General features: G+C 36.7%; 1 protein-coding gene and 1 long non-coding RNA gene across 2 annotated transcripts; both read right to left on the bottom strand.

Annotated features, from left to right (window-relative positions):
- Nucleotides 1-3,472: 3,472 nt before the first annotated feature.
- Nucleotides 3,473-4,045, bottom strand: LOC124457092 (secreted RxLR effector protein 161-like). The gene has a single exon (XM_047007382.1). The coding sequence runs from the start codon at nucleotides 4,043-4,045 to the stop codon at nucleotides 3,473-3,475; it is 573 nt and encodes a 190-aa protein (XP_046863338.1).
- A 28,370-nt stretch (nucleotides 4,046-32,415) lies between these two features.
- On the bottom strand, nucleotides 32,416-39,993 carry LOC124458177. The gene is made up of 3 exons (XR_006953052.1): nucleotides 39,874-39,993; nucleotides 34,135-34,239; nucleotides 32,416-34,041 (listed from the first exon to the last, which is right to left on the bottom strand). It is a non-coding gene; the product is annotated as an uncharacterized LOC124458177 (long non-coding RNA).
- Nucleotides 39,994-72,089: the final 32,096 nt, after the last annotated feature.

Below are 72,089 nucleotides of genomic sequence, written 5' to 3'. Positions count from 1 at the left end.
TAGAAAACGTTTGCAACGGTGGTCATCAAAGAGAAATGACTTTCAAAACGACGTTGAGAGCTTAAGACGAGAACGAAAAGTTGTGAAAAAGATGAAACCGATCGAGTTATGTTTCAAAACAGAATCAACGATTTTAAGGGAAATATTTTACGTGCGGCAAGAAAGGTCATAAAAGTTCTGAATGTTGGATGAAAACTGAAAATGGTGTGCCAATTGCAAAAGCAAGACTCACATACAAATGAGTGCAAGGCAACGAAGAAGGACACAGTAAAGAAAGTTAAAGAAAACAAAAAAGATGAACATTCATTTGCATTCACAACACAAGAGTACAAAGACAGAAGAAGAAGAAGCCAAGGAGATATAGACTTGCTAGTGGACACAGGAGCAACGAGTGACATAAATAAAGACAGTTCAAATTTCAAATTTTCATAAAATTTTGATAGCAATACTTTTTTGAATTAGCTGATGGGAGAAGAGCTAATGTTGTATTACGAAAGAGAAATGCTAAGGTTAAGTTATTTGATGTTAAGGGTAACTTGCATGATGTAATCTTGCATAACGCGCTCTATATTCCGACGTACAATGAAAGTATCTTTCAGTATCAGCAGAAATAGACAGAGGAGGCACAATAAATTAGGAAAACAAGTAAGTGAATACAAAACCGAGGAAGGCAGCGTATTCAAACTTGAGAAGAAAAGTCGATTATATTAGTTAAATAGTATTTCTTCGCCAAGCAACACAGCAACGAGAGCAAAATATCGGTTAGAATTTGTTCATTGTGATTTATCAGGGCCAATTAAGCCTACTGCTATAGACGGCTTTAAATATGCTTTATCATTTTTTGACGATTTTACAGGGATAACAATGATCTATTTCTTGAGAAGGAAAAGTGATACACTTGAGGCGACGAAAAGGTTTTTAGCTGACACTGCACCTTACGGCAAAGTTAAGAGACTACGAAGCGACAACGGAGGTGAGTTTGTTAATAATTCAAATCTTTGTTAAGAAATCATTGTATCAAACATGAGACAAGTGCACCTTATTCTCCGCATCAAAACGGCACAGTAGAGAGCATGGCAAACTTTATTTAATATGGCAAGATGTCTGTTATTAGAGGCAAAGTTACCCAAATATTTGTGGACTTATGCTGTGATGACTTCAGTCTACATTCGAAACAGGTGTTTCAACTCACGTTTAAGAAAACGTCATTCGAAGCTTTTTTGGTAAGAAACCAAACGTGAGCAACATGCACGTATTTGGATCCTACGGTGGCCCGTATGCCACAGCTTCTGCGTAGAAATAAGTAGCTGTTCCATATAAATCAAGTTCTCCGTACGAATTAAGATATAAGTTGCTCCATGGAAAACGAACTGCTCCACACAAATGTTAACCTTCTGCTTGTTGAAATGCTACTTCTCCACACTTAAAGAAAGGTTGGTAAGAGCAAATATTTCCTTCTCCATGCTGAAATTATCTTTCTCTATACAAATAAACATACCGAACACTCTCTCACCCCTGGCAAAAATAACACACGTGCACACACTCAGCGTCGGGGAGGGTAACCGAACTCAAAGCAAAAGCTACTACACCACCAGAGCAACAAGCGAATGAAACCATGAAGTTGTGTATACAATGTGGCGAACATGTTGAAGATAAGTCGAAGTTTTGTCTGAGCTGTGGAAAGAAACTATCTAATAGTAAGTTTTAAATAACGTGTGTAGCAGAAATCCGAAAACCATTTCAAAAGGCATTGACAATGTGACGGCTGACATTGCAGACGATGTTGTGGAAGATCTGCATCTGAAAGATGTCATTGAAAAGGTATACGATATCTGTATCCATTTGAGTCCTTAACAGTTATACCTATGTACATTTTTATTTTCGAAACATGTATGTTTTTGAATTAGTACAGTTAAAAAGTATTGATGATGGCGATTCATTCCAGTCAGCATTGATGACCGATAATGCTTTTGAAATTTTGGGCAAGATTGTTAACAGAGGGGTACTAACCCGAGAGAAATTATCTTCCAGAGATTCTATTATAAGGTGTTTTGTTTATTAGCTATCTGAATAGTTCTAGCAACACATGTACATTCAAGATGTGTTACTAAGTAAAATATATAGAATGACTGCTGGTAACAATTGTTCCAATGTTGTTGTTATCAATGGACAATGCTCCTTGTCTGATATATGTATATTTTCTGGTAGTGTTGCTGTTAATTTTAGATCTATTGTTGTGTTTGAGTTCAGTAAGTTGATGCCTATGTTAAACCAAATTATCGATGGCCTTTGCTGCTTTGGTACATATGACTTAATAAAAGAATTCCCAGACTTTTTAGAACCTGTCTTTGTGCAGAGTTATTGTTTCTCATTGACAACAGAAAAATTTCTTGAAGACATCAAAGGAGAATTCAGTGAGAATGGTTCCAATTACAAACAGCAGGAAATTAACATCTTTAAATATTTTCATGAATATGTGGAGGAAAAAAGTAAAGAGGCAGGAAATGTTGTCAATCACTGTCTAAAATACTTCAAGTACAAGCAAATTAATGCTTAGCATTTTCTGTGATTTCATGAACTGGTGTTATCTTTTGTTACAGGTGAGGATCAATTTTCATTACTTGCACTACTGCAATTCATAACCGGATCAAGGAGTGTACCTCCTTTAGGTTTTCCCAACAAAATCACTGTTAAATTCAAGCATGGCTGCCAAGATGGGTGTAAATATAGACCTGTTGCTTCAACGTGTGACCTTAGCTTAACTTTACCTGTACACTACCAGCAACTGGAATTTAATTGTGAGATGAGTTCAGCAATGATTGAGTGTTCTGGATTTCTAAGAATTTAGAAGTGGTACATTAGAACAGTTCAGCTATTACAAAACCTATTATACGTACATTGACAAAAATAAGATGTTCTACATTTATGTTATTTTTGTTGTGCAATGATACATTATTAAGAGGCTACATCCATTAGCTTTTGAAATAAATTGAAAGCCTCTTCTGGGCTTGTGAGATTTTGAGTGCTTCACTTTCCATTAAATGATGAAAATATTGTTGATAATCTTCTTCATAGTTCTGATTTTCATCATCAACTTTCAGTTCGATCTCAGCAATTTGAGCTTCTGACACTCTGTGCAAATTGTTTATACCTCCAGAACATTCTGGCAAATAAAATAGTACATCTGGCTATTCAACATTCACCCACCGAGCAAACAAAATCGATATATGCAGAAACGCTTATTAAACAAAATGCAAAAGTAAAATATATGTGCTTCTACATCTATATATCAACAATGCCAATGTGCTTATATCACCTCCAAACAATTAACATAATTAAATTACCTCATCACACAATCAACGACCTGTTGGTAAACTTTACGCGGGAAAGTTATCACTCGTTAACACTCCTACTTGATAACTCTTAACCGAAATAAAATAATGAAAAGTTATAAATCGTTAAAGTATACTGTTCATGTTGTGGTGACTCCTATCAAAGATCTCAATTTCTCAAAGTTAAATTTTGGTAATCCTTTCGTTAGAATATCGGCTTTCCTTTGATCAGTTGAGCAGTGAACAAAATTGACTTCTTTCGACTGAACTCGTTCCCGGACAAAATGATGACAAATGTCAATATTAGTACGGTTGTGGTACTTAGCATTCTTTGCAAGTTCAATCGCTCCTTGATTATCCTCAAAGATTGTAATTGGTCCTTCCATTCCAAATGTAATGTCCATAAGTAATCTTTGAATCCAAATTGCTTCCTGCGTGGTGTAACTTAATGCTACATATTCTTCTTCAGTTGTCCTCTTTGCAACCGTTCTTTGTTTTCGGCTTGACCAGCTGACTGTGCAATTACCAATTTGAAAAATGTAACCTGATGTTGATTTGCCTGTATTAATGTCTCCAGCCCAATCTGCATCAGAAAATCCTAAAAGGTCAGGGTTTCCTTCGGCCGAAAACTTTAATCCGTGATCTGTTGTTCCCTTTAGGTATCGTAATATACGCTTCACACCACTCCAGTGCTCTTTACTTGGCTTTGCCATGAACTATGATAAGACTCCCTGCAACTGATATATCTGGTCGTGAAATTACTGAAAGATATGTGAGATATCGGATTGCCTGTTGATAAGTTTGCGTGTCAAACTTTTCTTCATCTTCCGAGCATTCAAAAAACTTCTTTGAAGGTTCGAGGGGTGTACTTATAGGTTTACAATCCTGCATCCCGAATTTATCTAAAATCTTCTCGATGTAGTTGTGCTGGCTAATTGTGATAACCTTAGCTTCTCGGATCAACATCCCCAGTAGAAAATGTGCATTGCCTTTATCTTCCATCTTGAATCTTTTGCTGATTGCTTTTTCTTGCTTTAACATGGTGATGTCGTTCGAGATAGGAATGTCATCTACGTAGACACCAATTATCACAAACTTAATGAGTTCGTTCTGCTTCTTTGATTTGATGTAGATGCATCCATCTGCGTTGGATCGTCGGTATTTCGTGACTTTAAAAACTTATCCAGTGTTTCGTTCCAGCAGCGGGCCGACTGCTTCAAGCCGTAAATGCTTCTATTCAATTTGCACAAATGGTTAGGTCTTTCTGGATCAATGAATCCTTCGGGTTGTGTCATATAAATATCATTATCGATCTCTCCGTTGAGGAATGCGGTTTTGACGTCCATTTGGTGGACTTCAAGATCATGGCGTTTGCTAACGCCAATAATGTTCGTAATGATGTATGCCGGGCTACGGGTGAAATACTTCATCGTAATCTGTTCCTTTATTTTGCGAAATAGACTTGCGCTACTACTCTCGCTTTGAAGCGGTCAATTGCTCCGTTTTTATTACGTTTTACTTTGAAAATCCACCGAGAGCCGACCACATTTTCGCTTCCAGTTGGGGGTACCAATTTCCATGTTTGGTTGCCTTGAAGAGAAGAATTTTAGAAATCATTGCTTCTTTCCAATGTTGGGAATGCTTCCCATGTAATGCTTCTCGAATGCTCTCTGGCTCATCAACTTCAGACGTCATCGATGCTAACATCGCATATGCGTCATATGTATACCAAACAGGAACCTTACGCTGTCTGACGGGTCCCAAATTGGGTACATTTTCCACGAATAACTCTTCATATGTTCTTGGCGCTGATGGAATTTCTGGTTCGCCCACTGGCTCGTCTGGCTGCTCGATACGTTCAACTGGATTATTTGTATCGGTGATTGTGTCCTACTGGGGTTGAATAAGAACCACGTGTAGATCATTCTCCGTGTCGTTAGTCATTCTTTCATTCTCGTCCCCTGATCGCTCAAAACAAAAGAATCTCTTCTCTGAAAACTTTACATCGCGAATAACTACAAATTTCTTTTGTTTTGGATCATACACCTTGTAACCCTTCGTGTTTGAGGGGTAGCCTACGAAAATAGCCTCATAGGACTTTGGGTCAAACTTTCTTCTCTTGCTGTCAGCAATGAAAACGTGACAAATGCATCCGAACACTCTAAGGTTGGAAACGTCTGCTTTTTCGACAAACAAACACTCGAAAGGTGTTTTATCCTTCAACTTCATTGTGGGACTTCGATTGTTGATGTACACAGCAGTACTACATGCCTCAGCCCAAAAGTGTAATGGTAGATTTGCGTGATATATCGTTGATCGAGCTGATTCTATTAGTGTACGATTAACGCGCTCGGCCATTCTGCTCAGGTGTATAAGGACATGTAAATTGCTGTATTATACCTTTGTCAGCGCAAAACTTGGTGAACTCCTTCGACCTATATTCACCCCCGTTATCACTTCTCAAAATTTTTAACTTACGACCCTTTTGATTTTCAGCATGGGACACAAATTCTTTGAATTTTGTCAGTGCTTCATCTTTGCTTTTGATGAAGTATGCCACAGTATACCGAGAGTAGTCATCTGTGAATGTTCATCTGCATTGGTCCACATAGGTCACTGTGTACAATTTCATAGATATCTTTTGCTCTGTGCTTATTTGTTTTAGGAAATGATAACTTGTGCATTTTCCCATTGAGCAACCTTTACATTCTTTCTGAGCTTCTTTAGTTACATCACATTTCATCCCATTGACCATATAATCCTTCACTAGTTTACTGATATAATGACTGTTCAAATGACCAAACCTTTATGCCATTTATATGATGATTCGCTTGTAGAGTTGGCATATTTAATATTTTCAACAGTATACAACATTCCCTTAGCCAGTTTCCAATCTCAAATTCTTTTCCATCTTTAGAGACAATACACTTTTCTTTGTCAAAAGACATTTGAGCCCCCTCAAAGTCATCGCTGGTACAGACAATAAATTCTTAGCCAACTTTGGCACATACAGAACTTTATGTAATTCCAAATAATATGTATTATCACCTTTCGGGAACAACTTCACCATCTCTTGACCCGATGCTTTTATGCATGTATCATCACCAAGGTAAATACTTGTTGGGGTTTCAAAGTTTGTATAGTTAATGAAGGAGTCCTTACAGTTAGTCATGTGTTTTGTGGCAGCTGAATCAACATACCATTCAGTGGAGCTTCCCGCACTAGAAATTAATGTAACTCCTCCTCCTTCAGCCATTTTCGAATGTTCCTCTCTGTTGTTACTGGTACCTTTATTTAGTGGACAATTCTTGGCAATAAGCCAGGTTTGTTGCACTTGAAACAGAATATATTTCCCCTTTTTATCATTGTGAAATCTTCCTATTCCATTATGTGATCCTCTCTTAACAAATAGCGCATTGTTGCTCGTGTTTTGCTGCTTCTTATCTTTCCTTTTCAAATATTCTTCAACAAACAGAGCCTTGATACTATCCCATTCAATTCATCAGCTTTCCTCGCGTTCAAGCTTCTTAGAAAGTTATCATATGACTCTGGCAAACTTCCCAAGACAACGGTAGTGAATTTCTTACTGAAAATATCTTCTTGCATCTCTCGCAACTGCTCAGCTAGTGCTGTCATATTGGTTAAATGTTTCATCAAATCACCATCTTCTTCCATTGATGCGGCATAAAACTTTTGGTTGAGACGAACGACTTTTTTTATGGACAAAACAAAATTCAAGGTTGTCCCAGGCTATCAAAGGATCCGTCGTACTTGATATGTGAATTTGTAGATGCTTCTCGATGTTCAGAGCTATTAAAGAGTAAGCTTTATCAGACCGTAATTGGAATGCGTTTTTAACGACATTTGTCGCGTCTTCGTTTGGAGGTATCTCTTTTCCCTCTTGCGTAAATCCCCATAAACCACGTTCCATAAGCACCAGTTTTACATTGTATTTCCATGATTGATAGTTACTGCCATTCAGTTTATCAATCCTCGTTATCTCGGTCGCCATTTCCATCTCGATGTATTTGGTTTAAATATTCGTCAACAGGACAAACACACGTTTTATTCAATCATACGTCCTGGGCTCATAACCAGTTAAACATTCACCCACCGACCAAACGAAAGCGATATATGTTGAAACGTTTAATGAACAAAATACAAAAGTAAAATATATGTGCTTCTATCTATAAATCACCAACGCCAATGTGCTTATATCACCTCTAAATAATTAACATAATTAAATTACATCATCACCCAATCAACGACCTGTTAGTAAACTTTACGCGGGAAAGTTATCACTCGTTAACACTGGCTGTCCAGAAAAACTATCATGCCTTGATGGGTGGATAAGATGTGAGTTACAGCTGGCTTTAACTTTCTGAAGGTCATCATTCACTACAGCATGAAAACAAAACCAAAGGCATTCCCTTTCAAGGTGAATGCTCATATTTAGCACACCAGAGTTACACATATCTTTAAAGAAATTTATCCACCAATGGGTTCTGATCTTTCGCAAATGAGACCACCAGTTTTCAATTCGTTAATTTCCGGTAGATGTACCATACTGATGTGCTTTTTTCTGCACAATATTCATCATCGCCATTAGCTCTAAAAAACACTGCATTGCTGCCATTGTTGTACTTTCAGTTCCACAATCTGTTCTGCGGAAAGCTGGGCTACCTTTTAACTGCTTTACAAACTCAAGATTCAACTATACAGGAGCAGCTGGCGAATTGTTGGATTTCACAACTTCTAACCATAGTACTTTCCGACTGTATCCATAACATGCACCATAGGGAAGCCAAAAGGGCTTAAGCTTGTCATAACCTTTTTCAACTTTTTGCTTTTCTTGCTTCACTTGCTTCAGAATGATTCATACAAAATTCTACCAAAACCATTTTCTCGCAGGTGCATGTACATTATATATATATTATCCTCAAAGCATGCCAAATGGTCCTGTATCCTGACTGTTCTCCTGCATTTGCCATCTCTATTATAACCAGTTGTTTTACATATGCTTCATCAACAGACACATTCTTTCGCTTCAGATTATACTCTCTTAGTCGCTTATTGAGTGTTCTAATACCCATAGATACTCCATAATGTTTCGTCAAGAAGTCAAGTATAACATCATAGGTATAGCCAAAGTTGAAGTAAAACGTAATGGCTTCCCTTATCTGATCTACAACAGGTTGTTTTGCAGCTGCAAAATTAAGAAATACATACTATTTAAATTTGATGCAATTCAAAACTTTCAACAAAATAAAGAGATAGTAACCATAAATTGTACATAGACAATACAATAATGTGAAATTTGTTTTATATATATGTATAAGACTAATAAAGACATCTATCATTTAGTTGAAACATAAACATTAAATAGTAAGATCCAAATGATTAAAATCATTACGATTTGTACAAACATACAAGCTGCACAAGCTGCTATCCACATTCGTCGCAAAATCTATAATCGCCTCGACATATGTTAAGGCAATTTTCGCCATTGACCATTATAGCAGGTCATTTATACATCTTTTATTTCTTAACTGGTAACCGTTATCGCTAAACTACAGTCAGAGAGTGCTCGGTTGTTTATTTGTATATAGAAAGATAATTTCAGCATGGAGAAGGGATTATTTGCTCTTAGCAACCTTTCTTAAGTGGGGAGAAGTAGCATTTCAACAAGCAGAAGGTTAACATTTGTGTGGAGCAGTTCGTTTTCCATAGAGCAATATTATATTCGTTACGGAGAACACTGGGGTTTGTAGGAGAAACTTGATTTGTATGGAACAGCTACGTATTTCTACGCAGAAGCTGTAGCACATACGGGCCACCGTTGGATCCACTTGTTATGCATATGTACAAAATTAGAAAAAGTTAGATAATCGCGGTCCAAGGAATCTTTGTTGGTTATTACAAAGAAAGTGCGGCATATTTGATTTATTATTCAGAATAAAATAAAATAAAGAAAGCACGATGTGTCAAATTTCATGATAAATTTCAGGCAGAAAAGATAAATTATATCGACGATATGATTTCAGATAGAATACAAAATGCAGATAGTATGAATGAAACAGAAGAAAGCCAAACAATTTAAAAGAACAAAAAGATATTTCAAAAACAAGCAATCCTGAATTAAGTAGTGACACGCACGCACAAGGACAGCATGAACAAGAACAGCTAGCTAGATATCCTACACAAGAACGAAGCAAACCAAGTTATTTTGGGCAAAACCAAAAAAACGACAATTTAAGTCTTACAGTAGACTATTGTTATAGGGTTGAGGACACCATTAACATACAAACAGGCTGTTGAAGCACATGATGCAGACAAATGGCAAGAGGCCACGAATATTGAAATGAAAGCCCTAGTAGAAAAAAATGATACATATGAGCTTGTACCAAAACCAAACAATAGACAAATAGTGGGGGCGAAATGGGTTTACACAATTAAGACAGATCAAATCGAGGCGGAAACGTATAAAGCCAGATTTGTAGCCAAAGATTGCTCTCAAGTGCAAGAAATTGATTATCAAGAAACATTCGCATCCACAGCACGCATGAGTTCAATTCGCACATTACTACAACGCACCGTGAACAAAGACATGATCATTCAAAAAATGGATGTCAAAACTGCTTATTTGAACGCACCTATTTATTGTGAAATTTTCGTTGATCAACCTGAAGGCTATGAAATTTAGGTGAAAATAGTAAAAAATTAGTTTGTAAATTGAAGAAATCACTTTACCGTCTTAAGCAAAGCGGCAGGAATTGGAACAATTCGTTGCATGAATTTTTAGTAAAAGCAAATTTTGTTCAATCAATTGCAAATCAATGATGCGCAGATTGTGGCCAGCAAGCCGGAAAAGCTCGCCTTCGTAGAAAAGAGGCCCGAGCACGAAGGCAGTTTAGCCTAGTCCTCAGCTATGTGGAGGCCGGGAATTACGATTTAAAGAAGGGCGTATGTTATGTTATATTAACTGAATTTCTCACTAAATGCAGGAAGACCAGTTGAGGCTATACCAACTCGGAAAGTTATTTAAGATAATTTTCATAAATGCTAGGATATATCCATTTTTTAATGGATATGACATGTTAAATGAGCTAAATTTTCAAATTTGCTAGGATACATCCGTTTAGACAATAGCGTATGGTAGGTTAATATGAGCTGAATTTTCACTAGATGCTAGGATACATCCGTTTTAGACAATAGCGTATGGTAGGTTGTATGGCTGAATTTTCACTAGATGCTAGGATACATCCATTTTAGACAATAGCGTATGGTAGGTTGTATAGACTGAATTTTCACTAAATGCTAGAATACATCCAGTTAGACAATAGCGTATTGTATGTTATATTATCTGAATTTTCATTATATGCTAGGTTAGGATACATCCATTTGCAATAGCGTAAAGGTAGGTAAATTCACTGATATGGATACTGTTATTAATAAACTTCTGCAACTATTTGACCAAGGTGTAGTCAGCGTAGACGCTGAACGCTTCTCTTCAAGCTCTTCACCCACTGACCCGACACCCACGCCAAGAAATGTCACTCCGCTATTCCCAAACAGCAAGCGCAGGCTATCACAAAACTACGCAAGCGCAGGCCTATCCACAAAACTACGCAAGCGCAGTCCTATCACAAACCAAAAAGCGCAAGCCGCCGAGCCCACTGATGACGAGATGGATGCATACATCAATGAACTTCTGGCTGAATTTAAGCCGACACCCCAATAGGGCTCCTCCCCACCACCCACGGGCTTACGTGAGGTGAAACGAGCCTTCCGCTTTCATCTGAGAGCCTGGAAAATGCAGGTGCCAAAGGGACACCCTTCGAACGCGATTTGATGGCTTTTCTCAAAACAGCCCTACATCAAACGCAAACTCGTCGAGGAGCTATTAGTCTACGAGGAGTTAAAGTTCCAGTTAGCTGTAGAGGTTGAGCTTCGGAAGGATGAATCAAATGGTACTGAAGTGCTAAAGCACCAGTGTTCCTGACAAAGCACATCACGCTGCAACAGGCTGCGATTCCCAAGTCACATGAAGCCTTCCCAACAGTTCTGGAGAGATTGGAAAAGTTCACTCAGCCAGGGTCTGGGTGGATAGTGAATCGTGTCAAACATTCTGGCTTGACATCGCCCACTACCAGCCTGACTGCATTGGAAGCTCATAACTTCCTCTCCACTGCGGTGAAGAACAAGAAGGCAATTGTCAACGTGAAAATAAAGACGACGACTGCCTCCGCTGGACTCTAAGGGCTGCGCTGTATCCTGCAGCTAAAGACCCGCAACGACCGGGCAAATATCCCACTGAAGACGGCCTTGACTTTGCGGGAGTGAGCGCACCCACACCGCTCTCCCAGCTCGAACGAGTAGAGCGTCAGAATGAGTTTGCTATCAACGTGTACGGTTAGAAAGACGGCGTCGTTCCTTGCCGTCTGAGCAAAGTAGTGGGGGCCCACAAGACTATGAATCTCTTCCTCGTCTAGGATTCGAAAAACCCCGAGAAATACCACAACACTTGGATCAAGGACTTCAACCACCTTCTCAACCGGGAATCGAAGGATGGCCACCGGCTGCACATCTGTGAACGTTGCCTTCACGGCTTCACCAGACAGGATTTCCTGGAAGAGCATAAGCCTGAATGTCGAGGCATCAACCAGGCCGCGGTTGCCATCAGAATGCCAACCGCTGGAAAAAACAACAAAATCCGCTTTGAGAACTACCACAAGCAGCTCAAAGCGCCCTTCATAATCTACGCTGACTTCGAGAGTCTGGTCTGCAAAATCGAGGGCCCCGCGCTTAACCCTGGAAAAAGCGGCACCCAGCAATCATCCAGGCACGAGGCATGCGGCTACTCGTACATATTTGTCCATTTCGACGGGCAAACGCAGCCACCGCAGCTTTACCAAGGACCTGACGCATCCAAGCATTTCCTGGAAGCGCTCCAAGAAGATGAGCGCCAGATGAAGACGGTGTTGTCTAACCCCGAGCCTATGCACATGACAGGAAAGGACTGGGGTAGCCACAAGAAAGCCACAAAGTGCCAAGTCTGCAGCAAGCCCATCGAAGGCGATTCCGTTCGAAACCACTGCCACATTACTGGCAATTACCGAGGTGTGGCCCACATTAAGTGTAACCTGAAGTTGCAGCTCAGCCCGAAGACGAGAACCATACCAGTTGTCTTTCACAACTTGTGGGGCTATGACAGCCACCTCATCATGCAGACTATCTCAGAGACTGAAGGGAGGGTCACTTGCATCCCAACAACGCTGAGAAGTACATATCGTTCAGCATCAGCCAGCTCCGATTCATCGACAGTGACCAGTTCAAGCTCTCAAGCCTGGATTGCCTTGGGAAAGCCAGCCATCCGCAAGACATGCGCATCATATCAGACAACGAGTCGAACCTCCAGAATCTTACCCTCCTGCTCCGCAAGGGGGTCTACCTCCACGAGAAAATGGGCGGCTGGCCCCGATTCGACGAGGAGGCCCTCCCGCCGAAGGAGGCTTTCCACAGCAAGCTCTCGGTTTAAGACAATACCGATGGTGACTACGCCCACAGGAAAAGGGTCTGGGACATCTTCGGCTGCACAAGCCTCTGCGAGTACCACGACATCTACCTCCGGACCGATGTCCTCCTCCTCGCCGACGTCTTCATGAGATTCCGAAAGCTTTGCCTCGAGCGATACTGCCTAGACCCAGCCCACTATTACACTAGCCCGGGCCTAAGCTGGGACGCTCTTCTCAAGCACACAGGGGTTGAGCTCGAGCTGCTCACCGACATGGACATTCATCTCTTCATCAAGAAGGGCCTGCGCAGCGGCATCAGCATGGCCAGCAGACGCTTCGTAAGGCCAACAATCCCAAGGTGCCAGACTACGATCCACAGAAGCCCCAAAGCTGGATCCCGTATTACGACAAAAACAACCTGTACGGCTGGGCGATGTCGCAGCCACTGCCGACAGACGCGTTCGAGTGGGTCGCCCAAAAGGATGCAAAGGCGACTTTGAACCAGCCTGCAGATGCAGAGAAGGGCTACATTATCGAAGTTGATCTGGAGTACCCAGAAGAGCTGCATGACGAAAAGAATGCATATCCTGAAGGTCGACAACGCGTGGATGTCGGGTTACCAGCAAAATCTCCTTAAACAGATATATGGGGGAGCGTCTCACAAGGTCGAAAAGCTGGTCCCCAATCTGCACGACAAGACCCGATACGTCCTGCACTATCGGAATCTGCAGCTCTGTCTGCAGCTTGGCAAGCGCCTAAAAAAGATCCAAAGAGCGCTCCGCTTCAATCAAAGCCCATGGATGGAGCCCTAAATCCGGAAAAACACCGAACTCCGGAAGAAGGCGAAGAGTGACTTTGAAGTCAACCTCTACAAGCTGCTGAGCAACAGCGTCTTCGGCAAGACGATGTAGAACCTCCGAAAGCGTGTCGATGTGATGCTGCTCCGGCCAAGCGAGACCGAGAGACTCCACAAACTTATCGCCAACCCGATATTCAATCGGCATCTCATCTTTGGCAATGCTGGAGACCTCGCAGCCGTTCACATGAATAAAAGCAGTCTTCTGCTAAACCGGCTGGTCTTCGTGGGCATGAGCGTTCTCAACCTCTCGAAGCATCTGATGTACGATTGGTACTACAACCATCTTAAGTTGCATTGCGGGTCGTCAGCAGATCTCTTCTACATCGACACCGACAGCCTTGTGCTGGAGATCCAAATTGAGGACGTGTACGCCGACATGAGACGCAACGCCGGTCATTACGACACCATCAACTATACCAAAGACCATCCGCTGTTCAGCACAGCCAACCAGAAGGTGCTGGGGAAATAGAAGACAAGTGCGCCGAGGCGCCTATCGCTGAGTTTGTGGGGCTCAAGCCTAAGATGCACTCTATCATGAAAGCCGATGGTCAGGAGGAGCGCAAAGCCAAAGGTGTTAAAAAGGCTGTCGCGAAAAAGAATATCAGTCATGCCCAGAACAAACAGGCGCTCTTCGAAGTAAAGCACTTCCGCGATAGTATGGATGTAATGCGCAGCCGCGGGCATCAGATTTTCGGCGAACACGTCAACAAGACATCGTTGAGCCCGCTGGACACGAAGCGCTGGATCGCGGCTAATGGGTCTCTACCTAGCATACGCGGCATAGAAGCCGGTGCTCAATTGAAGAAATGAATGCGTTATGATGTTATAATTACAGTAGAGCTGCTCCACGGCTAAGCGCAAGTAGTACCTGGTAGTGAAAGGAGTTTTCAAAAAGCGTGACAGGACCCATCGACTAAGCCGGCGGTGTTTCGGTCCCAAAGGGTACCAATTGGAGGTCCTCGCGCACAAACGTGCGGTTGGAGCCTTCGCTCAAATAATACAACACAGGCTTGCCCTCAACCACAGAGAGGATCGGTCGCCCTACGCCGTTTTACCCTCGAGTTCGCAAGGCACATACAAATACCGCACCATAACATCCGATGGCAAGCGTTGCTCATTGAAACCAACTGGACGAAACGCCAGCGCAGCGGGTTGTATAACGCTCTTCTTCGAATCGCAAGAGGGCTTTTCATCCGTCAAACAGGTAGATTCATTATTGAGCACTTTAACCACCTCAGGTAATCGTGATACCCATTCTTTGTTCAGGTTCCGGCTCAGCAAGATTGCGATGATACTGGTAACCGAACAATCCTCCCTCAAGTCTCGGTTAAATCTTTTTACGATTCTCTGATCCTAGAACCCGTCCTTACGCCTCGTCGAATCGTGACACCATTTATGCTTTTGCACAGCCCAAAGAACTCGAGCCAGAGTCAACTTAATACTTTAGGCCATCGAAGAGGCCCACGGACATAATGGACTCTTGCAACCTGGGTCGCTGTTTTGTTTGTGATTGCCTGGGCCTCCTTATACCGACTTGCTACGTCGACGACCGTCAGTGCGTATTTGAATGTGCGTCTTCCCACTCAATGTAGAGGCAGATACAAGAGAGATCGTCCTGGTGGACCTCAATCGGGGTGCTGATGTCAAACTTAGATCGGGGATAGCACTTCGCGCTGGTGCGGGCAAATAGATCTGCCAGATGGCCTGTTTTGTTAGCCATTCATGAGCCACATCCTCGCCGACGCCAGCATCTTTAGCCAGCTTGAGATAGCAGCACGGCCGCGCCAGTACCCACAGGACTGTAATATGCCTCTGCAAGCGTTCCTCAACGCTTCCATCCGTAGAAACGCGACCATGCTTTGTCGGGACGACGGCTTCGACACACTATGACGTGTCGTAGGCGACTTCTCTTCAGCTTGAAATCGTCAGGACCAACGCCAGGTCAGAGGCACAGATCGAGCACCTTCTGACAATTAGCTAGGTATCTTCGCCAAACACCCCTCTTAAACTTATTAAAAGCCCTCTACAGAACACTCTTCTATAAACAGCCGCCCACCAGGACAGCGGCGCCCGCAGACAGCCGTTGCTCGACTTTACTGCAAACGTATTCGTAAAATGACCCCCGCTATTGAAAGGCCTCCAGAAAATACTTACGCAGCTGGGACTCTGTATATGCTTCCTCTATTTCAGGCGAGCGCGTCCAGCTATCGAAGAACATGCGTTCCAGTAGAACAAACGTTAGCCAGTGGTGCCCCCCTTCGACAGGATCATGGAGAGGGTAGATGTTGTCCGTGTTGCTGATGCAAAACTGCGCATCGTGTAGATGTGGCTGGCTGTCGTAGCTACACACCACAACTAACCGTTCTCGGGCTCACTCGGCCTTCAGGGGCGTTCGATGTCAACGTTCGAGAGCGAGTGATCCATCTTCCATTCCTTATACTATAGTTATCACATCAGAATTAATTATACCAGCATAATTACAAGAAGCACAGCGGGAGTCTAAAAAGCACAAGGGTGCTTGTTGCCATCGTTAATCAGTTCTCGATGAATCGCCTGTAAACATTCTCGAGGTGTTGGAGCGCTTCTACAGTAAGTAGGCAGCGAACGCAATGAGCAACGCCGCTTTTTGCCCGCACCGCGTACGGTATGTTCTTTTTCTTATGTCAACAAACGCTTCCCGGAGACATTGCTCTCCATCCCTCCAGCGAGACATCGGCAAGGTCACCGATCTCCAGAAGTGGAAATCCTCTCATTCGAAGACCTTGACCCCAGAGATCGTGGCAAGCGGCTGCAGCAAAATCATGGCAGGCCACCGAAAGCTCCTCTGGAGGACCCATCATTAGCTTGATACATTGTTCATATTTTTCTGAATAAAATTAATTGATATCAACGGTTCTTACATCCAGAAAGATCGGATACCCTTTGGAAATGTTACTCTCCAGTGTTCAATTTCAACAAAAGGACACCTCATAACTTGTTGGTAGGCAGACGCCGCAAGTCAGGATTAGCAAACACATAATTGTTATGCCGTCAAGTGTCTGCACGAAAGTTCTTGAGGACCCGGCTGTCAGTGTTGTCCTCATACTCCGCAGCGGGGTAGATCATATCCGTTTAAAAGGAGGACTGCGCCGACCCGCGCAGGTCTACCGTAAGGAGGGTTTCACGATTCGGATGAGCCACATGTGGCATCCCATGATTTGCTTGCAATCTCACCTAAACCAACGATGAGGGATCGGCTATCTTTATTCGTCTTTAAAGGTCTTACCAGTCGGCACCCTGACCTGAACTTGGCTCGCAGACCACACGTAGCTGAAGACTATACCGTCATGACCGGCGTTGGCCAGAGTCACAGTTTATAACTTTGATGATGACCTAATTCTGTGTATGTCCCGTGAGGATGCAGAGTGCGGTCTCACTGTCTTAATAACAGTGCAGCTTGTGCTTTCAGGCCCGACATTCCAAATAATGGAGCTCAAACTGGGTACTTTCGACGAAATGGCCTTTCCCAAAGTGTTCAATTCTTTAAACCGAATCGTAAAGTTGCGCTCGAGGGGCTGCGGCTGACTGCCGGCGAGTTATTTACCGCGGATAGGACTACGCTTGTTGCTGCTGCCAAGTTTAAACATGACCAAACAACCCCCTTACATCCAATTGGAGATACAAGCTACTGACGCATTTACCGAAGGTGAACCATGGCGACGACTTTTGACACCTCCTAAATCGCAAAGCCCTTTCATGGTCTGCTATCACCTGTGAAGGTAGTGGAAGATGCCATCAAGGAGAGGACCGAAAATATGGTTTCCTTGCTTGAGGGGCGATCTAGGGTCACTCTCTATCCGGACAATCCAAGTCTTTCTACTGGGATAGACATCAGCTCGACACAACTTTATGGCGCTTTCAGAATCCTATTTCATCGTCAAGATGCGGTACGAGGTAAAAGACAATCGCAACCACCCAAACGCGGGCGATTATCGCAATTCGATCACTCCTACGAGCCCAGCCTTTAGTTGGGTAAAAAACATTCGTGTGGATCTCAACGGACGAGAGGTCACGCAGAGTGGCGTCGTGGCTGATATGCAGCTGGTTCAGCACATCCTGAGTCTTATGGAGAGCTCGATCGGGAAGTTGCATTACGCGGATAGTGACTCATTTGGGTTACAGAAGCTGGATCCCAAGAAGGCTTTGAAAGCTCTCCTCTTGCAGACCTACTCCAATGGAGTAGACCGTCGTGTTGATTTTGCCATTGAAACAAACACAGCAGGCGGGCCGCCATACGAGCTAATGCCGATAATAGCCTCAAAGGGTGCCTGGTGTCAGCTCTCTTCGTAAGCCTTCTCGAATACGGTGTAGAAAATATCGTCCGTGTCCTCAGCGAGAACTTTCAGTATAAGTTTCGCCCATTCCTCCCACTCTTCTCCAGTGAGGATAGTTGGCTGCCTCGGGCACACAGGTGGCGTTCGCGTCGACCTCCCACAAGGCGATCTGAGCGCTACATGATCATTTCACAACCTAAGGGGCGTGCGGATAACTGCAGACGCTATCAGCAGCGTACGTAATGACCTGCTGGGGTCATTGTCTACCCCGCACTGTCGCATGAAAAAAGGCTACAGCCACCAGGTGTCGATCACTAGAGGCTGTATTTCCCCACCTGGTGCCCCAGAATAGTTCAGAATTCGTTGAACGATAACGCTGGCGCTTTCAGCTCGGAAGAATGCCCAAATCCCTGGAAGATGATTCTCTTCTTCACCGACTCGACGCTCGGGGACGAACAGGACTTACCCCGTCACCGCCGCCGACTCCAGCAACCGATTGGCTATGATCCACGCCAAATTAATCAGCTCCGCATCATCGTGAACGAGCAGAACCTCTTTGATCACCCTGAAGTTTTCGTGGCAGTGCAGCGCAGGCGAAGATAATAAACAGGAGCCCTTACTTCAACATTACAATAAAATTTCCTACCTGAGGCTACAACTTGATCCAAGAGTTCTTCCAGATAAATGTACTGGCATGGAAGTCCCATCACGTCTGAGGACTACTGCACCAACTGGTTCATGATCCCGACCAATCTCAATCTGGACCCATTCTTCGACAACAAAACGCGAGAGCAATCTCACAATCGATTATAAGTTCACGGTATTTGCGAACAGTCTTATTGCGCTCCCCTCCGGCCCCACCACGTCAATCAAGTGAACCTTCTGTGCCTCGATGGTATATGTACACGCTGTCGAAGAAATATCAGCTGGAATGTCGTCTGAGTTATACTGTAATTATCACATCAGAACTAATTACAACATTAGAACTAATTATAACATCAGAACTAATTATCACATCAGAACTAATTATCACATTAGAACTAGTTATGCTATCATAATTACATTTGAATTGTTAGGTTTTTTGTTATAGTGTAATTATGCTATTATAATTACAAGAAGCAACATGGAAAGTGGTGATCTGAAAACGAACAACCGCCGTTATCTCGGTGGTTACCTCGCGACGACAAACCGCCAATATGGCGGTTTTTCCCCCTCCTACGTTAGGCCTGGAGGCCGGTGTGTCGCTGTCAGAGCTGTAAAAAGCGATGAGAGACCTGGTCAAGTCACAAATGCTCATGCAGCGCGGAGGCTTTCCTTGGGCACTGGCAGGGTTGAGCCTGCTCACCATGCTGATGAGAAAGGGGGCGGGGGACCGGATCGCCAACCAAATGAAGAAGCCCCCGCCTGAACGGCAAACAACAATCATGATCAGTGGGGGATTGCCTTTCCCCCCAAGGCTGTTGGGAGCCGTCACCAGGATGGCCCCTTACGCAAAGAATGCCGCTTTCCTCTTCGCCCTCGGTGTGCTCGGCTCTATGAGGGACAACGTCGTTGACAGTATCTTCGGCGCGGGTATTCTGAACGGCAACGTGACACACCCCTCCGACGACTACCACGTGGAATATGTGACATCCCGCGAGCAGACGACGGCCGGTGCTGCAGAAAGATCAAGGGCTGGAAAGACGAGTGCTCACATCGGCCACTCGCTCAACATTTAGAGCGGTGCATATCTTTCCGAAATGGATTTTCGGCTGTTATTCCCCTGGTCAGTCGTCACGACGCCATCACAGGCGACGCCATCACTTCCGGTTCTTCCAAGTGTTATCACGCGCGATACTAGCGTGGGCTTGAATTTCACAAAAAAGAATGGTTTGACGAGCTTCTGCTTTCACTCAAAAAATGGGGGCAGAATGTTTTGCTCTTGGGTCAAAGCAATATGGGTAAGAGCTTCTTCATGAAACGGCTCCTTGCTAACGTTCGTCCGAAAGGCTGTACGTCATTTCGAACACCTCCGCTGATCAATTTATCCAACCTAACCAGGTCTTGAAGGATATTTCCGTCATGCCTGAATCGATCGAGGATACGAGTATAGAACCGGAGTCCTACGTCATCATCGACGACATCCGCGTCATGAATCTCAAATGCGGAACGCAGAGGGAATGCCTCTATAAGCTCTTTACGATGTATAGACATCATCTGAAATTGAACGTCTTCTTCCTCTCCCAGAGCTTTGACAACATAAAGTACATGATGGTTAACACAAACTTTCTCTATCTCTTCCGATCACGGATAAGTCGAACGTGAAAGGGTTTCTTAATTCGTTCTTCGGCGGCACGGGCAATAAACAGGCTCTCATCTACAAACTGTACGAGAAACTCATGACACGCTGCGAGCGCCCGATCCCCGCTATGGACTGCACCAAATAGTGATTTGTCTTTTATTGCGACGAAAAATCTATTGCGGTGGTCTTTCAGTGAAAGCTTTGCTTTCTCCGTCATTACCAGAAAAAATCTGAGCAAGAATTAAAGAAAGAAATTCAGCAGGAATATCACCAGTTTTTAAGCGTATGTTTGAAGAAAATGGAACATATTCGAGTCCGGGTCGTCGATGGTCTTCCACAGCGGCTTGAGCGGGTGGCGGATGGTTATCTGGCGGCCTTCCTCATCCCAAAGGCGCGGCGGCTGGAGGTCCTCTAGTTTATCAAGAGCCAATCCGAGCACATTTTCAAATGCGCTAAGACCTTTATGGAGGTCTTGTTTATCTCCCCAAAGGGGCCCGAGCAAAGGGCGCTGGAGCACCAAATCGCTACCGGGATTTCATCTGTTTCCTGCGCAAAGCATTGCAGTATATAATAACCCATTCCCTTGTTAAGTTAAGCTTGCTGGAGCTAAAAAAACACCCAAGCGTAAAAGAGCTCTATGTCTTGTTGGAGGGTCACCCTGAGCTTATCAATGAAGAGTCTGTCCTGAACGCGGTAAATCCAGGTTGCTGAACTATTCTGAAGATACAGGGCAGGTTCGCGACAGCATCGTTGAAAAACCAACTCCCGGCGATCACTACAACTGCGCCCTCTCTTCAGTCTCGGAAAGAGGGGGAGTTCGATCGCTTGCTGCTGCTCGTCTTTGGCCGTTTTCTGGAGGGCCAGAACATTTCCGAGACCTTTCTCAAAAGCAACTATTTCACTCCACGTTCGCAGGTGGTACAATTGTTTACGGAAAACATTCAAGGGTTTGAAGCCAATCTCAGGGAACCTCAGTCGGATCAGGATATGCGTCTTGCCATCGTGGCTGACTATCGCGTTCTTGTGAACAACGTAAACCAACAGTTTCTCAGCAGGTATCCCTTTGAGGTGGTCGCTAACGCCGTAGTCGACTTCGGCCATTCCCAGTTTCGCCTGGCGAGGCAGAGGTTGCAGGAAATCAAACTGCATGCTCTTGTGGTACCGGGGTCAGGGCAGAAAATCGGTGATTTTACGGCCTTGCTTGAGACCTACTCCAAAACACCCGAGGGCAAACATATAAATTATGATCGTCATTTTATGCCTGTCGGTGATAGAGGCAAGATGACTAGCGATGCCACCTTTATTAATGCGCTCCTCATTAACCGGAGCCGCATCACTAGCAAGTGTACTGATATATCGAACGCTCAAGGCTTTGTTTGAATGTTTTATGGACATAGCATTTTGGACGACCACTTGGGATAAGACAGCGGCAGCTTCGGTGATCAGTGATCAGGAGGAGCAGCTTGCTCGTTTGCTGGATGATGTGGTGCAAAACAAAACAAGAATTGGGAATGAGGATACCGAGGGCACTCTCTCTCATACTGTCGCGCAGCTGAACCTAAACAAGCTCGACCTCCATGGCCTTGATGACCGTTTGGGTGGTTTACGGAGAATTTCTACAGGAACGCTGCCTGATCTCGTCAGGACGTTGTGGTGGCGCGATTTGGGGAGGGTGCGAATTTGAAGAATGGCAAGATACAGATTCAGAGTATCTGGATTGAGCGGGCTGAAAACGAGTGGTATCATGAGAGCAGCGGTAAACTGCGAGAGGCTTGGAGTTGGAACTTCCATCTCTTCTGGCGGGGTGATGGCACCTCTCTTCTCACACAATATGCCGTCTCAGACAAACGAGGCACGTTCGGGTACAATTGGAGACGTACCTATAGGTTGTATTATCTTGAGTTCCCCTGATATATATCATCAGCATGGCGCTTGATTAGTGTATGGCCCAAGCAGTCGAGATTTGGCTCCAAGCAAGGAAACTTCCTGTGACGAATTTAACGCGCTTCCACTGCCAATACGATGCCGAGCAAAATCCACCAAGTTCGATCTCTGTATGGGAATACGCTTTTGACCGCCCCACCCGTACTCAGGCGGCGACCATTCTCACCCAAGCTCAGGCCGCCAAGTGGGTCGAGTATCGTCGTTCCAATGGCACTGCGAGGAGGGTGGAACGCCCTCCTACGCCTATTACTCGGCAGGTGGAGAGGGGGGCGGCGGATGGTCTCCGCTTGGCCCTATTCACAGCTCAAGTCGAGTGCTTCGCATGGGGATCGCGGCTGCTGTAAACGATGTTGCGACAGTCCGGATAAAAGTTAACGATGTCGAGAAGACGCCGTTCGAAGTGCGGAAGCCACGCGAGCAGGTTTCAGCCTTCACAGTTTTCGACTCTGTATTAGATGTTGATGCGGGGGCTGTTATTGGGTTTTCTTCAACAGACGCTACCGTTGGTTTTATTGTGACATTGCTATTGGAGCAGTATGACCTCGTGTGATCCCTCCGCCCCCACCTTCTTCACCTCCGGTGTTGAAGGCGAAAAGAAGTCGCCTACGATACGTAGTGTTAAAGCCGTCGTCCCGATTAAGCATGGTCCCGTTTGTACGAACGGAAGCGTTAAGGAACGAATGGCAGAGGCGTACCACAGCCCTGCAGGGTACTGGCGCGGCCATGCTTCTATCCTAAAGCTGGCTAAAGAGGCTAGCGTCGGCGAGGATGTGACTCATGAATGGCTAACAAAACAGGCCATCTGGCAGATCTACTTGCCCGCACCAGCACGAAGTGCTATCCTCAGACCTAAGTTTGACATCAACACACCAAATGAGGTTTATTAGGCCGATCTTATGTATCTGCCTTACGATCGAGTCGAAAGACGCACATTCAAAACGCACTGACGGTCATCGACGTAGCAAGTCGTTATAAGGAGACCCAGGCAATCACAGACAAGACAGCGACCCAGGTTGAGAAGGCGTTAGAGTCTATTTATGCCCGTGGGCCTCTTCGATGTCCTAATGTTTTACAAGTCAACCCTGGCTCGGAGTTCTGCATGGCTGTGTAAAAAGCGTGTGATAAAAATGGTATCACGATTCGACAGGGTAGGGTCGGAGTTTATAGAGACCAGGATTTCGTAGAAAGGTTTAACCGAGCCTTGGCGGAGTGATTGTTCGTTTACCAGTATCATCGCGAGCTGGCTGAGCCCGGAACTCGAAAAAAAAGAATTGGTATCAAGATTACCTGAGGTGGTTAAGGCGCTCAATAATGAAACTACTCGTTTGACGGCAAAAAGCCCTCGCTTACGACTCGGAAGAAAAGCTTTAAGGCCAGACACGTTGCGCCGGCGCTTCGTCCAGTTGGTTTTAAAGAGCGTCGCTTGCCATCGGATGTTATGGTGAGGTGTTTTTATTCCCCTGGCAAACTCGAGGGTGGCAATCGACATAGGGTGACCGATCCTATCTGGAGTGTGACCTCCCATCAGGTCGGGTGGGGTGTGGTTGAGGGCGGGAAGCCTGTTTTGTATTATTTGAGCGATGTGCGTTGTGTGCGTTTGTGCGCGAGGAGCTCCAAGTGGTGCCCTTAGGAGCTCCAAGTGATGCCCCCAAAACACACCGGATTAGTCGATGGGTCCTGTCACGCTTTTATGCAAGCTTTTACTAACAATTAGTATCTTGCGCTTAGCCGTGGAGCAGCTCTTCTACTGTGATTATTAGCATAATTACGCGTGTTATTTATTATTTATATGCCTGCAGCACCGGCTTCCCTATGCCCGTATGCTAGGGTAGATATCCCGTAAGCCGCGATCCCGCGCTTCGTGTCCAGCGGGCTCAACGATGTCTTGTTGACATGCTCGCCGAAGATCTGATCCCAGGACTGCGCAGCATGTCTATACCGAGGCCGAATCGCTTTTCTTCGCAGAGCACCTCTTTGTACTGGGCATGATTGATATGCTTTTTCACGACGGCCTTTTTAACACCTTTGGCTTTGCGCTCCTCCAGACCATCGGCTTTCAGGATAGAGTATATCTTGGGCCTGAGCCCCACAAACTCAGCGATAGGCACCCCAGTGCACTCTTCCTTAGCTTTCCCCAGCACCTCCTTGTTGTCTGTGCTGAACAGAGAATGGTCATTGGGTAGATGCTTGTGCCGTACTGAGCGGCATTGCGTCTCATGTCAGCCTACACATCCTCAGTTTGGATCTCCAGCATAAGGCTGTCGGTGACGGTGTGGAGCAGGGGCGGATCCAGCAATTTTCGTGACTGATGCACCACTGCGAGCGCCAAAGGCGCTAGCTCTGTAGGGGGGTCTGGGAGGATGCCCCCCGGAAAATTATATATTTTAGACCGTCGGAAATCCCATTTCCTGCGTTTTGACAACAGAATTTAAAAAAAACTTGGCTTTACTTAGTTTATAAACTTTTCGCAAATTTCAATGATATAAAATCTAAAATTCCACTAACCTTTAAACATTTTCATTACTACTATCAGATTTATCAAGTTCCATACCTTCGCCAAAACTTACAATCAGGAAGGTATCATTCCAATCCACGAGTGATTTTGAAAAGGTTGAAGCTTGGCATATTTTTTGTCGTGAAGCGCAAAGAAACCTTTTACATCTCACAAATGAAGCACAAGTTTTTGACCATTAATCACACTTGATACCACTCGTCCAACATCAGAAAAAGATACGTAGATAGCAAAAAAATGTTCACGATGTAATCATCGTACCAAAAGCAGGCAACAAGTAATGATAAATGTTATTCTTCTTCTTTCATTGATAATATCACTCCTCCAACAGCAGAAAAAGATCCGTAGATATAGCAAAGAAATGTTCATGCAGTTACCATCACCTATCTAGTTCTACAAAAGCAATAAAAATTAGAAAGTCTATTGAATAAAATCACTATTGACTCTATGTTGATAAAGAAAAGCCTTTACAATCCATAAATATTTTTTTAGATAATTGAATCTAATCATGGTAATGCCAGTGCTATACTTTCCCAACCAAATTCATGAGACAAGCTTTCAAGGGGAGTATAAGTACATACCTAATAGGTAATACTATGTGTCCTCCTAGCTTTAATCAAATAGCAATGGTGAGGACTTCTATACATAAGGATCAGGATACACATATGCACATATGCAAAAATAAAATATGGTGATATAATATACAATGAAATATGTTAAAGAATTACAATATAGAACTGTTGCTCTAATATCTTTATGTATAGTGGGTAATTTTGAGATAATAATAATCATATGAAGACAATACAGTAACATCATATCTATGTAAATGAAATGCTTTGCTGTGTACCAACCCTTTTGTGATCATAATGTTTTATGGTAAATTTAGAAATTTGGCACACTGTGCATGATTGTAAATGAGAGCATACACTCAAAAAAACATCATCTTGTAAACTCAAGATTTTAGTTATAACAGCAACAGAGAAGATTCAAAGCAATATTTCAAATTCATATGAAAGTCATTATCAAGCTAGGCGTGGAAGATATAATAAGGAATTGTTGTGGCTGAAATAATATGTAATTAGAATTTGCTTTGCTAAATTTCAGGGAATTGACAATATTAGGCATGCAATATGAAAATGAAAAACTCTAATGAATAACATGGTTGGTCCAGCATATCTCTTACATTCAACACATTGCATAGCTCAGAAAGTTAGTATTTATAAACAAGCAAAATGTATGAAAAATGTGCCCTCTCTGTCTGTCACATTGTGCACATATTACAACATATTACATGGAATATTTATAAATCTATGAAATATCCTGAAGTAATGTCATATTAAATTATTATCTCCTGTATTTTTATGTATATTAAGTAACTTTGAAATCACAATATCCATGTGAGCACAATTAGAGTGGAGATTTCTCCAGGAAGTACGTTGAGTTTTCTACCAGTGACTTTAATCCGAAGAAATCTCCAGTATAAATATGCAGGATTACCCAAATTGGCAACAATATTGGACATGAAGTTTGAAAATTGACATTGTAAAATACAATACAGTAAATTTCCATTTTATAGATTAATGCAGGTCAGGATGCTTTGAAATTTAAATAAATGCAACAGGGAATAAACACCCCATGTGCCCCTTCCCATCATATTCCTAACATTAAAGAGAGTAAGCCATAAGCATTACAGAAATACAAGTATAGACCTATAGCTATGCATTACAATGTCAAGCATAGTAAGCAGTAATCACTTCAAGCTACTTACTTTAAAGCCCGCGAATTATCTCCCATATGGTTAGGGATAAGCAACTCTGCGTTAAGATCTCTCGCCAGCTTTCCTTTCCGAAACAGGTCTGTTTCAGTCGGAATGGCAGCAGAGACTTTTTCTTCATAATCCTTTCTTACAGAAGAAATCTCGCTGGTTTTACTGTCTTGAATCAATGACCCAAGATCGTATATATGCCTACTTTCAGCCATGATGACTTCAAGATATAAATAAGCCAAATGCCATAGTCATCTAATTATAATTTTGAAGGTTTGAAGATTTATAACGCTGGCTCAAGTGCACCAGTCAGAATGAAATTTTGGTGTTCGTGGGCTTAATTGCAACAGTCAGCAGCGATTTCCCACCGTGACGTAGGCTAAAAAGCAATGAAATTCGTGACGTTTATGTGGTTCACTCGGCCAAAGAGACTCGGGACTGTTGCACCAACTGGTGCACTTTTTCCCCACCGTGATGTAGTGATTCACTATCTAGCCACCGTGACGTAGTAGTACAAATTCAGCTCAGTGTAGCTGGATGATGAAACAAATTTTCGCCAAAATTTCGACAAATAAAAATGCCATATTTAACGACGCATTTTTAAATAATGCGGCTGCAATCAATATGATACTCACATGTAAACAATCTACGAAGGCTTCTAACAATATTTCTCAATGATCAATGTACATCTGTTGTCAATATATTGTCAGTGTTAAGGTATTTAAAGCATTTAGAAACTATAAACGTTCCAATCTGATATATTTCTGGCATTTTGCTCGTATTAATTGTAAGTTATAATGTTGTGAAATATTCAATTTTATGACTGATGCACTCACATCAGTTGCACCACCCTGGATCCGCCCCTGGTGTGGAGGAGCTATGCTGACGACCAGTACTGGGCTTGAGATGGTTGTAGTACCAGTCGTACATCAGATGCTTCGAGAGGTTGAGAACGCTCATGCCCACGAAGTCCGGCTGATTGAGCAGCAGACTGCTTTGATCCATGTGAAAGGCTGCGAGGTCTCCCGCATCGCCAAAGATGTGATGCCAATTGAATGTCGGCTTGGCGATAAGTTTGCTGAGTCTCTCGGTCACGCTTGGCCGGAGCAGCTTCACATCGACACGCTTTCGGAGATTCTCCATCGTCTTGCCAAAGACGCTGTTGTTCAGCTATTTCCGAGGTTGACTTCAAAGTCACTCTTTGCCTTTTTCCGGATTACGGTGTTTTTCCGGATGAGCACTCCATCCATGGGCTTTGATCGAAGCGGAGTGCCCTGTGGATCTTTTTCAGGTGCATGCAAAGCTGCAGATAGAGCTGCATATTCCGATAGTGCAGGACGTATTGGGTCTTGTCGTGGAGATTGGGAACCAGCATTTCGACCTCGTGAGACACACACCCATGCATCTGTTTGAAGAGATTTTGCTGGTAATCTGACATCCACGCGTTGTCGACGTTCAGGCGTTCTGGCGCTAACGGATATGCATGGCCCATGTCGTGCAGCTCTTCTGGGTACCAAAGATCGACTTAGAGAATGTAGCCCATTTTTTCATTTACAGTTTAGATCATGGCCACCTTCGCATCCTCTTGGGCGACCCACACGAACGCGCCTGATGGTAGCGGCTGCGGCATCGCTCAGCCGTACAGGTTGTTGGCGTCGTAGTACTGGATTCAGCTTTTGTGCTTCCCCGGATCGTAGTCTGGCACCTTGGTGTTGTTGGCCTAGGCGAAGCGCCTGCTGGTTATGCTGAGGCTGCCACGCAGGCCCTTCTTGATGAAAAGATGCATGTCGACGTCGGTGAGCAGCTCTAGCTAAATCCCTGTGTGCTTGGGGAGAGCGTCCCAACTTAATCCCAGCCTCGTGTAACAGTGGGCCAGGTCTAGCCGGTATCGCTCGAGGCACAGCTTTTGGAAGTTCTCGAAGACGTCAGCGAGGAGAAGGACATCAGTCCTAAGGTAGAAGTCGTGGTAATTGCCGAGGTTTGTGCAGCCGAAGGCGTCCAAGACCCTTTTTTGTTGGCGTAGTCGCCGTCGGTGATGCCTTCGCCGGATAGCTTGCAGTAGAAAGCTTCCTTTCGCCGGGAGGGCCTCCTCGTCGAATCGGGGACAGCCGTCCATATAGTCGTAGGGGTTGATCCCCTTGCGGAGAAAAAGGGTACGCCTCTGGAGGTTCGGCTCATAGTCTGCTGTAATGCGCATTTCTTGCGGGTCACTGGCTTTAACAAGGCCATCCATGCTTGAGAGCATGAACTGGGCGCTTTCGAAAAATTGAAGCTGGCTGATGCTGAACGAGATATATTTCTCAGCATTGTTAGTGATGCAGGTGACCTTCCCTTCAGTCTCTGCAATAGTCGGCATGATGAGATGGAAGTCGTAGCCCCGCAGGTTGTAAAAAAAAGCCAGTTTGGTTGTCGTCTTCGGGCTCAACCGCAACTTCAGCTTGCATTCATTGTGGGCCGCACCTCGATACTTGCCATTTATGTGGCAGTGGTATCGCAGGGGTATCGGCTTCAAGGGGCTTGCCACAGACGTAGCAGTTTGTGGCTTTCTTGTGGCTCCCCCAGTCCTTTCCTGTCATGTGCATAGGCTCGGGGTTAACCAACACCGTCTTAAACGTACGCTGTTCTTCTTAGAGCGCTTCCAGGAAATGCTTGACCGCGCCTGTTGTAAATTCGATGCTCATATTTTTGTGTCGTGTTCGTACATATTGCAAAAATAATAGAGATCAAGGAAGCAATTTTTACATAGTGCTTTACATTGCTGCACAAGAAAAGACAAGGAGAAGTGAATGTTTATTAATGCTTTCGAGTAAAAAAAGTAAAATCTTAAAAATCTATTGCTATTAACTACTGCTTACTTGAATTATTTGGCTTTGATTTTCCTGCTTCATAAGACTGAGCAGAGGCTGCGAACGTACTTTGTACGATTTTCCTGTTTTATTTATTCCAAGTATTTTGCCATTACCGGTATCGAGTACTGATGACAACGGAAGAGGCTTTAATGAAAACTAGGCTTGTTTTTCCTTGCAGTAAATAGCATCAATTTTTTAGTGGTCAATTAACTTATTTAAATTAAAATCACTTAAAAGTTCAGTAAAAATCTTATTTTTTATTGAAGAAATCAGTAAAAATAATGTTCAATGATGTTTAAAAAAAGTGTTTCCAAAATGAAGGAAATACCGTAGTTCTATAATACCAAACGTTGCCACGTTCTATAATACCAAAATTCAGCGCTTCGCATTGGTCAGAAAAACTGCTAGATCCACCATTAATTTCTGGCAATATGTAATTACATACATTGTCTCTCAAAAATAAATTATCGCACATGCACCAACAGCAAATTAAAAGATTTTCTCAAAATACAAAACAAACTTGTAATAATCGCAAAGTAAGCACTAGTTTAAAATTCAAAATAAGGAAATGAAAATGGTGGAAATCGATCACGTGACGAGTATAGCCCATTTACCCTTTCAAATCAGAGAAAAAAACATGTCCCATCTATTCCATTAGGGGGCTCCTGGATGCACCGATAAGTTCTATAAAAACTGGAGGGGCTAGGTGGACTGAGGCGAGGACACCAAAAGCACAGATCCCAATTAACGAATTGATGCTTGATGAAATTTCAATTCACAAACATGTAAAATGGTCATGAAGTTTGTGTTTCTGTGAATATTGAGAGCGAGATTGATGATATCTCGCTGCAACTGGAGTTGTCAACCAGTTAGTTGATTTTCGTAAAATCATATCATATATATTTTTCCTGTAATATTTGAGTACGGTGCTGCTTAAATGTTACTATTATGTATCTAAAGCATGCCATATTGAAGCATTAAAGAATCAGCAAAGAAAAACGACCAAGGCATTACTTGCAAAAGATCTACAGAAAATATACCTGTTTCCGAAGAGATTCATTAACATTTGCTGTATCATAGATTGCAAAAAGCTTTTCAAATCTAGAGGATTCTCTTCACAACATAATGTTACATGAAGGATCATTCCCTTCAAGAATTGTGTTATCTTTGACGATTAACAAAAAATATGTACGAAGAATGCAGAGAGAGAGAGCAAGCAGCCCAGGTCACAACAAACGAGTTTAAGAAAATTTAAGTGCGTTCACAAATCACATAGATAAAGAAATTTCTTATAAATCACAAAAATAATACAGCCCTAACGATCTTTTTTAAGCAAAGAGTAGAGAACAGAAAAGTGGATAAATATAGGAAAAGCTAGAAAGTAAGTTTTTGTACGTAGCCTGCAAAGAGAAGTGTTACAAGATCTCAGCAAATGGTACCCATGTTATTGAGGAAAATCTGGCTGCGGCACAGTAACTATTGTATCAGAATTTGCCCAGATTTATTCATGCTGTGTTTTTGCCATTTAATCATGTAATTACTTCATGTATATTTGGTAAAAGTGGAACAACAACAAGAATCAAGTTTATCAATATCTCAAATTGTCTTAAGCCATTGATCCAGATCTGTGTCCAAGCTTGCTTGGTATACATGCTTGTATACTATATGTGATACAGTCAGGGCTTGGCCGGTGGAGGAAAGGTCGGAGTGATACGGCTTTTATAACAGAACAAATAATTTTAAGAGATAATTGAACTTGTTAGACCTATCGGAAGAGTTATTCAAGAAACTTAAATCTCTCACCTACAGTAATTTTTTGCAGTCGTCCAGAGATTTCAGATATCATTGAGTTTCGTTAAAGACTTTTTTGGAATCAAATAAGAAAGCATCGACTCATGCAAAATACAGCCTTGTAAAGACTGCTTTATACAAGCAATCACGCCGAACAAATTACAAGACAGCTGTCTGAAAACGCACTTTAGAACGTTTTCCAGAAATTCCATGTGCAGTTGTATCTGGCTAGTATTATGAAAACGGCTTAGTGGCCATTAGTTGAATGAGTGGCGAACTTCTGCAAACAGCTATTTTGAGACTTTTATCTTATTGATACTACTTATCATGCAAAATACTACCTGCAAATGTCTGGTGAACGTCTTAAAAATGTTTGGATAAGTGCATACTACTAAGGTGAATAAAACAAACTAAACGTTCATTTTTCCATATAGATGTAACTTTTGTCACATGGCAACACAATTTTGAACTGTAATGTTACTAATTCATTGTGACAGACATAATGTCATTTTGGTACTAGCAAGTAGATTTGACACACTCATTAGCTTTACTCATCATCTATTTTTATTTGTCTGATAGACATACGTGACACTTACTATCATCCCATGACTTACCATGTTATTGTACTCTTTCTTGATGGTTATCATACGTCAAAACAAGGTTTAAGAACCTCAATTTTTAAATATGTATCTTTGTCTTTTTATCTCGCAATAAATCCCCATTTTTATAGCCCTCTGGCCCATGGACTTCACAAAGTTAAATATTACAAATGATGAGGCTTATCCCATCATGGAACAGCAAAAACCAAGATTATTGTAAATATTATAGTAATGCTCCCAGCTTTTCTGCTTTATTTAAAAATCAGCAATGTTTTGCATGGCTGGTTGCGTCACACGGATGTTGAAAAGGAAATCGGTTTGTCCTATTGCAATAAACAATTTGGTTTGAAAACTACAAACATGAATCTCCTCTCATTACTTTAAAAAAGACAGTCGGCATTGAGCATTTATTTAAACAAACTGTTAGTGTCGTATCAACATCCGCTCAAACAGAAAGTTAATTTGGTGAAAAAAAAAATTATCGTACTGTTGTTTTGTATAGATAAAATTGTTACACCATTAAATGCTTCAATTAAAAAAACCCTAAAGTTATGAATATCTTTAATTTTGAAATATTTTAGCTTTAGATGAAATTTTCAAAAAAAAATCCACCCAACCAGCCAAAAATATGGATCTCTTTCGTAGTAACAACAACTTTTTATGATCGATGTTTAATATTCTTCTTGCAAATTGATAAGGTGTTATGAAAAGAAACTGACGAGTTCAGATTATTAATATATTTATCAAGCCTTGTTTACAGAGAGCAAGTCGTTTAAATTTACCACTTTGCAATACTCCGACAATAATATTAACAGATTCACCTACGAGTTTCCGAAAAATATACCTCTTACTTGTAAAAGGGTTTTACATTCTTGCAAAATTGTCTTTCTATGGCTTTTATCACCTGAGACTTGAGTGAATTCATACGATAATCTAAACTTGTGCTGTTAGTGTTCAAATTTTCAATATCCTTGTCCCTATAATGCCTCATTACTGCCATATTTGTCGGTACTTGATATGACCTATAGCCTTTCATCATCCATCGCCAAATATGTACGCGACAAGTAACAGTGTAAAGGGGCTTTGCTATTGATTTTGCACGAAGATTACCACCGAGGACACTGTTTGATCTGTTATAAGTTGCAAAAAATCGTGGAACCTTGTACTTTAATTTAGTTTTACCAGGACAATGTATAAATTCAGTTTTTTTTTGTTTACGTTCCTATGGAAACCCAAGTGTTGAAATGTAAAATGAGCGATTTTGCTGTCCTCTACTTCGAGCATCAGTTCTTTCCATTTCAGACCATTTTGGGCGTTATTACTTCGTCCAAGTCACAAAGTACCAAATACTTAGTCCAAAACATGTCGCGGTAGACGCAATCATGGATAGCCAATAGCAAACCTCTGTTGTAAACAGGATTAGGGATATTCTTACCCCAATTCATTACAGCATCAAGAATTTTAATCTTCTTTGAGTAATAATTTAAAAAATTTATTGCTCTACTATGGGCTTCATAAACATATATAGTAAACCATGTAGCTCCTAGTGCTTTGTTAATTCTATGGAATCCATAATTCCTTGGTCATATTTACCCCCATAGAGTGGTGTCTCTTAACAAACACCAAACTGGTGTTTGATTGATGAGGACTGATCAACTACGTGAACGAAATGTCGGATAGGAATCTCGAGAAATGAAGAAATGTCCTGTGACATCATTAAAGTGACATATTGTGGTCTGCCCGCAACAGTGTTACATCTATACATAATTGCTCTATATCTGTCAACTTTGAACTTCCAGAACTCCGCTAAAATGACACGAAAAGCAGGTTTTTTTTCTATGACCCTTTGGTTCCCATTCATATAAAACCACAGGACAATGCATTGTCGAGTTAGCCCATTTCGTAGCTTAAGACCACCACACTTCTTTTGAAATTTCCGTAGCGGACTGTTTGTAAAAAACGCTTATCGTAATAAGATGAGAAAACACTGATTGTGTTTGAAATTCGTTTCCAAGAAAAGGATGAAGAACAACGAACACATTTTTTAGTTTGCTTTTTAAGTCGGTTTAAGAAACGTCCACTTTGTCAGATGTTGTAAATTTTGGGGTTTCTGCAAATGAGGATATTTTAGCTACAGAAACATTTGTAACGTATCCATTGAAGTATGATTGTTTTTGAAAATTTTCAATCAAAACTAAGACAATGGCTATCAGAAAACCAGCTCTAATGAGACGTCTTGCTTTTTTCTTATAATGAAAAAATAAGGCCATGGCGTCAATTACTATAAAAATAAACCAAGCTAATTGTTCATTCAAATATAAACTATTCAACTTGTAAGATAAATGCGTGATATCTTAAAACACTAAATACTTACTGCTATTTATCTTCTCTGAACAAATATCGAACTGCAACTAAATACAGTGTGGTTTTTGTTCGCGCATTACATACACTCCCAAAACATCTTAGAACTCTTGCTCCTCTATAGAAAAGATGACAAACAAATAATAGTATCAATTAAACTGAGATATCTAATTAACATAAATGTAACATAGCATGTATAACATAAACTAACAGCCACAATTGTAATACCACCTTAAGAAATTAAAAAAGAGCAACCAAAAATGATGGTAAATTTGTAAATATTAAGCGTCATAAATCAATTTAGTCGTAATATTGACATCATGCTAGATTATTTGTTCTCATTTTAAAGGTTTTGTAATTTTGCAACACAGCATAGAGAAATTTCTAAAAAAAGTTTTTTGTTGTGAAGTAGTATCTATTTAATCCCAGCTATCAGGCTTATTTTAACAGCCCCTAAGAGCCTGATTATAACCCCAAGTTGAGCTGACCCGGTTAGCAGGATAGCTCGATGATTTCAAGGGGTTGAAAAGAACCGAAACTTCAAGGTTAAAAATTACAACTGTTTCCGAAGCACCAAACGTCCCTGTTGTAATTCTCGATTTAGGGCAAACTGGTTGTTTCAATTTTAATTGTTGTGAGAATTTATTAAATCAGAATATTGTGAAATTGCTCGAGACGCTTTAACTAATGATAAGTTTGAATCGTTTCCATTTGCCAAAATCATTTAACGCTTTGCTGAATCCCGGCTACCGGGCTCGTGTAATCAGCCTCTCAGACATAAAAATAATGGAGGTTTGATGAGCACGTTTACAAAAATGGAGGATCTGCAAAGGAGTAACACAATTTTTACCACCTAATATACCAAGATGAGCGCAAATATACATATAACTGCATGTAAACACTTGCTAAAATGCCCATGTTATGTTACATGAGTTATGTTAAGAGGTATATGAGGTAAGTTATGTTACATGAGTAACATAACTTACCGGGACGCCTTTATTTACAAACATATATTCATGATTTTGATATACAGATATACATACTGTTAACTTAGCCGTCACGAGAAAGAGTACTGTTGACAAAGGGATTCGAGAGAAATGTCTCAATTAGATTCAGACAGTAAGGATGCACAATTTCATGATAATGCTTTAATAAGTTACACCGATGAATCTAAAAGATTAATGTCAACGGGTAGGGAGGCTGATACCGCAGAGGAAACTGATTCTTGATACCAATGATATAAGAGGCAAGAGAAAGAAGTAATGTGGATTTTGATGATGTGAAAGAGAGCATTTTGAAGAGGTCTAGAAGAGCAGTCAGGTGAAGATAAAATATATCTAATCATTCTATTAAAATACCGATCCAGAAAGATCTCATCCAGAAAAAAATAATGCACAAAATGAAAGGAGTGTAAGGAAAATGATGATGTTAATCCGCCGTGGAAGCAGCTTCTAACAAGAACAATTTCATTTCAAAGAACACAGCTTTGCTGACACTGTCAAGGTTAAAAAAGATCAACTGTGATCAATTAACTTTTGTTACAAGAAACTTTATGTTTGTAAAAAAGTAAATGGTTCGAACCCGGAAGTATCGTTACATGTTTGTAAATGTAGATCGTCCAGGTTGGTATAATCCTGAGAAGGACTGTTTTTGTTGTTGTTGACTGACGTTTTGACAACCTTAGCGGTAGTCATCTTCAGAGTCAAATGAGGAGTAAACGTCAGGTTAGCCGTATTTCTTATCTGATTCTACGTCATTGTATTGTGTGTACAGGAAATATGTACTGTCATTGTGAATTAGTGTGAAGTGAAATGTTTTTAGTTGTGATGTGTGATTTATGTGTGATGTTTTTAGTTGTAATGTGTGTGTGTCAATTGTGTATTGTCATTGTGAATTAGTGTGACGTGTAATGTTTTTATTTGATCGTTTGTTTGTATGTTGAATAAGTCGTTTGTAAGGTGCCGGTAATTGCTGTGATCTGTTCAGGGGTGTTTGTTCAGCGGGTTTGTTCCTGATACTTTATGTTATGTTAATGTTTCAAATTGGGAAAAAATTTAAATAAACTGTTGTTTATATTGTGAAAAACGTTCATCTATATCAAAAAGCCTTTATCATGGTTTCCGTTTCCATCATCTTATCTTGAAATATCATAATCATCAAATAGGTATGCAGCATGTGCGAAAATATTGAAGTTGAGCGTTAAAAATAAGGTAAACAGATGAAATTAGTCGATTCCTTTAGAAGATGATTATATTTTCAGAAAAAGCATTCAAATATCTCAATACAAACTTCTTTAAAGCAATCCAAACTCCCCCAAGGCCTGAGCATGTGTGGGCAATATTTTTGGTGTAAAGAAGACAAAAACTTGGAGTTGTTAGTTCTATTTTCTGTTAGTTCACGGCAAAACTTTGTTTCTTTCGCGGCAATTCCACGCACGTACCTTATTGTTGACAGGCGCATGCGTATGCCCCTTAATATACTGATGTGAATTTAGCACAAAAATCAGGCCACAATTGGCACAGCGCCCACAGTAAAGTTGAGATTATATGAGAACACAGAAGTGAGATAGAATAATCCCTCACAACGTCCTATTACATTACGTTATTTTTCCTTTTAAATTAAATAGTTGAACCCACGAGTATCGTTACATGTTTCTTAATTTAAATAGTCCAGGTTGATAAAGTGCTGAGAAGGACAAATGAAGTTTATGTTAGCTTATAGTAGTTTGGTCGCTCATTACGATTTGACGTAAAGTTTGCTAGGTGATTAGACTATGACGTTGTATTTTAGAACTTAGTCTACATCAGCTGTGTATTGCGAGTACACAGTGTACGTCGCTCTTCAAATTACAATGCAAAATTGTCTCGCAGTGTAATTTTCATTATTACATTTTCTCTTTCCGCAAGCTTTGAATTGCTTAAACCATTAAGTCAATAGAGAAAATATCTGATAAGGCAGAAGAATTTCTTTTAAAAAGGTATACAGAATGACCTGGCAGCTTGGAAAGTGTGACTTTGGCTCATTAAACCGCATGGTACGACTCTTGTCCTCACAGGCATATAGAAACCGAAACAAGTGTGATGTTGATAATCTTCTTTTGGGAAATTTTGATGAATATAATGACGATAATGCTCAAATTGTAAAATATGTAAAAAAAAAGATCTTGCTGTAGAAAAATACGTAGTGTCTGGTCTAATAAAGAATTTCAACCCGAAACACATTATCCTGAGTTAATTATGCTCTTTACTCCATGGCGAAATGAACATAGCGATTTATTAGGAAATTGTTGATGTTCTGAAGAGCAGGAGAATATTTTCATCGTGTTCATATACTACTACATGCGCATACAGGAAAACAGTACATATTACAAAAGGTAACACGATTTACAGTGCCTTGCGTATACCAGCCAGTCAGTCACTAAAGAATTATAAACCGTTAGATTCTGCCAAATTAAACATGATGAAATGCGAACTGGGTTCAAAGTTCATATTACTTGATGAAGTATCAATGGTTGGCCATAATAAGTTCGCGATTAAATTGAATAACCGTTTAAAAGGTTTAAAAGCAATCAAAGAAGATTTTGGCGGTGTAAGTATAAATACATTAGGTTATTTATTTCAAATGAAGCCCTTAACGGATAGTTATATATTCAAAGATGTTCAGTGTTTAAGTTCTTACGATATTGTTACTCCAAACTTATGGAGAAAGTATCTCAGAATTTTTGAGCTTTATAAAATCATGCGACAGAAGAAAGCAAGAATTTAGCACAGACTCTCAATTCACTTCGTGAAGGTAATCACACTCGCAATGACCATGAAAAATTCAAAGAAAGATGCGTTGAAGAGACTACATGTCCTACAAAACCCCACATTTGTTCATCCAAAATGCATAAGTGGATGAATATAATGATAAAGTTTATCATAATTTCTAATTAGCAGCAATTTTAAAAAACACTTGAGAAAAACGACGATTTTTTTGAGAGCAAACATGTTTCGACATTATCAGAATGCCATCTTCAGTGCAGAATGGTTAGTGTTAAGTAATGTGATACGTGATATGAATAATTAATTACAATGAATAGGATTATGATTCAGTTACTAAATATAAAATATTTACAAAAAAGGAAAAGAAAAATAAGTATTAAGAACTTATAACAAAAAATATTATTATAAAGTAAATATAGTGTTGTAGTGGTGAACTTGGATATTTAAATCGGGATTAGTTTTATTAATGTAGAGCTTCTTGATTTTGAGTGAGAAAGTGGATTGATCAGTGTCGATGATTTTAAAACAGGAAGGTGAGAATTTTTACATATGAAGGAGAGGCTTGAAGATGTTTGTAGATAGTGGAGTTTCTGTCTGTGTGAGTATGTTCCTTTATCCTGGTAGAAATTGGCGAGAAGTTTCACCAATGTAGCAGAGATTTACATCCCACATGAAAATTGATAAACTACCATAGATTTGGAAAGTTCGGGAAGTGGGTCTTTAAACGAAAATAAAGATTTTATTTTGAAAGGTGTGAAAATAAGTTTAACGTCAATGTCAGTGCTGTAGCGTTTAATGATTTGTGTGAGTTTGCGCTGTGTGTGTCGTGAGTAATCACCTATGTAAGGTAGTTTGAAATAACGTTTATGTTACATCAGTTGTTGTATATCGTTAGTGTTAGTTGTGGCGTTAGATTAGTCAGTGCTTATCTTGTTGTCCAAATAGTGCTGTATAGTGTTGTTGATGAAATGAAAAGGAAAAGAATTACGTTGGAGAGTGAATATTAGTTTCTTTAAATCACGTTGAAAGCTGATGTCTGTGTTGTTAAGTTTCCGTGCTCTGTCGGTCAGTGTTCGTATCAGCCCAATTTTGTAATTTAATGGTGTGAAACTAAAAAAGTTAGTCAGTAGTCCTGTATAAGTTGGTTTGTGGTACGTAGAGGTCATACAGTTTTCACGTGATTTAGTTAGTAAGATGTCAAGAAAGGGTAACTGATTGTCTTGTTCGGTTTTGTATGTAAAGTTTATGTTTTGATGTTGTTTGTTGATGTATTCGTAAAAGAGTAATGCTTCGTCTTTGTTATGAAAAATACAAAAAATGTCGTCAACGTATCTGCGGTAAAATAAAGGTTTGTTGTTGCTGTAGTTATTTAACCAATTTCGTTCGTGAAAACCCATAAAAATGTTGGCTAGAATGGGTGCCAAGGGTGAGCCCATACTTACCCCATCAATTTGGTCGTAGTACTTACAGTTAAATAAAAAATGAGTCTACGGCCGAGACGGAGAGAATGCCTCCAGCCTCCTATGACTGATGTTTGAAAAATCCTAGATCCGCCCCTGTCTCATACTGGCAAGAATGATCATGTTTTTATCATCGAAATTGCCAAAGAATTTATTAACGACTTTACTTGTAAATATAACCTATACGTGTCAAATTATTAAGTCATTGAGAATCGATGCATTGAACCGATAAATGAAACGTAAACGAATGATCAGCATTATTGCTCGATTTCATTAAATAATAATAACAATCAACCAATCAATTAAAAGTCAACTTTCATATTTATTAAATCATGTCAAATAACATATCAAACTCATATAAGAGATGCATCTCAGCTAGCAGACCAAGAATGCTAGGTAAATTTTGAAACGCTAAGTACGGACGTAATTTTCACGCAGTTTTGATCGGTAGAAATATTGGACTACGACAGGAATCATTATAGGTTTAAATAGGACCTTATTCCGTCAAATAAATAATGGCAAGATTACCTTCTAAGCTTTATAATTCCAGAAGTTTCGTATCCTCTCTCAACGTTCAGATTTCACACTGCAAATAACACAAAAAATTCTTTGTAATGAGCACACAAACAAATCTCTTTTCCAACTTCATTAATATTCTTTCCCGCGAGTCACATGGCAAGCGAGTTAAAGTGTTTTCTTATTATTGGCCGTCATCTGTGTGTATCTAATTGTCGCGGGTAAAAGGTCGCAGGTAAAGTCGCAGGTTAAAAAACACTTTTTTTGCACGGAAAAATTTGAAAAAAGTCAATGTTAAATTCCAAGCGTTCAATCAACGTTCTCAACGTTCCCAGCGTCGAATCAACTCTGCTTTCAACATTAAAATATGTCACTGATGCTTTGGTTATTTAAGATTTGTGTTTGCTATACCTATCCAAATATTACGGTGGCCTATAAGTGTCACGGCAACATTTGAATGCAAAAATCTCACGGCAACGTTTGAATACAAAAATCTCACGGCAAAATTTAAATACGAAAATCTCACGGCAACATTTGAATACGAAAATCACACGGCAACATTTGAAAACTCTCGGCAACATTTAAAAACTCACGGCAACAATTGAATACTAAAATCTTACGGCAACATTTGAAATTCTTAAGGCAGAAGCAAAGTGAAGGAAGATAAATCATTGACTTTTAGTCTAAAAAATATAAAATGGCGGAAAGCATTGAAGAATACGATGTCGATGATGACCATGAAAATCTTGAACAAAGCAGTGAGGAAGTATTTATATGTTATTATTTCCTAAAAGGATTTCCATACAAAGAAATTCTTAACTTCATAAGAAAATATCACGGTAAGCAGATTAGCATGAGTACATTAAAGCGAAGAATATAATATTTTGGTCTTCGACGAAAAAACAGCCATTATGATATGGACGTTGCACGTGATGCAATTCGTGCTGAAATAGACGGCTCAGGAGGTTGCCGAGGTTATCGTTTAATATGGCATGCCTTCAAATGAAGGGAATAACAGTACCTAGAGACGTTGTGGCAGGATTGTTAAGAGAGCTTGATCCAGAAGGAGTGCACGAAAGATCTAGACGCAGATTGAAGAGAAGGATTTACTGGAATCCAGGACCAAATTTTTCCTGGCATTGTGACGGATATGATAAGTTAAAACCATATGGCTTTCAAATCCATGTATGTATAGACGGATGGAGCCGTAAAGACCTTTGGTTATATGTTACTAAGTCAAATAATCTACCAAGTAATTTTGGTACGTATTATTTTTAGGCTGTGGAAGAATTTAATGGCTGTCCTGCAGATTTTATTACAGACCTAGGTACGGAAAATGGCCTTGCCGCTGCCATTCACTCATTTTTTAGTAATGACCCAAGCAGTCATAAGTATGTGTCTTCAACCAGAAACCAAAGGATAGAAGGGTGGTGGTCATTCCTGAGAAGAAATCATGCAAAGTGGTGGATCAATTTTTTTAAAGATCTGGCTGAAGAAGGAACTGTAGAACTCACCATTCCTCTTAATGTGGAATGCCTTTGGTTTTCTTTTGCAGATTTGCTCCAAGAAAATTTAAATGAAGTAAAAGAGCTTTGGAATTCACATTACATCCGAAAATCAAGGTATGACACTCTACAAGGAAGGCCAGATTCTCTGTACTATTTTCCCGAACTTCAGAATGGTGAATGTGATTTGATTTTGCCTGTTCTTGAGTCTGAAAGACTATATGCTAGAGAGCATATAATATGTGAACATGATGCACCAAACAACCATCAGAGATATTTTTTGTATGTGATGGAAAATTTCTCATTACAGAAACCACATCACTGGAGGCAAGCTTTAGAATTGTTTGTTACACTAATACGGCATGCAAACATTGTGGACTGAGAATGGCATAGATTTTCATTGATAGCATAACAAATTCTGACTGATTTACTAAGCTTCTTGTTGTTAAAATGAAAACAAAACTTTAACATAAGTGACAAGATTAGTTTCATTAGAGGGTTCTAATTTAAGTTCTCCAGCTTATTAAAAGTTCACGTAAAACAGTTCATTAAAAAATTTAACAAAATGTGAACATATTTCTTTCTCAATTTTAAAATGTCAATCTTCTTTTAATTCGTGCTTTATTAAATGATTGACCTTTACAATATGCCATGACAAATATTTCTTTAAACTTCCCTGACTCGCACATATGTACAACTGGTATGGTTAGCTCTCTCCCACAAGCTCCAACTAACGGAAAACACGTCGTGTGGTTTGGATTTCTTACCAGGCGATCATGGTCAAAATTTAGAGTAATCGAAGGTTTCTCTTTAGGTAGAATATGTTTATGTCTTTGGCCTGTGAGCCATCCCATAACACCTTTTACAGACATTTCTGGCATTTCAAATAATTCTTCTGTGTTTATGTTAACATTCTCTCTTCATCATATTTCAAGCAACTGCTGTTGAATACCCCGTAGTAATGTGTCGTCTAGTGAAATGAAAAAATCATGAAGGCTGTCCACTATAGTGTGTTCTAAGGCTCGCCTTGAAGATCTTTCCTCTGAAAACACAGGTTCAACCAAAGAAAAAAGATAATCTGCATCAGGAAACATATCAGCACAAAATTTTTCACAAAAGTACGGCAAGCATCTGGATTTTCATAATCATATCTCCAAATCCATAAACATCAAGACATTTTTAAACTCATTCATGTATAGTATGCGATTGCTAACAAACTTTACTTTCAGGGAATTTATAATATCTTCAACATGACTTCCCTCAACAACTCCAGTGTAGCCATTATCCAAAATAAAATCACAGTATTTGGTACAATCAAGTCTAATGTCCTAAAGTTTTTCCTTTTGTTTTTCAGTTAATTATTTATCGTCAACTTTGGTCTAATCAATTGGGGTTTCTGTAATGAGCAATTTTCCATCACATACAAAAAATATCTCTGATAGTTGTTTGGTGCATCATGTTCACATATTATATGCTCTCAAGCATATAGTCTTTCAGACTCAAGAACAGGCAAAAGCAAATTACATTCACCATTCTGAAGTTCGGGAAAATAGTACAGAGAATCTGGCCTTCCTTGTAGAGTGTCATACCTTGATATTCGGATGTAATGTGAATTCCAAAGCTCTTTTACTTCATTTAAATTTTCTTGGAGCAAATCTGCAAAAGAAAACCAAAGGCATTCCACATTAAGAGGAATGGTGAGTTCTACAGTTCCTTCTTCAGCCAGATCTTTAAAAAAATTGATCCACCACTTTGCATGATCTTTTCTCATGAATGACCACCACCCTTCTATAGCTTGGTTTCTGGGTGAAGACACATACTTATGACTGCCTGAGTCATTACGAAAAAATGAGCGAATGGCAGCGGCAAGGCCATTTTCCCTACCAAGGTCTGTAATGAAATCTGCAGGACAGCCATTAAATTGTGCCACACCCTCCGAATAATACGTTCCAATATTACTTGGTAGATTATTTGACTTAGTAACATATAACCAAAGGACTTTACGGCTCCATCCGTCTATACATCCATGGATTGGAAAGCCATATGGTTTTAACTTATCATATCCGTCACAATGCCAGGAAAAATTTGGTCCAGGATTCCAGTAAATCGTTCTCTTCAATCTGCGTCTAGATCTTTCTTGCACTCTTTCTGGATCAAGCTCTCTTAACAATCCTGCCACAACGTCTCTAGGTACAGTTATTCCCTTCATTAGAAGGGCATGCCATTTAAACGATAACCTCGGCAACCTCCTGGGCCGTCTATTTCAGCACGAATTGCATCGTACAACGTCCATATCATAATGGCTGTTTTTCGTCGAAGACAAAATATTTATATTCTTCGCTTTAATGTATTCATGCTAATCTGCTTACCGTGATATTTTCTTATGAAGTTAAGAATTTCTTTGTATTGAAATCCTTTAAAGGAATTCATAACGTATGATCTCTTCCTCACTGCTTTGTTCAAGATTTTCATGGTCATCTTCGACATCGTATTCTTCAATGTTTTCCGCCATTTTATATTTTTTAGACTATAAGTCAATGATTTAACTTCCTTCACTTTGCTTCCGCCTTAAGAATTTCAAATGTTGCCGTGAGTTTTCAAATGTTGCCGTGAGTTCTTAAATGTTGCCGTGAGTTTTTAAATGTTGCCGTGAGTTTTTAAATATTGCCGTGAGATTTTCGTATTCAAATGTTGCCGTGAGATTTTAGTATTCAAATGTTGCCGTAAGTTTTCAAATGTTGCCGTGAGTTATCAAATGTTGCCGTGAGATTTTCGTATTCAAATGTTGCCGTGACACTTATAGGCCACCGTAAAAAATACAAAACAATGCGTTGTTAATAAGAGGTATTATTATTAGTTTTATTTGAGGTTCGTTAAAATTCTCTTACAATTGAAACTTTCAAAACCTAATTCATAAATTATAAGATATGGTTTATACATATGTTTAACTTGCACTTTACACGACTATAAATTTGCTTTTCTTTAGCAACTAAGTTCTTAGTTACCATTAAAAGAATTGTATCCAGGTAAATGTTGAATGGTAGTGATGCTTGGAATCAAAGCTAACTATGTTTTCGATAGTGATTAATGCATATAACTTATGTATAATATGTTTGGATCCATAGAACAAACACACAGTGATTATGAATGAAGATTATACTCAACGCTTTTGCGGTATTTCTATTGACAACGGAGAACGTGTATCTTACAGACCCTGACTCTAAGTGTATAGTACAGTCATAGCAAATATCAACCATTAATTTCAGATTTGTGTGGATATAACTCATGTAAGGCATACAAAACATATTATTGCTAAGTAAAAAAACTTGCCAATCATGCGCAAGGAAAAATGGAAGCTGCCGTTTTACTTACATGATCCATCCATAGATTATGATTTATGATCCTTAAAGAAATGCGTTTACAGCTTGAAGTGGATGTACGGAGTTTTCAAACGGCAATGTCCGCAAACCTTGCAGACTCTAATTATAGAATTTACATACTGGGTACATTGGGTACATCATAAGTATAAAAAGACATTAAAAAAAGTTACGGTGGCTTTGGATAATTAAGATTTCTGTTTGTTATACCTATCATTGATACATGTGTTGGATTTAAACTTAAAAATTATCGTGCATATAGTTTTGCACTCAACAATTAAAGGAATTACTCGTGTACAACTAGACATGTTGTTCACATGACACTCAGAAGATATTGAACAGCATTGCTAAAATAAAAATTCGCATGCATTGGAAATTGAATTACCTATAGTTATAAGGGAAACACAACTTTCCTATAGTCGGAAAGTGTAATTTATACTTATGATATAGACAATGTACCTAGTATGTAATTCTATAAAAGAGACTGCAAGGTTTGTGGGAGGGCACATTGTTATACACTTTGTATATATATATATATATATATATATATATATATATATATATATATATATATATATATATATAGGAAGTTTTGTTTATTTGAATCTCCGTAAGTACAGTGCTCGATGCTTAAGAGCAGAGCGTAAATATGAATATTATCCCCTGAAGAGTGAGGAAATCACGAAACAGGCTTGTCGGGATGAAATTGTAGTTTTTGTGTATTTTCTTCTTCATCAATATATATATATATATATATATATATATATATATATATATATATATATATGATAATGATAAGGACTCTGATTCTCGGATTCTTCTTATTTTATTTTATTTTTTTTAATTTTCAAATGTATATATATATATACAAAGTGTATTACAATGTGCCCTCCCGGCTATCACCATATTAAAATTGTGACTCCTGCACTTGGGACACAGGACGTACGGTTACACATTGTATGGATTGTATTGCAGAGTCACCACAGTGCTCAAACATATAAAGGTGAGCTTTGCATACCGCGAACACGGTGAACGTCTCCATATGAGACTCTACACAATCCGACAGTGCTCAAACTACGCACGCGCAGTGAGCGTAATATACAGAGTGTATAAAAAATAATGGCATTTTATAACATCAGTGATACAATAATTTCTACACACAATAAGACCGTTTTAGCTAAAGAAGAAACGATGAAAAACGCCGCCACAGACAGAAATTGCAACTGCCGGAAGAAAGAGGAATGCCCACTAAAAAGAAAATGCTAAACCAAAGGGGTAGTCTACAAAGCCACAGTCACCAACACACTAACCAAACACAAAGAAACCTACATCAGTCTAACGGAGAACACTTTTAAAACACGCTACTTGAACCACACCAGCTCATTCCGAAATAAATCAAAACAACACTCCACAGAACTCAGCAACACATATGGAAACTAAAAGACTCTAACGCACCATACACCATCAACTGGAAAATTGTAAAGAAATCACAACCTACTCAAACAAAACCAAACGCTGTAATTTATGCCTCTCGGAGAAATTCTTCATCATCTTCCACCCATAACTCAGCTCGCTCAATAAACGAAACGAACTCATTTCCGCATGCCGCTATCGTAATAAACACTTACTAACGTCATTAATGTAATACTATAACACCTAAACACTTAATTATTCATCTTTGTGTATAAGTTCCGTTGTGCTATAGTGCTATTTTTATTCCCCTGACGAGTGTCGCAAGTCAAACAACTGCTATACGAAACAGTTCTGTAGGGAATAAATTTCGATGAAGTAATTCGTGGTTTTTATTTTCAATTATATATATATATATATATATATATATATACAAAGTGTATTACAATGTGCCTCCCGGCTATCACCATAGCACAGAATAGATACATACCGAAGCGCCACTCAGCGAAAATCTGTCCCCTACTTGTACCCAGTTCTTAATGGCGCATCTTTTCCGTCCGCCATTACTCCAGCCAGATAAACTGGCCAGAATGTATATAGATTAATATTATGAAGAGTTGTTTTTCGAAAATTTGACTAATTTAAATTCACTTATGGACAAAATTTTTAATGCAATCGGATAGGATACCAAGCATATGAGGTGAGAAACAGTTTTGTTGCAAAATACGTTCGTCAAATATAATTGTAAGGGTTTTATAGTTTCTTGCCTTGAATTGTATGCGAGATCCATGTTTAGAACGTCTCTTATATTGAACGGCAGTTGCCCTAAGAATTTATAATTTAGGACAAAAGTAATAAATATATTTAGTGTGATTCCATTTCTGTATTTTCTAGTAAAGAGTTTCCTATTAGAATGGTCAACGGATTTGATAGAAGCGATAAAACGGCCTACTGTGCGTAAAGAACGTTCTTCAGATGAAGACGTTATTAGTATAAAATTTGGTCTAAACTAATTTATATTTGATTCTTGAATCTGGGCTTTTTATTTGCAATGCAGCTTGTCTGCATAATTGTAATTGAAAGTTTTTATTTGTAATTGTATATTGTCTGTCAAATTTGTATTAACTTACAAATAAAGATGTTTCTTGTTGTCTTATTTTTAATAAACAATATATGAAATTAAATTTTTAAAGAATGAAGTTATTGATAAATTGTTACAATTAAATTAAAAACTTTGCCATTATGTCAAGCATATTGTCAAGTTCCTACAACTTACCTCTTTGGTTAAACTTCACTTGTGAGTTGTGACCAGCAATTGTATGTGATAAATGATTAGAATTATGTTTGATTCACATCCATCCAACTAACTTCCAAAAAATGAAAGTCAAATATGCTACACAGATTTTTAGTCATACCGTTGCAGCAGCTATTTGCACATATGTCAACTTGGGAGGATTATCATCTTGTGCCGGTGGAACTGCAGAGTTTCTCTTGAAGTTTGATTCCCTCTTTGATTGTGTAAATAGCTCCAAGCTAAAAGCAATGAAAGAGTCGAGAAGACCAATCACAACAAAGAGTTCACACATCATATTTTTGCAAGAATCCTTACAATTTATTAAAAAAATTAAAGTTTTCAATGGCAATGAGGATGTAACAGGCAGGATAAAATCTCTAAAAGGTTGGTTGGTTACAATTAGTGCAATTATAAACAACTGGAGTACATTGCAAACCGCCCACACTTTACTTACCTACTTACCAGAAGGCTGAACACCGACCCACTCAAAAATTTTTTCGGAAGCATACGACAACAAGGGGGGGATTGCGATAACCCCACACCAATACAGTTCACAAGAGCATTTCGAAAATTGTTTTTTAGTGCGCTTCTTACATCATCAAAAGGCAACTGTGCTAAAGATATGGATGCCCTCTTGGTTCAATGCACAAAAGCAAATATATCAAAGCCAAAACATGTCGACAACATGCCACAATCCCATTTAAGCATTCTTTCAATTGGACCAGAGGATTATAGAGAACAGAATGTGACTTCTAACATCATTCAAGATAACGCTGTAGCTTATGTTGCTGGCTACTTGCTGAAAAAAATAATTCAAGAGGCACAGCTGTGATGAATGCAAGAGAATTTTTACATCAAATGATTTTGACAGTGATCAACAGTTTTTCTGCTATTTCAAAGCATATGATAGTAAGAATTTTGGTGGGTTGAATGTCCCGGCTAGAAGATACCTGGAATACATAAAGATACTGGAAGATACTTTCGTCAATTGCTTTTCTGCTACAACGAAAAATTCCAACGTTGGGGCAAATATATTAAAAGTCCTCCAGGCAATTCCACCAGTTGATGTATGTACAGAGTCTCCACATGATTATTTGTTAAAGCTTTAGTCCGAATGCGTATCTATTACGCGATCAGATTTGGTAAATCGTGACTTTACCACCACCAAAAGGAAATGTCGGAATTATATAAAAAGTCAAACATCTTTAAACTAAACAAAATTGAAGAATTTAATGCAGAGCAGGTTTATTCACAGTCCAAGAGAAAACATAAACAAATAAACTGACCCTTACCTCTAGAACTTTGATGAACAGCTCAGGACAGACGACATGTCGTCCGTATTCAAGTTCTACTTTGAATGTTTCTACAAACAATTATTTTTCAAATACGATATCGAATTGACTGATAAGACATAGACGACTTGCTGCGATTTACTGTCTCTACTCGAAAAACGCAAAAAACTTCCAATGTGCCGAACTATTTTAGTTTTTGGTTAAAAACTTGTCCTTGGCACTATAAATTACATTGCGATCTGGCTGCATTTATCTGGCTGGAACATGGCCGCCATGTAAAGTTGCCCGGATGCTGGGGACACGAACATCATTGTATGGATTGTACTGTAGAGTCACCACAGTGCTCAAACCTATAAAGGTGAGCTTTGCATATCGCGAACACGGTGAACGTCTCCATATGAGACTCTCTCACAATCCGACAGTGCTCAAACTGCGCACGCGCAGTGAGCGTAATATACAAAGTGTATTACAATGTGCCCTCCCGGCTATCACAATAGTCAAATGGTGACTGGTGACTGGTGACTGGTAAAATGAAAAATGGTGATACCATGCTAAATATATATATATATATATATATATATAAGTTTGAAAATTTGTAATCCAGGCATTGAATATATAAAGATAAACGTTCGGAGTTTTTAAATGATTTTATTGATGATTCGTTTCGAGCCGCCAAGAATGAGATATTCATTTACACGTTTTTAGTTTGTGACGCTTTATGTCTATTGATATGGGTGATTAATGTGATATATTGTTAATGTTTTGCAGGGGTAAGAAATAATATGGTTGGTGTTAATAATAATAGAGTGTAGTGTTTTTAGTTTTGGTGTTGTTTGTCTTTTGTCCTTTTCTTTGTTGCCAGAGTGATGATGGGGTATGTCGATATTTTCAGTTATTGTGTCGTTGTTCACTGGCACCAAGCTTCAAATCAGCGCGTTGGTTAATTGTGCAAACCGAGTACTTTATCTTCGTCCAGCGAAGTGGTTAGCTCGTGGGTATGTTCTGCCGGTGAGTTCGGATATCGTCAAAGCGATGGCGTTTTGTATTCTTTGTCTTGTTTCAATATTCTTATGTTTGTTCTATGCATGTTTGAACAGTTTCACGGTATCATGTACATCGCAAGTCAGTTGTAACATGAATTGTTGTTTTAAATCTCATGTCATGAAAACATGCTTTTGAGTTTTGCGGTTTGCGGGCGATTACAATTAAATGAAGAAGTCGCAGATTTCTGATGCGAGTAAATGTGACGCTTTGCCTGTCCGGAAATTTTGTTGCTTTTTGTCCGATTGTGTTTTGTTTTGTATTTTGTATATAGTTTGTTTATTAGGCTCAAGGCACCGTTTCAATGGGGCCCCCTGAGTAAATATGTTCAGTTTTTCACTTCCGCAGTTACAACGAAAGCGTTAATCCCGTTGAAAGGTTCAAGCAGCTTCATGTTAAAGGTTGATGATCGCCGTTGAAACCGAGATTTGGTTCGTGCATGAAATTCTTATGGCATAGCCTGTGCAGTTTAGCGTATCATCTGGCCTGGTTAGCAGATGTCGAGGAAGGTAAGTTGCCTTCACCGTTTTAGCCGAATGCCTGTGGCATTGTTTATGGTGCGTAGATTCGTTCAGCCTGTCATTTCTTGACCATAAGCAACGTCGCCCGAATACCTTTCCACAGTCTGAGTTTGTAAAGCTGTTACAGATCGATTGTGTTCGATAAGTAAGCATTGACAGCTTCCGCGAGAATGTGGATATGGCGCAATTGGTGTTCGAAATTTGTTCAGTATGTAGTTTTGAGAAGGTGAATTCGGGAGGGTAGCAGGGAGTAAGTCTAGGATGTCATCTTGTCTAGTTGTGTTGTAGCTAAGCCAAGTTTCTAACACATTAAACTACGACCAGGATCATGATATCCCACGACGACATCACTCTTCACATCCATACCACTAGACATCGCCAAACAATTTACAAACGAACTACTCACAAACGACAAAACTTGGCAAGCTACAACACAACTAGACAAAAATGACATCCTAGTCTTACTCCACCTTTGCCTCTCCACTGAATTCACCTTCCAAAACACATACTACAGACAAATTTCAGGCACACCAATGGGATCACCACTATCCTCATTCCTCGCAGAAGCTGTCATGCAACACCTCGAAACACAATCAGTCACAAACAACACAAAGATCAGACTATGAAAAAGATATGTCTACGACATCTTTGCCATAGTCAAGAAAGACAAAACTGAACAAATCCTACACACCATAAACAATACCACAAAGAACATTACCTTTACTAAAGACGAAGAACACGACAAACAACTTACCTTCCTCGACATCCTACTAACCAGAACAGATGACGGTACACTAAACACACAAGTATACCGCAAAACCACCCACACAGATTAAATACTCAATTTCAACAGCAATCAAGCAACACAACACAAAATAAGCTGCATTCGAACACTTTTCAACAGGATGAACACTCATTGTAATACGGAAGAAGCCAAAAAAACAGAACGCAACTACTTATACTCCCCATTTATTAAAAACGATTACCCTAGAAATTTCATAAACAAACCTATATACAAAATACCAAACAAAACACAAACCGACAAAAGCAACAAAAAACCGGACGAAACAGTAAAAATCGTCACATTACCATACATAAACGGAACATCAGAAATGACTGCCAGACTTCTTCGACCATTTAATATTAACGTCGCCCACAAACCTACACAAAAACTCAAATAATGCTTCACCAAACATAAAGACAAAACAACAATTCATGATACAACTGACGCAATCTACATGATACCATGTAAAGACTGTTCAAAACAATACATAGGACAAACATATAAGAAAATTGAAACAAGACTCACAGAACACAAAAACGCCATAAAACGACGAGATCCGAACTCGCTACCGGCAGAACATACCCACGGAAACAACCACACATTCGACTGGACAGAAACTAAAGTACTCGGACGCGCACAGACTAAACACACGCGAATTTAAAGAAGCTTGGTACAGTAAAGACAACGACACAATAAACAGACATATCGACATACCCATCATATACTCACAACTAAAGAAAAAGGACAAAAAAACTACAAACAACACCAAAACTAAAACACTACACTCTAATTATATTAACACCAACCATATTAACAACACACCAAAACCCATGGCAACGCATTTCACCCCATCCAATCACATTAATCCACCCACTATCCAATTATACGCTCTAAACGTCTCCAAGCTAAAAAGCACGTGTAAATAAATATCCTCATTCTCTTGAAGGCTCGAAGCAACGAGTCGAAAGGACAATAAAAATCAATTAAAAATCCGGAGAAACTTTTATCTTTTACCTTATATTAGTTAACTGCTTACATAAATATAAAGTTGTACCAATCACAGAACTTAATGTATAGGGAATAGCTATAATCATAGCAATGCAGTTAAAGAAATATTTCTTACTCAAATCCTTTGCTAGGAATATTTATATCCAATAGTGCCAATACTTGGTGAAGGATTTCTCTTACTTATGTCATATTGTAAAGACAAGCTGGAGATCGTCTGGTATTATCCCACCCCATCATGGCAAATATTCATTTTACTATCCAGCGATAAGCAACTTCACAAATATATCTAAGTTACAAATAAATATAACTTCATAGACATTTATGTTTCAAAAAAAAGGTGACATTTCTAAAAATTCTTCAGGGTTTTTACAATGAAATATGAAAAATACCTTTATGGTGAAATAAAAAAAATACCATAATAGACACACATAAAACTGACTTATCCGTAAAGTATTATTGCTTACTCATTTTCTTCCATCGTGTGTGAGACACCTTGTTTCCCGATATTTTTTCCTGACTTATCTGACACGAATGACCTGGCTGTTTCTAAAACAATTCTGCGAGCACATAGTGTACATAGCTTAAAAACGAAATACATAGTGTATAATGTAGTAATGTGGTTATATTTTGTGCGAGCAGTTTATGAGATGTCACACTGCATACATTATAACTTGGTACTAGTCTTTTCGTCTGGTAAATTTTTAAAATAGAGTAAAATTTCCATGTTTAAGACGTTATTAGACAAGTTTTATAAATAGGAACTGAATGATGCTTTTTTTAAGTCTCAGAACGACAAATTCTTTCGAAATAGCAAAAAAAGTTTCGAAAAATTTCATTTTATAGACACTTAATTATTAGGGTTTTCAAAGATTATCAATGATTATCAACTATGATCCACTAGCCTTACCATAATGCATCACAGATGCAACCCCTCTCTGCGCACGGGATGCAATGTTCCCAATTGAAATTCCCCAATGAGGCATAGTATGGTGAAGCCACTCTATGAGCCACTGTATAAAACTTTTTCGAGCCATGTATACCTTATACCGCATGTGATTACCATAGTGGCAGACAGCCGATGGCTTTTTTTGACAAAGAGGAATGATGAAATGCCTAACTGCAGCCAGTAATCTAAGTAGATATGCCGCTGCCAGTTGCATAAGAAGTGGACCTACGGTATATTTCCTATACTGTGCCAGAGCTTTTCTTTCAATATGGCAGCAAAACAGGACTTCAAGTAAAATTTGAGGACATGAAATTATGCTGAGTGAGACTTCTGCGTGATCTCTATTTTGTGACTTTGATTCGGGCTCATTTACTTCCGGCTTCAATTTTGCAATTAGAGCGTTATCCTGTTTATTTCCGATCAGTGGTTCAACGATCACTTCACATGTTTCATAACGTACGGCTTCGTACAAAGCTCGCAAATAATACCCATCTTTGGAGGCAAAATTAATGAGCTTGTACTCGTCGGTTTAAGTCTATCGTCATGCTACAGTTCTACAAACAGTCTACATTTTTAATTTATGTAATTAAAGGTGGCGGAGGGGACTAAAATTCGTAATATAAACACCTTAAATAAATCGTTTTACTCTAGCTGACATTTATGCAAAATTACAATAGCTAGTCTTTAAACTACACTGACTGGTATATTGGATTAACTAGTGGCCTTTAACAATGGTCTGAAAACTCAGCGCGTGGTAGAAATATTCTTTAATAATCAAGTGTTAATAAAGCATCTTTTAAATCGTTGTTAGGCGAAGAATTTCAGGCAACTAAGCCTGAAATTTTGAGCAAACAATGTAATAGATGCTCTTTAAAAAATATGGAATCTATATGTTTTTTTTTAATTTGTCTGTCAAGCGTGTGTCACATGTACATGTTTAACAATGTTTTATATAATTTTGTTAAAAGTGTTTTACTAATTGTTTCAGGATTTTGAATCTTTTTGTATATCGCTTTTGTATTAATTACTTATTACAAATAGTTATGTGATATGTAGTCAAACATGAGGATTATTCTTCATCTTCAGTTTTAGCTTGATAGTTATCTTTAATAAATTTTTTTAATTTTTCGATTTCATCATTTACAAATTTTTAGTTGATAGAATATTATCTTCTATAGTAGCCCTAAAATTTTGTGAAAACCATTATATGTCATAGATAATGTAGATTGATGTTGTGAATAAACTTGAATTTTGGTTAATCCATTAAATGCCCAGCCATTTTCTTTTCCATTCATTATAACCTAGTGAAGCTGAAGATTTTTTTGGTTCAATAATAATATAAATATAGTTTAAATCATCATCAGCACAGTATACGTAATATAAATCTAGTAATGCATTAACTATCTTTTTTTCATTATCATTTGTTAGTTTAATGATAAATTTTTTTTTAATCTTATCTACCATCATATCTAATTCAATTGTTTTAGAGTTATCAGATGGATTTATTAATAAAAGTGTAAATTCAATAAATTTAACATTATTAAAATAAATTCTGATAATATCTTGTCGGGTATTAAAATTTTTATAATTTAATTGATTGCTATGGTGTACTACTTTACCATTTACTCTGCTATCAATCTCATTCTTTGTATAATAGTTAGTTAAATTAGAAGTCAAAGCATACTTACCATCAGCTTGTGTTTTAGTATAATAGTTAGTTAAATTAGAAGTCAAAGCATACTTACCATCAGCTTGTGTTTTAGTATAATAGTTATTTAAATTAGAATTCAAAGCATACTTACCATCAGCTTGTGTTTTAGTATAATAGTTATTTAAATTAGAAGTCAAAGCATACTTACCATCAGCTTGTGTTTTAGTATAATAGTTATTTAAATTAGAAGTCAAAGCATACTTACCATCTGTTTCACTTTGTGTAATATTTATTTAAATTAGAACTTAAAGCATACTTACCATTTGTTTCATTCTTTGTATAATAGTTGGCTAATCTTGAAACAAAACATATTTATTATCAGCTTGTGTTTTAGTATAATATTTATTAAATTAGAAGTCAAAGCATATTTATTATCAGCTTGTGTTTTAGTATAGTAGTCATTAAATTTATTATTAACTTGAGTTTTAGTGTAGTAGTTATCTGATAGATGTGTTTTATCTACAGGTCCTTGTATATTTACATTAATATCTGTTTTATCATGCCCATAAAATAAGCTCATTTATATTATTCCTCAGATTTTATATCCGGTTTATTATTTTTATGTTCATAAACATGTTTAATAGTTGTCCCACTACCAGATAAAAATCCTAGAAAAGGTAATAGGGGTGATATTTTTTCTACTAAACTATAAACATCTCGTTTTAAAAGGTCGTCTGATTTAAGCTGTTTTGTTAATTCTTTTGAGTCTTCAATAGCATCAAACCCTTTTAATATATCTGAAAATTTTGATATAACTAAATCAGTTAAAAACTCATTAGCTTTTTGTAATCGTTTTTTCTCGTATTCAATGTATAATTTATCAATAATTTTTTGACTGGCTTTTTTAATGTAAGAAACTGACTTGTCTAAATCACCATCTTCAGCTAGTTTAAGTAGTTGATCTCTTTTATTAAAATTTTCTTGCGGTTTATCTTGTATATTATCATCACATACTGCATCTTTGATAGTATCATTTGCGGAATCAATCTCATTAATTATATCATCAATTGTTTCAGGCTCTTTACGCTTTGGCATATATATATAACACATGTTTTATTGCGGAATAACAATTTTCCATTGGTATGGGTATACAAGTTGAATTTCTAAATGTGCATACTTATTATTTTTCAATTTTTTGGTTATTTCTTCTATATCATCTTTCTCAACACCATAAAGATAATCATCAAATATGGTTTTCATAACATTGCGGTTTGTATTATAAAATGTAACTAAATAACTTATATTTTCACGATAAGGTTTAGAAATACTAGTCAATTGCTGTGTAATCACAATAGTAGAAAGCCCATAATGACAAGCACTGAACCCTAGTTTTATTAATTGCGATGTCCTATTTTTAACATCTAAGCAACTCGCACAGTCATCAAGAATAATAAGACTATTGGTCCCTTTATATACATCACTAACATATTTTAAAACAATATCTATCTGATCTTGGTCACATTCTACTTTAATTAAATCAGAATCATTTATATATTTCCATTCTTGATAGGTTTTATTATATGATAGCGTTGGCATAATAAAATAATATAATCAAAATGTCTATTAAAGTTTTTTTCTATCAATTTGAGAAGGTAATGACTCTTACCACAATTCGTCATGCCTACAATAATCATATTAAAGGGTGTGTTCATTTATATATTACTGGTTATTCTAGTATTGAATACTTTGTAAATCATTATTAACAAATTGAACAAGAGCATCACTAATAACATAGATGTAACAGTTTAAATCTTTTGTATATGCTCTTTTTTTAATTTCAAGCAAAACGCCATTTTGAGTATTAATGATTTTTTTACCGTTACCAGCAATATTTTTTTCTTGAAAGGTGCGTAGATCGATAACTAATGCAAATTTATCCTTATAAAATTTTTCAATTGTCATGAAGCAATCTATCGGAATAGTTCTATCAAAAAATTTTCTTGCTTCTTCATAAAATTGTTTTTTATTCATACCTTGGGCGAAAATACAATTTGGCACACCCTCTATTGTCACGGAAATTTTATCGATTAATGGAAATTCAAATTTTTCACTATCACTAACTGAATTTTCTGTAAATAGTAGTACAATGCCTTTCATACTTTTACGAGGCACATTTACATTTATATTCTGTAATGTACTCGACTTATCCCATTTTTCCTTTTTTAAGAGGGTTATATGTTCATAAAATAGGCTTCTTCCTATAGAATATAAATTTGTCACCTCATTCGCAATTTCTTGGTTTTCAATAGTTTCATATTCCAGCTGAATATTTTCTAATTCATAATCACCGATATTTTGACCGCTTTGAGCGATAAGTACTTTATCACTTGGTGGTAATGTTATTATGTATTGAAAGTTATTATTCATATTGAAAGGGCAATACAGACCATGGTCTTTAATGATATTATCAATATTAATTTTCTGTCTTACACCATAAATATCATACATTAATTTGTCTGCTACTTTTTCTGAATCTCCACTTGTTTCAGCACTATCATCCTTAGAAATGAGTTTTCTTAGATTTTGGCTACATATGCCATAGTCAATAAGGCCTTGTCGATTACTTTTCGGCATCCACAAGTCTTTGTATATACTTATAATATTATGATTATTACAGTCGTATAATGTCTCACCAGCCACTTTAATTTGTAGCCTATGTTGTAAAATCTGACTTAGATTATTTATAAAATGGCTTTTTGTATTACTGATTTTAAGATCAAACGATAGATTAAGTGAACCAGGCACTAAACAACTATTCGATTTTAATTTCGGTATAATAATATAAACTTGTTCTTTACTTTTAAGACTAATAGGATTAAAGGTAATACTATAAAAAGTACGGTTACCTTTAATTTTTGTCATAGCAGTCCTTTTATAACCGGGTAAAAGCTCTTCTTGTAATCTGTTCATATATATTAAAACATATTTTATTTTCTTCTTTGTTTATACTGATCATATATTAACAAAGCAGCAGCAATAGCTAAAATCCATAGATTAGAAGCTACCCATGCTAAACCTTTAGCTCCCCAAGATATAGCCTGAGCGATAATATTTAATAATGGCCCTAACACTGGCCATATTTTTTTACCTATATTTGCTAAAGTCTTAGAAAATTTACTAGTAGCTTGAGCACCTTGAAGGATTGCTTTTCTAGCTCCTATGACAATGGTTGTAATTATCCCAGCTATAGATATAGCTAAGGCTGATAATCCTGGGATATTTTCCTTAATCCATTCTTTAAATCGTTGTAATCTAGTAATATCTTCTTCCTGTTTAGTTCGTACATCCTCTTTTTCTAATTGATCTTCTTCTTCTCTAATTATAATTTCTAATTCCGCGGCCCTTTCATGCAAATTAGTTAATTCATCAATATCGTCGCCAATACCATTTTCATTTTCTATTTCATTTATTCTAACTTGAGTTTTGTTTAGCTCTTCAGTAAAGGGATTTATTTGTGCTTCTATAAATTGTGGGCGTGTTCTTTTATCAATAGTTCCAGATGGTGTGATGACACCTTTATGTTCTCTAAGTTCTTGATTAGTTATTTGATTGAAATTTTCTGTATATTGATTATTTAAATCAACCATAGGCATACTTTCTTCAGTTTTATAAATTCATCTTGCAAATTAATAATTTTTTAATTTCGTTTTAAATTGTTTAACAGCTTCTTTAGCAGTTTTATTTTTATTATATTGTAGTATTCCATTACTATTACGTTTCAAAACAACTATACCTTTTTTGCTTCGTTTATTTCTTGTATTTAATGGTTTGTAAGTAATATTATTTATATCAGTTTTACCTAAATTTAATCTAAAATCTATACCTTCAGAAGCTGCCATACCTTTTAGGTGATTAAATCTAAACTCTTTTTTATAATTTTTTGTAATGAAATTTTCAACAGCAAAAGAAACTTCATTTTCAGGTCTAGTAATATTTGTATAAACAGGAGTAGAAGTAGGAACATCAGGAAGAGTATTAGTTTTATTTGTCTTTTTTCTTATTGTTACACCATAATTATCGTCAGTAAATGATGTTTCATCAATAAATTGAAAATTTTGCCAATCTTCATTATCATCGTTATTATTATCATCGTTATTATCTTCTTGCTTCTTATCTTCTAATTCAATATAATCAAAACCTTCTTCGGCCATTATATAGATTACTCTATATTTTGTATTTCACTTTCAGGAATCCAACTGTTATGTTTACTATCATAACCTAACCATTTAACTAAAACCATCTTTTTACCTTTAACCTTCTTACGTTTTAATATCTTTCCAACTCTATAAACATCATCTTTCTTATTCACAACTGATAGTTCCTCTTCATAAAATTTACCGATTATAGGCTCTCCTTCTACATCTTCTATCTCATATAAATTCGGATCTCCTCTAATAACTTTAGTCACTCTAAACAACTCTTCTGTAAAATTTGCTTCATAACCTTTCGTAAATATAGATTTATACTTTGATATTCTAACCATATCACCAATTTTAATCTTAGGTAATGGTAAATAAGCAATTTCATGACCGTATAATGTATTCAATACTTCATCTTCATTATTTTTATTAACATCTTTAGGCTTCATCAAGATTGTACTGTGTTTTGTATTGTTATAATTATATACTAAATCATCCAATATATCAATCCATTTATATGTTCCTTTACTGTAAAAATATTTCCACATAGATGTTTTAAGCGTTTTGTTGAATTGTTCGACAATCGAAGCCTTTTTATCATTTTTAGTAGAGAAGTACTTAATTTCATGTTTCTCTAATAATGATTTAACACCTACATTATAAAATTCTTTACCATCATCAAATTGAGCTAGTTTTGGGTAATCATTAAATCTATCTTTAAATTGACTTAATAGTTTTGCAACAGCTTTTGTCATATTATTTGTGTCTTTCCTATAAACAGGGATAGCAAATGCATATCTACTTAATATTTCAATAGCTGTTAATATCCAATAATAACCATTGTTTTTATACTTATAAGAACCCATATCAACTAAATCCATTTGTATTTGTTCACCAAGATAGTGTACCCTTGTTTGTCTGAATTTATGTCTCCTAATAACAGGTTTATATCTAGTGTATGTATCTTGAAATGTTAACCATTCTTTAACTTGTTTTCTACTAACATCTATACCTTCTCCTAACGCTTTCTGATACAACTGTTCTGCTGATTGATAACCTGTTTTCGGATCATAATATATATCTCTTAAACTTTGCTCAATTTTAATGTCTTCATCCATTTAACTTACTCAAGATAACATTCAAGTAGAATACTACCTACATTCACATGGTTACCATCTTGATCTAATATATTAAATAGTAGCTCGTTAAAAGCTCCTTTTATAATTGTAACTTTAGATTCAACATCATTGTATTCGTAAACAGTACCATATAACGACTGTATTGTTATCACTGGTAAAGTTAAAGCTATATTAATTTTTTCCTTCAGGGTTATAATTATAACTTGAATTTACAATATTAGATGAAATTTGCACACACTTTAATCCTCTGTTTATATCCACTTTAGAAACACCATTTTGTACGATACCTTTTTTAATAGTTTTTATGGTATCATTAAAACCTAACATTTTAATAAGAGTATCAGCCAATACTAATATCTCGTTATTATTATTAGTTATTTTACAAGTTCCATTGTTTTCTACCATCTCAAGCTTTACATTAACAGACTCAAGAAACGTTTTAAGCATTTTAAAAGTCCAGTAACCAGCATCTATATTATATTTTGTTGTGCCTATTGTAAAAGCTAAAGTATTATTTAATTTTATGTTTTTGTATTCCCAATACACATAAGCTTTTTTGATATATAAATATGAATAGTTAGTTGTTACTATACTTTCTTGTAAGTGAATTTTTTTACTATTTTCGTCTATAAAAACAATGAACTTCATATATAACATAGCTTATATTATATGTCAGACAAGCAAATAGAACAAAATGCTATAAAATTAGGTGATGATGATTCAAAAAATGTACCAACATGGCCAAAAATATATTTAGAAACAACTAAAACGCCTTTGTTTTCAAATCTCATAGCAGCTCAAAATGGAGATGAAGGTCATTCTGAGGATTATTTCGATCATATGTTACATAGGTGGTCCTCAAAATTTATTGTAAAACCTACATTTCAAAGGCCGGTAAATGTCGATATCTGTAACTTCAGATTGTATGTCACAGAGAATGATTATTTTTTGAGTAATTTTAAACCTATAGAAGCCACGTGGACAAGTGAAATTAAAAGTAAAAAAGAACAGCCGACTGGTATAAGATACAATATTAAAAATCATTTAAATTATAAACAAGAAGCGTACTACGCTATTATTTGTGGATGTTATATTAGTAGTTTTTTATGCGGCATCGGGCTTAATCCTTTAAATTTTGATAAAAGTAAAATTATACAAAGCCTTGTTAAATATCATCTGTATTATCAGATCCGAAAATTTATGAAGCATCCATCGTTATTAGACAAATATTACTTTACTGAATTGAAAAAGCATATACCTTATAAAGGTATTTTAAAATTCGATAAAAACAATGATGGGTATTATGTTAATTTTCAATATTCGACTACTGATTATAAGAGCTTCATTGCATATCATTCTGAAGGTATAACATCAGTCGGAAAAGTTCTTTTGCAAGAGAGTATTGAAAGTTTTGTTTATACAATTCTTGGAGCTCAAGCAAATACAAGATGGTCAATAGTTAATCATGGAGCTAAAAGCATGCAAACACAAAACGTTTTTAGGAAATTAGTAGAGGATACTATAGTACAGAATGATACGACTGTATTGATATCTAACATGAGAAAGAGTATAAAAGACACGAATGTTATTTTAAATATGGCAATCAGCCCTGGTATGATTTTAATACCCAGCCGTATGATCATATTAGATAAAAAGATTGATGGGTATAATAATATTTTAACATTAGCTAATAAAACTATGAAATTCGGTATTAATTCTAAAATAAATTTTTATGGAGTTAAAAAGGAAGAACCTAAAAAAGTACATCAAGATAATGCATTATCACAACACCTAGATACTCTAGATGAAGTTCATAAAAAACCATTAGTACATAAACATACAAAAATGATAGTAAATAATCCCCATCAAACAGATATGATTGCTTTACTCAGTATATCAACGCTATCATCATTCATATTAGTTAAATATGTTTTATAATATAATATGAAAAAAGTTCTAGATTTTAATCATATTTCGAGTGAGTTTAGTCAAGATGAATTTCAAAAGCTGAAAAAGTTGTATTTGTACTACCACAAAATGTATACCTGTTATAAATGGAAGTATAATAAATTAAAGAAAATTAAACTATCATTAAACATGGGAAGTATTTTTCTAGTCTCGACTGGTGGTATTATAGGTAGTATAACTGTCAACCCGATAGTTATAGCCACCCTGAGTGGCTTAGGTGCTTTAGTTCAAGGTTATATGGTTAAGAGTAAGATTAATAATAACTTAGAAATGTGTAAATTTGCATATACATCATATGAAAAAATACTTATGGATTTAAGATCTTATTTAAGAGGATTACCTTATGATGAAGTGATATTTCTATCAGACATAAAAGTTATCGATGATATTATAATTGACTTTTGTACTCCCATAGATAGTATGGTGAGTAAATATAACAAAAAATATAAAGATCTGTGAGTTATCTATAAGATTATCTGTGAGTTATCTGTGAACAAAATCTACAGTACTATATAACATGTCTGAAGAAAACGTAAAGATAACTACAGTTAAGAAAGAGAAAGACCCTCTTAGAGTTGAAGCTGGGAGACGCTTGGCTGCTATATCGAAAGCTTCTAAAGAAAAAAAGATGCGAGATAGGATTGAATTAGAAAATAAAAAGAAAATTGAAGATAATAGTTGGAATATTAATATTAATTACGGATTCTTATTTGGAACTATTGGAGTGATAACCGCTATTGCTAGCCTCTATTATACAAGGAAAAATGATAAGAGACAGGAAAAATTAACAAACGATAAAGCAAGAGAAGAAACAACTAGCGAAAAACATGTTTTGATACAAAAAAATAAACAATATAATTTAGACTCATTTGAATAAAATATTTCCTATTATATATGAGTAAGAAACAATTTATGAATGAAGCTTTTGATGCAGTGCTTGTGACAACAACTGCTGTAGGTCTTTCTATGGCGTCTAAAAAACTACTAGGTCAAAAATTAACAGACACAAACAGTATCAAAGATTTTGCTAAACTAGCTATTGCTATTACAGCATCAACAATGCTAGTTAAATATGCTCAAGACAAAAAATGGATTCCTGAAAATCCAGTTAAATCTGTATAAATATATATGACAAGTGTTATTACTAGTGGGGTTGGAACAGTTTTTGGATCTATTGTGAATGGCTTAGGGTTCAGCCTAGCTTCATTTTTATTTCATAAACTGGATAAAAACGGTTATGCTGAGGAAATTAAAAGACACAATAAGGCTCTAGAGGACCTATCTAAGGCTAAAGAGGCATTCTATGAAAATGAAGTCAAGCAGCATGATAAAATTCAACAGTTAAGACAAGAACTTCAATATGCTGATAATGATATAGAACTTACAAACAAAGCTTTAGATGCGCTTAGGAAAGTAAAAACAATACATTACAATGGGTTAACATTTCATAGAGAACCGCAATTAAATGACTTTTACAAACCATCTAAGAATATGAAAAATTATCAATCTGGTACAATGGTTGTGATTGGTATTATATCTGGATATTTATTATATAAAATTACTTAAAAAATAAAATATGTAGTATTAGTATATGTATTGTAATAAATTGATTCATAAAGAGTTAGAAGAGTTTTTGGTTATGTAAATTGTTGCTTTTGTGATAAAAGATATGTGATAGTTATATTAATAGATCTGTTAAAACATACTTATGTTGTGAAAATCAAGAAATTATTTCAGATAACAATAAAATGAATGTTTGTAACACTGTGGTTCTGTTCACATATAAGATAGTTAATGAATGGATACCAGAGATTTGGAAATGTCAACGATCAGTTCATTCAAGAAAAAATGGTTTTATAATAAAATTAGATTGTGTGTAACTTTTGAATATGTTGAGAAATTGACAAATGATTTTATAAAGGTTGTTAGTACTATGATTAAACATAAATTAATTAAAAAAAATATTAGTATGTATAACTATTATATAATACGCTTAGCTAGTAGAGGGGTATACCATTAAAACACCATGTTAAAGATATGAAAAATAGTAAAACAAAAAGAGTTTTTGATGATAGATTATTTGGTGAAGTATATAAAATCCTTAAGTGGGATAAAGACATTAACTGTACTTATTATAACAACTGGGCCCAGTCAAATAAATAAAACATTTATGATTATATATGAATCTTAAAGATCTATTAAAAAAGATTAGAAATTTTATTCTATGTTGTAAAAAAACTAGTTCTAATATAGAAGGTGTTTTGAAGGATTTTGAAAAACATTGTATAAAACAAAGGATAATTTAAACGCACCTTAAAAAATAATATATATAGTAATTATATAGAATGGTGAAAGTTATAAAAACACAGATGTATATAAATTTAAAGGACATGAAATTAATTTAGATTTATTAGATGAAATTATGAAAGATAAAACATGTATATTAAATCATTAAAATATGAACTTGAATATAAAGATGATAATAGATATAATATTACAAGAGAAAAAATATACGAATTAAATACTTGTGACTGGTTATCTTTTTCTAAAGATAAATGTAATATAGAAAATATTATAAAAATTTTACATATATTCTGTTCTATACATATAGAAACAGAACCCATTTTATGTGATAGTTTTAAACCAAGTTTAACAAATAGTAGTGGTTATAATTATATCCAAGATTTGTTGAAATTACTCATATATTATTTAATAAATATTATGATGGGATAAATGTTATTTAAAATATACAATTACTAGTACAGAGAATAGTTATGTTATATCATTTAGTTTATATGAATATACAGAATATAATATTTCAGCTAAAGGTAATATTAAAATTTATCTTAAACGCATTAAATAAAAATAAAATATATAGTATTAGTATATATGTGTTCAGATAAACCAATACGAGAAAGACCAAGAATTTATACTAAAGACCAAATTAAGCAACATAGAACTTCATATATGCTCTCAAAACCATGGTATTGTGATTCATGTCATAAAACATATAATTTAGCATATAAAACTTTACATCTTAGAACTAAAAACATTTAGAAATTCAAAATTAAAAATAATATAGTTTTATAAAATTTTATGTGCGTTTAAATGTACTTAAAGAAATATATATACATAATATATATGATAGAAAATAGAAAAATAATAATGAAATTCTTAGTATTATTAAGGCTGGCATTTTCGAATGGTTGATAAGGAGTTATTTTCTAAAATTGGTAAGTTCATATTCATTGATGGCCTACCTGATAGAAAAAAAGATATTCCATCTGATAGAACAGGTTATAAAAAATGTAAGGATCTCCCAACATTTATACGAACATTAAATATGCAGAAAAACAAAAATTAAAATTAGTTGAACATCATAAACATTTAAATTTATTAATATTTAAAACTGATTATTATATGAATCATCAACAAGAGGTTCATTATTATTATAATACATTAGTTACCGACAGTTTAAATAACCCACAAATTAGAGAAAAATTAAACAAAGTTATCTGATATAAGCATTGTTGAATTTAAAGAACCTAAATACAATAAAAACCAAAGCTGAATTAGAAGAATATTTAGAAAATATACCAATTGACATTTCAGAAAAAATACAAAAATTTATTAATAAAACTTTATAATTTAACTGAACAATTAAATAAAGATTTTGGTGATTTAAAAGTATTTCAAATTAATAAAACACCATTTCAAATTTTTATAATTAAAAACCAATATGAAGAAATTCACTATAAAGTAAAAAATATAAAAACAGATCAATTCATTTTTAATGGATATTCAAAAATTGATTTATCAAATTATTTATATAATAAATTAAAAGATAATGATGATTTTTTGAACTATCATATTAATTAAAATTTGTGCCTATAAAATAATATAGTTTTTATAAAAAAGTTTTAAATATAGATTTATTTCTATAATTAAAATTAGTGCGTTTAAAAAAAAATAAAATAAAATATATAGTATTATATGAATAGAGATTATTTAAATCGAAAGGTACTTAAAGACAAACCTATATTATATAATATGCAGAATATGAATAGAGATAAAACAAAACATAAAGTACTTAAAGACATGAGTATTTTATATAGTATGCCTAATATGAATAAAGATGAACTTCAAAAGTTGACTAAAGACGATTTAATTAATTTAATATTAAATCAAAAGCCTAAGGTTGAAGTTAATAATACTTCAATTTCCAAACCAGTACTATCACAATCCAATATCAAACAAATGAATGTATCTCAGTTAAAAGTTATTGCTAAAGAAAAAAAGGTTAAAGGTTATTATAAACTTAGAAAAAACGAATTAATCAAAGTATTAACACCAGTCCCAAAACCAAGAAAGAGTGTAAAAGAGATGATGAAAGACTATGAGAACAATACACAGATGCTATCAGATAAAAATAAAAAACCAATACCAACACTATGAGTTAAAATAAGAGAAACACACAATGCTCTTAAAGGTTATACAAAGTCATATGAAATAAGCATTATTAACAATAAAGATCCATTGAAACAATTACAGAACACTAGAAAGTATCTTACATATTATATTAAAGAATTATTAACACCAATGAAAGGATTAAATTTGTTGAAACGCTTAAGGTAACATTTGAAAAATTTGAAATAAAAGATATGGTACTGCTGGTTTTAACAAAAATTGCTTATTTCAACAGTCCAGCTTTAACAATTACTAATTCTAATAAAAATCAATGAATCCTTACAAATTTCAGAAAAAATATATTAAATAAGATTGATAAATTTACACAAGAAGGTTCTGGATGGCTTATTCGTTCTATAGATAATCATTATCTTAATATTGTTAAATACAAGCCATTACAAGGATCTTCATACATTAATTTACCACAAGAACTTAAAAATAGTAAAAAAGGTTTGATAAATATAAAAAATAGAGATAATGAATGCTTTAGATGGTGTCATATTAGACATATTAACCCACAAAATAATACACAACGAATAAAAAATCTGATAAGGAATATATTAAAAGCTTAATTATGAAGGGTTGATTTTCCAGTGACTGTTAAACATTATAATAAAATCGAAAAGCAAAACAGAATTAACATTAACGTTTTCGGTTATGAAGATAAACAACCATATCCATTATTCATTTCAAAAGAAAAATTTGAAGACCATATGGAACTACTATTGATAACTGATAATGAAAACAAACATTATATTCTAATAAAAAATTTTAATGCATTTATGTATAATCATACAAAGCATAAGGAAAGGAAACACTTTTGTATGCGCTGCCTTCAATGTTTTAGTTCTGAAAAATATTAAATAACCATATAGAAAACTGTATATTAATAAATGGTATACAATCAGTAAAATGCCTGATAAAATAATAACATACTGAAATTCAACAACTATCATAAACAACAAGCTGTTCCGTTTGTTATATATGCTGATTTTGAAGCTATTACAGAAAAGATATCTGGTTGTAACAAGATAATGGTAACTCATATACAGAAGCCTATCAAAAACATACTGACTGTGGTTATGGGTATAAAGTTGTTTGTTGCTATGATGATCAATTTACTAAACAAATTCAACTATATAGAGGTGAAAAGGCTGTTTACAAATTTATGGAAGCTATGTTAAAAGAAGTTAAATATTGTAAAAATATTATGAAAACCTACTTTAATAAACCATTAAAAATGACCTCTGATGATGAAGAAGAATTTAAAAAAGCTGATGAATGTCATATCTGTAACAAAAAATATACTAACAAAGATATTCGAGTTCGAGACCATTGTCATATCACTGGAAAATATAGAGGGTCAGCTCATCAAGATTGTAATTTAAAACTTAGAATAGACTCTGATAAATTTAAAATCCCAGTAATATTTCACAATCTGCGGGGATATGATAGCCATTTTATTATGCAAGAAATCGGAGCTATTGTTAATAAGCATACATACAAAAACAAAAAAGGTGAAGAAACGCATATGAATATAAATGCTATACCTAATAATATGGAAAAGTATATGGCTTTTATGTTAGGAAACCATTTAACATTTCTTGATAGTTTTCAATTTATGAGCTCTAGTCTTGAAAAGCTTGTTTGTAATTTACCTAAAGATTCATTTAAATATACCTATAAGCAGTTTCAAGGTGAAAATTTAATTTAATGACTCAAAAGGTATATACCCATATGATTATATGGATAGCTTTGAAAAGTTTGATGAAAATTACCTTCAAAAAGACTTTTATAGTATTCTTACTGATGATAATATATCAGATGAACAATACCATCATGCACAAAAAGTGTGGATACATTCAATCTGAAAACATGGGTGAGTATCACGACCTGTATCTGAAATCAGACGTTTTGTTATTAGCTGATGTATTTGAAAACTTTCGAAAACATGTCTTGAATATTATAAATTAGACCCATGCCACTATTTCACATCTCCTGGGTTGTCTTGGGATGCTATGTTAAAGATGACAGATATTAAATTAGAATTAATGACAGATATTGATATGTTTCAATTCATTGAAAAGGGTATGAGAGGAGGTGTTAGTTATATTGCTAATCGATATGGTAAAGCTAATAACAAATATCAATCATTTGATAATAATAAACCATCAAAATATTTAATGTATTTAGATGCTAACAATCTGTATGGATGGGCTATGTCACAAAACTTACCTACTGGTGGTTTCAAATGGTTAACTGATAAACAGATTAACAACATAAACCTTTATAAATATCAAGCAGATAGTAAAAACGGTTTAATTTTAGAAGTTGATTTAGAATACCCTGAAGAACTACATGATTTACATAACGATTATCCTGTTGCACCAGAAAAAGTTAAGGTAACTAGCGACATGTTGTCAAAATATTGTAAGACAATTGCTTCTAATTACAATATATCAACAGGTTTAGTAAGCAAATTAATTCCTACTTTAAAAATAAATACAAATACGTTTTACATTATAGAAATCTTCAACTATATTTAGATCTTGGGTTAAAGTTAAAAAAAGTACATAGAGTACTTGAATTTAATCAATCTCCATGGTTGAAAAAATACATAGACTTTAATACTCAAAAAAGAACTAATGCAAAAAATTCTTTTGAAAAAGACTTCTTCAAATTAATGAATAATTCGGTATTCGGTAAGACAATGGAAAACTTACGAAAAGAGTAGATGTTAGACTAGTAACTAATAAAAATAAATTATTAAAATTAGCTTCAAAACCTACTTATATAAGTAGTAAAATTTTCAATGAAAACCTTGTGGCTGTGCATAAGATAAAAGAAACACTAACCCTTAACAGACCTGCATATGTTGGCATGTGTATCTTAGATTTATCTAAAGTGTTGATGTATGATTTTCATTACAACTATATCAAGAAGAAATATGGTGATAAAGCTAAACTTCTTTTCACAGACACAGATAGTTTAACATATGAAATTGAAACTGAAGATGTCTATCAAGATTTTGGGTTGATAAAGATAAATTTGATTTTAGTGATTACCCAGAATACCATAAATATCATGATAAAACTAATAAAAAGTTATTGGTAAAATGAAAGATGAAGCTGCTGGAATAGTAGTTAAAGAATTTGTTGGTTTAAGAAGCAAGATGTATAGTTATATTAAAGATAATAATAAAGGAGATAAAAAGCTAAAGGAATTAAGAAAAATATTATTAAAAGTAAAATAAAACATGAAGACTATAAAACAACACTATTTGAAAACAAACAAATGCATCATACAATGAAAACTATTAGAAGTGTAAACCATCAACTTAGTAGTTATGAAATTAATAAAGTATCACTAAGCTGTTTTGATGATAAACGGTATATATTAGATGATGGTGTAACAACATTAGTTTGGCCATTATAATATCGGTTCAAATAACTAAATATTAACAAACAGTTATAATGTGTAGTAAGCATGTAGCGTGGGCCTCTGTTAGAGTAAAATCATACATACCTGCTCCTCATGTTTGACTACATATCACATAACTGTTTGTAATAAGTAATTAATACAAAAGCGATATACAAAAAGATTCAAAATCCTGAAACAATTAGTAAAAACACTTTTAACAAAAATTATATAAAACATTGTTAAACATGTACATGTGACACACGCTTGACAGACAAATTAAAAAAAAACATATAGATTCCATATTTTTTAAAGAGCATCTATTACATTGTTGCGCTCAAAATTTCAGGCCTAGTTGCCTGAAATTCTTCGCCCCTAACAACGATTTAAAAAGATGCTTTATTAACACTTGATTATTAAAGAATATTTCTACCACGCGCTGAGTTTTCAGACCATTGTTAAAGGCCACTAGTTAATCCAATATACCAGTCGACTATAAAGCGCGCTGCTACTGATATTTTAATAACGCTTGATTATTAACACTTGATTATTAACACTTGATTATTAAAGAATATTTCTGCCACGCGCTGAGTTTTCAGACCATTGTTAAAGGCCACTAGTTAATCCAATATACCAGTCGACTATAAAGCGCGCTGCTAGTGATATTTTAATAACGCTTGATTATTAACACTTGATTATTAACACTTGATTTTTGAAGAGCATTTTTTAAGCCTCTGTTATTCGATGAATATTCTTCGAATATTCATCGAATCCAATGGGGGCGACCCCAATTTTTCACTTCGTGAAAAATTTTCCCATCGTCGCCCTAGAATTTTCGGGGGCTCCATCCCCTGCTCGATCACTTCGTGATCTGCGCTGCCGAGCCCCCTCAAACCCAATGCTTTCTTAACACTTGATTATTAACACTTGATTTTTGAAGAGCATTTTTTAAGCCTCTGTCGTCCTTCGGACACCACGGGGGCGAGCCGAAAATTCTAGCTAAAGCTAGAATTTTTTACCCACCGGGCTCGCATGAATTCTCGGCGATCCCATCCCCCTGCTCGAGCACTTCGTGCTCTGCGCTGCCGGATCGCCTCCGAACCAATGCTTTCTTAACAATTGTTTGTAAAGACTGTTTGTAAAATTTAAACGCACATATATATTTCAAAAACATATAGATTCCATATTTTTAAACGATAGATTGTAAAAGAGCATATATTAATCCTCTGTCGTCCTTCGGACACCACGGGGGCGAGCCGAAAATTCTAGCTAAAGCTAGAATTTTTTACCCACCAGGCTCGCATGAATTCTCGGCGATCCCATCCCCCTGCTCGAGCACTTCGTGCTCTGCGCTGCCGGATCGCCTCCGAAACGATGCTTTCTTAACATTTATTTCTAAAGATAGTTTTTACCCACGGTTAAACTCCGTATAGTACATGGGAGGATAGAGAGCACTTTTTGTGCTCTCGAACCCCCATGTACTATACTACTCACTAGTAGCATTGTATTATCAAATACAAACAGAATGTAACCAACATGTCTTTAATTATATAATTACATGAATGTTAAAATGGTTCATGTGTCACGCTTACTGGTTATGATAAATATCTTTTCATATGATCAAAACTTGTTTAAATGTAAATCTGAAATAATTTAGTTTAGAAGTTATAATGATCGTCAGAAAAATACCTAGTGATCATGAAAAATACTTTGCTGTTTTGCCAAATTTCAAGGTTTATCTGCATACATAGGAAGACATTTTACTTTATAGAAAATGCTTTTCCTACATAAATAGCCCTTTGGAATTTATGGCAAACAATCTGGTATGAGCCGTAGATCAACACACATTAACATCTCCACATGAGTTGTTCAGTTAGAAAGGGACATTATGTGACATTGGACAACATTTCATGTTTATGAAATACTCAGGTTTAATACCGTTCCAGTCACAATGTCAAAATAAAAAGCTTCATGGATCAGAAAAGACTCAAAATCACAGGTTATAGTAAACAGCTTCTCATGTAATCAATGTTAGTTTTCTCAAATGTTGAACAATGTGTAGTATAACTGTGCAATGATTGAATGATCAATGATCATAAATTTAAAAGCCCCAAACATTTGTTTATGATAAAGTTAATAATAGTATGGCGCCTTATGGCTACAGATTTTTTGCTCATTGAAATATATCTGCAAGAATGTACGATTTCGC

The sequence above is a fragment of the Xenia sp. Carnegie-2017 genome, unplaced genomic scaffold (assembly GCF_021976095.1).
Source record: "Xenia sp. Carnegie-2017 unplaced genomic scaffold, XeniaSp_v1 HiC_scaffold_6, whole genome shotgun sequence".
In the NCBI taxonomy this organism is placed as follows: domain Eukaryota; kingdom Metazoa; phylum Cnidaria; class Anthozoa; order Malacalcyonacea; family Xeniidae; genus Xenia; species Xenia sp. Carnegie-2017.
This window is presented reverse-complemented; position numbering and strand designations above follow the sequence as displayed.

Coding starts and splice junctions, on each gene's coding strand:
- LOC124457092 (XM_047007382.1), bottom strand. CDS start 4,045: ATGGCAAAGCCAAGTAAAGAGCACTGGAGTGGTGTGAAGCGTATATTA.